At 37.2% G+C, this 72,089-nt stretch overlaps 10 protein-coding genes across 10 annotated transcripts; all 10 read left to right on the top strand.

The window, feature by feature from the left end:
• The first annotated feature begins 14,928 nt into the window (after positions 1 to 14,928).
• On the top strand, positions 14,929 to 16,050 carry LOC131026558 (mannose/glucose-specific lectin Cramoll-like). The gene has a single exon (XM_057956448.1). The coding sequence runs from the start codon at positions 15,020 to 15,022 to the stop codon at positions 15,845 to 15,847; it is 828 nt and encodes a 275-aa protein (XP_057812431.1). The 5' UTR covers positions 14,929 to 15,019; the 3' UTR covers positions 15,848 to 16,050.
• Positions 16,051 to 21,988: 5,938 nt separating this feature from the next.
• LOC131024724 (concanavalin-A-like) lies at positions 21,989 to 22,720 on the top strand. Its single transcript, XM_057954262.1, has one exon. The coding sequence runs from the start codon at positions 21,989 to 21,991 to the stop codon at positions 22,718 to 22,720; it is 732 nt and encodes a 243-aa protein (XP_057810245.1).
• Positions 22,721 to 26,891: 4,171 nt separating this feature from the next.
• On the top strand, positions 26,892 to 29,282 carry LOC131024723 (concanavalin-A-like). Its single transcript, XM_057954260.1, has 2 exons — positions 26,892 to 27,626; positions 28,862 to 29,282. The coding sequence occupies exons 1-2, from the start codon at positions 26,919 to 26,921 to the stop codon at positions 29,135 to 29,137; spliced, it is 984 nt and encodes a 327-aa protein (XP_057810243.1). The 5' UTR covers positions 26,892 to 26,918; the 3' UTR covers positions 29,138 to 29,282.
• A 3,401-nt stretch (positions 29,283 to 32,683) lies between these two features.
• On the top strand, positions 32,684 to 35,145 carry LOC131026557 (polyphenol oxidase I, chloroplastic-like). The gene is made up of 2 exons (XM_057956447.1): positions 32,684 to 33,347; positions 33,843 to 35,145. Exons 1-2 carry the CDS (start codon positions 32,758 to 32,760, stop codon positions 34,978 to 34,980), a joined length of 1,728 nt encoding a protein of 575 aa, XP_057812430.1. The 5' UTR covers positions 32,684 to 32,757; the 3' UTR covers positions 34,981 to 35,145.
• A 3,794-nt stretch (positions 35,146 to 38,939) lies between these two features.
• On the top strand, positions 38,940 to 41,704 carry LOC131026556 (polyphenol oxidase I, chloroplastic-like). Its single transcript, XM_057956446.1, has 2 exons — positions 38,940 to 39,578; positions 40,387 to 41,704. Exons 1-2 carry the CDS (start codon positions 38,986 to 38,988, stop codon positions 41,522 to 41,524), a joined length of 1,731 nt encoding a protein of 576 aa, XP_057812429.1. The 5' UTR covers positions 38,940 to 38,985; the 3' UTR covers positions 41,525 to 41,704.
• Positions 41,705 to 44,698: 2,994 nt separating this feature from the next.
• On the top strand, positions 44,699 to 45,681 carry LOC131026553 (mannose/glucose-specific lectin Cramoll-like). The gene has a single exon (XM_057956443.1). It carries the CDS (start codon positions 44,747 to 44,749, stop codon positions 45,563 to 45,565), a length of 819 nt encoding a protein of 272 aa, XP_057812426.1. The 5' UTR covers positions 44,699 to 44,746; the 3' UTR covers positions 45,566 to 45,681.
• Positions 45,682 to 52,655: 6,974 nt separating this feature from the next.
• LOC131026554 (lectin-like) lies at positions 52,656 to 53,672 on the top strand. Its single transcript, XM_057956444.1, has one exon. It carries the CDS (start codon positions 52,684 to 52,686, stop codon positions 53,497 to 53,499), a length of 816 nt encoding a protein of 271 aa, XP_057812427.1. The 5' UTR covers positions 52,656 to 52,683; the 3' UTR covers positions 53,500 to 53,672.
• Positions 53,673 to 56,416: 2,744 nt separating this feature from the next.
• On the top strand, positions 56,417 to 57,229 carry LOC131024722 (agglutinin-2-like). The gene has a single exon (XM_057954259.1). The coding sequence runs from the start codon at positions 56,417 to 56,419 to the stop codon at positions 57,227 to 57,229; it is 813 nt and encodes a 270-aa protein (XP_057810242.1).
• A 5,154-nt stretch (positions 57,230 to 62,383) lies between these two features.
• Positions 62,384 to 63,502, top strand: LOC131026549 (lectin alpha chain-like). Its single transcript, XM_057956438.1, has one exon. The coding sequence runs from the start codon at positions 62,495 to 62,497 to the stop codon at positions 63,326 to 63,328; it is 834 nt and encodes a 277-aa protein (XP_057812421.1). The 5' UTR covers positions 62,384 to 62,494; the 3' UTR covers positions 63,329 to 63,502.
• Positions 63,503 to 70,793: 7,291 nt separating this feature from the next.
• Positions 70,794 to 71,750, top strand: LOC131026551 (lectin alpha chain-like). The gene is given in 2 exon segments (XM_057956440.1): positions 70,794 to 71,169; positions 71,172 to 71,750. Coding segments are annotated over 2 exon segments (819 nt in total). The 5' UTR covers positions 70,794 to 70,826; the 3' UTR covers positions 71,648 to 71,750.
• The last annotated feature ends 339 nt before the right edge of the window (positions 71,751 to 72,089 follow it).

Here is a 72,089-nt window from a genome sequence, read left to right as displayed (position 1 = left end):
TGGAAATGGGATCACATAGAGATGGATTTTGTGACAGCTTTACCCAAAAGTCAAAGAGGAAATACAGCAATTTGGGTGATTGTAGATCGACTAACAAAATCTGCACATTTCATACCGATCCTAATCGCGTATGGACCAGATAAGTTAGCACAATTGTACGTTCGTGAGATTATAAGATTGCATTGAGTACCGGTGTAGATCACCTCAGAAAAAAAAAAATTTACATCACGTTTTTGGATGAGTTACAGAAAGAGTTGGGTACAAGGATGAATGTTAGCATAGCAGGCGATAGAAGATATTATAGGAACTACTATCCTTGATAGAGGAGTAAATCGGGAGAATGTGTTGCCACTAATTGAGTTTACCTATAAGATGTGAGACAAAGTTTCGAGATAAGAGACAAAGTTTTCTTGAAGGTTTCACCCTCAAAGGGGATGAATAGATTTGGAGTTAAAGGACAGCTTAGACCCAGAGTTATAAGTCCTTACGAGATATTGCAAAAGATAGGTCCAATAGCGTATAGGTTGGCTTTGCCACCTAGCTTTGGAAATGTGCATAACGTGTTTCACGTGTCACAATTGAGAGGATACATATTTCCGACCCAAACCATGTGGTTTACTAAGAAGAAATGATCTTAGAACCAGACTTGAGTTATGAAGAGAGACCTCAGATGATGCTAAATCATAAAATTCGGCAATTGAGTAATAAGTCGATTGCATTGGATAAGGTCCAATGGAAATATGATAGTTAGAAAGAAGTGGAAAGAGAGCTTGAGGATAAGATGTGAGAGAAGTGCCCGAAACATTTACAGGAGGTACAAATTTCGGGACGAAATTTATTTTAAGGGGGAGGGTATGTAATACCCGGGCTTTTGATGACGTGTTTAATTGCTTGAATTTGAGTAATTAGGGTTTAGATCCCTTGTTTGATTTACTTTGTAAAGAGATGAAGAGTTATATGAAGTTTTGTTGTTATATTTTAAAAATGTTGAGATGTTCTTTTGATGATGTGAGAATGATGTGGGATTTTATATCCGTATTTGAGTTTGAGTATTCAAATAATTCTAGATAATTATTTGAATGAGAACGGTGAACTCGAAAGTGAAATCTGAGTCCGTTAAGACGTTTTTGAAATTTTTGACTTTTTGACGATGAATAGTAAAATACGGCTATTTCGTCTTTTTGTCGACTTTCAAAATCTTACGTGCACGTCGTCGAGAAATATTCTTAGTTTTTCGATACGAGTCCAATAATGAAAGTTTTTATTTTTGGACGACGAGTGAATACTAAATCGGGATTTCTCGATAAACGAACCGAGCTCGTTTATCAGAATTTCGAGAACGAGCTTGCGTTTTCTATATTTATATAGAATTACGAGTGTAATGAAAGTGAGTAGAGGTTGAGAGGGCGAGTAACGAAGAGTATGGGTTGTTAGTCGTTAAAACGAGACGAGACGAGACGAGACGAGACGAGATATTTAACGACTAAATATCTAACCCTACCCCACCAAAACCACCCCCCAACCGCCCAAGTTCAGTCAAACACTCACTAACTCACGCTATATCAGCCCACACCACACACACAACTCACATATTCACACACACAACACCTAAAACACACACTACACACGCCATTTTCCATTTAAGCTTGGACGGAGCTTTTGACCTCCGATTTGAGCACCGAGACGAGCGCCGATCATCTTTTCGATCACGTATCTAAGTAGGTAAGATCTTTACCTACGTTTTGATGGTTTTATTTTCGATTTTCGTCGACGTCGAAAAACGTCGATTCTCGACTTTATTTTGAAACGACGTCGGATCGTCGTGAAATTTTAGTATGTTGTTCTTGGGTAAATGTTGAGCATGTTTAATGAAGGGAGTAAGAACGGAATGAACCGTAGCTATGAAACCCATGAGGGCAGCCCCGTTTTTCACATATTAGCTTGTCTTTCGATTTTTGTTTGATCGTTTTGACTTGATATTTGTGCTTAGGGGTATGCTAGAATCGATATATATTAAATTCGTATTTTTCCAAGCACGAAAATTGTATAAATTTTTAGAGTATGATTATTTAAATTCGTGAAGTTTGAGACGTTGCATAATGAATATTATTGCGTATATGTGTTCTACGATATCACATGAGCATGCTAATTGATTTACAATTTATGGATGATAATTGTTGAACGAAATTAAAACTGGAATTCTGTCAAAATTTTACAGTAGTTTCAAGCTTATGTTTCGATGAGTTTTCATTGCTTGATGGCTCTGAAATTTTAGTATGTTTATCTATGATATGTGTTTTTCGTTGCTGCAAAATTTCATGTCTTTTGGATGATGTTTGCTATTTTAAAGATATTTTGAAAAATCCTTGACAGAATCTGTCAACTATTGGTAGACTTCACAAAAACGTTTATATCTATTAATCCATGAAGGATTTTGCATCACCGTTTTTTTTAAACGAAACTAGACTTCAATACTTTTCTAAAAACATAAGATTTCGATTTTTATGACCTCTGAAACAGAGCAGTTTATTATTTCAAAAATGCCCTGTTCTGCTGTCATATTTGTCCAACAGTAAAAGTGTATGAGTTTCATTGTTTATTTGGCAGATCATATGAACGTTTTCTCTTGTGAAATTTTAACCAAATCTTCAAGGATACCTTTAGTTTTGGATGATTAAATTTGATGGAATTTTATTAAGGTTTGCCTTGGTTTCTAATGGCCTAAACAAAATTGGCAGAAACTGTCAATCTTTGACAGCCTGCACTAAAAGAGCAATATCTCCAAAAACCTTTAACCTTTTTGGTTAACTACCATTTTTAGAGTGAACTACACTTCATGAAGTTTTTGAGATCAATTGGTATGAGAGTTTATGATGATTGAGTTGGTTGTTATGAATTTTTAAAGATGACACAAAAACAGCAAAACTTTCTAGAAAACAACTTGATTATATTTGTTTTGATGGATGATACGATATGACTAAATGGTGTGAGTTGTGAGAGTTATGATTAACGCACATAAATGTTGGTATCTGACACTCGAACAATTGGTGTCGAGTATAAATGATAGTTTACTGATAAAGAGTTTTGATGATTTTGAATTGTTTGGTTTGCGTTGAAAAGATGTCAAGATGTTAAGTTTTGAGTCGAGAGACGAGTTCACGTAGTGAGATTCACGCGTTGAAATCTCGTGGCTGACATTATATATGAATAGGTCATGCCGAAATTTTTAGTGAAATTAGAATTTGAGCATAGTCAATTCTTGTTGACCCGTGACTCAAATACATGCCTAATGGAAAGTTTAACTTTCTAATTGGTTAATTAGACGAGATGAGAGCGAATAGATCTGCTAAGAAAGTGGACTTTTCGATGTGTTAAATATTTCTTTTAATTGAAGCGCTGCTAATTATAACATAAGGATGTTATAATTAATGAGTAATGACGAGAGATAATAATTGTTATATTGATTAACAATCAAGAGAGATGAACATTAGAGATACTAATGTTTCATAAAAGAGATTAGATTATTAATCGAGGTTTCTTTTATAACTTCTCATCAATTCTTCATAAACGATGAAGGTCCTTTTGGGAAGTAACGACTTGAGGGAGAGAGTGACGTTACTCATTGATACAGAGACACAACGAGGTGGGCATTACTTTTACTATACGTATATAGAGATCCCCTGCGTGTCGTAGGCCTCTTATACGAATGAATGCATGAGATGATTTAACTGTTAATTTCAGTTTTATATATCTATCAAACGAGTTTAATGTTATGTTTGAACAGTTATTTCATTGCAAAATCATTGAACTGAAAATTATTTCAAGTGTTGTCTTGTCATAAATGTTTCAATGTTTGGTATGATATCTATCTGATGTGGCTTTGCCAGTTATTATGCAATCGAATTCGGGTCCTGAGCAGTTGATAGCTATCCTGCCAGGGCTAGTGTACACCAGTGACCGTGAGTCATCTAGCGGGTTGGCCGGTCAAGTGACCGTGAGAGGTGGCCACCTCTCCGGCACACAGTTTCAGATATGATAGATTACAAAAGAACTTAGTCTGATCAGACGAACTTTAAGAATCACAAATGAACTTAGTAAGCTTGGGCCTTTTTAGCAAAAAACTCCCTTGCTGTACTGATTATGATGGCATGACAATTTATAGTTTTGAAGCATGTATTTTTATACCTAGGCATACGTGCCCACTGAGTGCTTTTGTACTCAGCCCTGCATATGTTTTCTAAATGTGCAGGTTGAGCTGATGTGATGATGGTGCTGCAATGAGCGGAGTCTCCAGGGTTGTTAATAAATATTTAACCTGTCTAGAATATGTCTTCATACATATGTCTAGCTACTTTCCGCTGCAAGATGTTGTTGATGTTATAGTATGTTATGTCATACTTTGAGTCTTAAGAGAATGGTTTCATATGATGTATAACTTGATTAATGATATTAATTAAGTTTTATGCTGTCTTTCATAGACTGTTTTCAATTGAGTATTAATGAATAAAAATGACGAGTTTTATTAAGATAAGTAAGTTTTACGGCTATAAATAACGCCCCTTTTCTTCCCCTTCTTCTTTAACCCCATCCCTAGTCGTGGATCACTCGGCCTAACTATCCCTAGTTATGGCGGGCTGTGACATTGATATAATACAAGAGTGTACAGTTAGTTGGTCCAATTTAGCTTTGGTATAAGTATAGTTGTTAGTAATTCCATAGGTTAGAAGTAATTTTTCTCCTAATGTATTCAATTGTAATTTATTTTCTTTCCGTTGTATTTATTGCTTTTATAGTGCTAGTGGGAACAAGAGCTTTCACGTGGTTTATAAAATAATCACTTATATTCATAGAATAGATATATATACCATGTGCAAGCAACAGTGCAAGGGTAGGGCTAAGAGAATATAGGCCCTTTGTGAATTTTTTTAATTTAGGCCATTTATTTATAATTGAGAAACAAATTAATTATAAACTAAAATTATTTAAAAATAAACATTTTTTTTATCAAATTACATAATAATTAATAAATATATTAATAATTATGTCATTCACTTAAAATAAAGTTAATTTAACAAAATAGGGGCTGGACCCTAAATCTTAACAAAAAAATTCGACAACTTAAAATAATGTTAATTTGAAATACATACACTTAATTTATCAAAATAGGGGCTGGGCCCTATATCTAAACAAAAAAATTGGTCACTAAATAAAATATTGGTAATTAAGAGGAATTAAAAATGTCCTTTTTCCACTGCGCCAAGTTAATCAATTCAATCATTAGTTGGCTTTTAATTATTTTATACATATATATAATACTTACATGGATCTATATATTTTCCGAGCCCTTATTTTTTTGGGCTTATGTAGTCGACCACCCCATCCAGGGCCCCTGATGTGGATCTGTGGTAGGTAAGTAGTAGATATTTTCGATCATTATAAATAGGAGCAAGTAGTAGCATCATTCACTGCACAACTAAGCCATGGCCAACCTTCTCCAAACCCTAATCTCCATCGCCCTTCTTCTCGCCGTCGCCACCAACAGGGCGAAGTCCCGATCAACGGCCTTCGCCTATAACTTCTGGGACAACCAGCCGACCGACCTCACCTACCAAGGCGACCGCAGATCGGTAGTGTCGGCCGGGTCTTGTACACGAACCCGGTCCAATTCTCCCAAGCCGGTGGTCAAGTCGACTTTGAAACCACCGTAAACTTCATCACCACACCCAGCATCACCAATCTCGCCGCTCCACCATCCCCACCGGCTCCAGCGGGGCCAACCTCGGAATCTTCAGCTCCTCCGGCAGCAGCCCCTCGGTATTCGCCGTCGAGTTCGACACCTACGTCAACGGCGCGTGGGATCCGAACTATCCCCACATCGGCATCGACATCGGGTCTAGGTCATCCCGAAACACGACGGAGGTCGACGGCTCCATACTTGAGCAGCAGGTGACGGCGAGGATCAACTACGCCGCCTCCACAAAGTTGATCGCCGTCCGTGCCACCGCCGGCTCGAAGACGTTTGAAGTCAGCTATGAGTATGATTTGAGCGGCTTTCTTCCTGAGCAGGTTCAGGTAGGGCTCCCCGCCGCCACCAGACTAGACGGACCCACCACCCATGATATCGTCTCATGGTATTTGACGGCCACCATGGCGCCTAATAATGCCGGCTTTCGGGAACCTTATTAGTCAGTATGTGTGATTTTGTGATGTGTGTGTGTGTCGTAAATAAATCTAGACATAATTAAGATAATCGACCATCTCTATGTACGGACTATGCAACAATGCTTTTGAGTAATTTTATGAACTTTGCAAAGTAATCTATGGAAGATTTCATTAAGGGCTTTTATCGAACAGTTGGAATACTGTATTATGAAGTAATTTAATTCTTGTTAATCCAACAGTGAATCAGTAATTACATTTGGAAGGATCCTATGCAACTACATAATTCTGGCACAGCCAGTACCATGTCGTCTCCGCTGCCGCCAAGGGCCGCCCACCGCCCTCCGTCACTGTTTGCTGGCATCCTTCTCTCTCTCTCGATTCTCTTCACCACCGCCGCCTCCTGCCTCACCGCCGCCGCGATGTTCCACCTTTCCGTACAATCACATTACAGGTATGGTCTTTTCAATTTAAGACATACACCTTTCACACACAATATTTACAAACTACTCATCTCACAAACAATTTATTATTCCCTCGTCCCAGCAGAATATGCTCGTTTTCTATTTTGGGATGTCCTGCTAGAATAAGCTCGTTTTTTCTTTTGAGTGGAAAAAAAAGTACTCAAATTGCTTATTTGGTGTGGACCACACTACTTTTGCCACCACTTTTCTTCTCAAAAGCAAGTTTATTAATCTCTGCTCTCAAAAGAATTGAGCCTATTTTAGTGGGATAGAGAGAGTAATTACCTAACAAATCAACTCTAGTAAGCCATTTTATCCACTTTATATACATCTCTTCTCTCATTTTTTTAAAGAACTCTTGCCCTGTGCTTCACACCACACTTATTAGGGATGGAGGAAGTATTTTGTCACGACCATGGCAGAATTGAAACAAAAGATTAAAGATGAGGTTACTGGAGTTGCAGAGAGTGAGATGGAAGAAAATAAGAGTTGTGCAAATTTGGGAATTGAGTTAAGTGAAGTAACTTTGACTGTTGGAAAAGAGAATTTGCTTGTGGAAGAAAGTGGCTAAATCAGATTTAATCTCAGCCCTCCATGTGTTGCAATCCTGACAATAGGAGTATCTTTTAATTTCAGTTTTATTCTGTTTTAATTAGGAAATGACAGCTGTAATTTGTGGATCCTTTTTGGACCACCTTATTAGGGCAGCGCCAATGCATGAATGCATATGAGAAAATATCTAATTCCTCCTCCTTTTCGTCTCTTTATTCTCCCATTTCTTACCTATTTCCAGATTTGAGTTTAATTACATTTTTCATACCAGAAAATCCCAAAAAGAATTACAATTTCCTGTAGCAGAGACACTACATATTTTTTATTACCACAATCCTAGAAACAACCCATGGGACATAAAACAATATGAAATTGAACAATTTATTATTGTGCGTTTATTAGGTAAATATAATGGATATATTCCATATTTTTAGAAGGGTTAATAGTCTGTAAATTCATAACGTTTTTACGGAATTGGTTTTTGCTCCTAATTTAAAAATCTGTTTTTAAATACATAACCTTTTATATTTGTCTCGCTTTTGTCCGTGACCGATTTTTTCTTTCGCCGGCGTCGGAAATGACACGGTGACAGCCGGAATCGACAAGGTGGCAGCCAGAATTGTCACCTATACATATTTTGACATGTGGCATAAAATAAAATTAAAAAAAAAACCAAAAAAAAACTAAAACAAAAATCGGAACCAGTCCGGCGCCCTTCCCTCACCCTCAACCCTAACTTCCCCTCCCCACCCTCCGTCGCCGTTGCCACCAGTCCGGCGCTCTCCACTCCCTCCCCACCCTCGGTGCCGCTCCCTCCTCTTTCCGAGAGCCCGTCAGCCCTCCACCCCAATCTTTGCGCCACATCCCTTCGAATTCTGCGTCTTATTAGATTTCAGATCTATGCGATTGTGTGAGGGTTAACTGGAGAAGATGTCGGCTGGGGGTTGGGGTTGCGTGGCCGAATTTGCAGAGATCGGCGGGGCTGTGGTGGTGGCAAGCGGAGCCGACGGGTGGCGGAGGGGAAGTTAGGGTTTGGGAGGGGGAGAATGGAGAAGATGATGATGTGGATGCTTTCTTTATTATTTTTTTTAATTTTTTGCCACATGTACTAAATTTTATTAGGTGTCACTTTTCGGCTGTCACTGCATGGATTCCAACTGCCACCTTGTAATTTTCGGCGCCGACGTAAGAAAAAACCGATCACCGGACAAAAATGAGACAAAAATAAAAGGTTATGTATTTAGAGGCGAATTTTTTAAAATAGGAGCAAAAATCAATTCTATGTAAACGTTATGAATTTACAAGCAATTAACCATTTTTAGAATATTATTTAACATATTTTTCCCTTCAGAATTTCAAATCAAATAATTTTGAATTGAATATGATGGAAAATTAATCGAATATTCGTAAAAAAAATTTAACATAAATCAAATAATTCAAAAATATATAACATCGAATCAAATATCCAATCGTATTTAGTATTCAAAATCGAATTGAATACTGAATCAAATATTAGAATATTTTTAGAAATACGAATCGGATATGGTAAGTAATAATACATGTTTTGAGAATAATATTTATTTATAGTTCTACAAAAAATAATATTTAATTTTTGTCGGTGCTACAAATTTTCAATACGAGCATGCTCCCTTTTGTATTGAAAGTGAAGAAAAATTGTTCAATATATTAGGAATAGTGAAAAATTATTAGTAATTTATTATTTTGGTGAAAAAGGAAGGATAAAATGAGGTATTTTAAAGTAGTGTTCCGAAATATAGATAGAAATTTTTTTTGTAGATGTTTTTAAAAAGAAAAGGCAGAAAGTTCTTTCATGGAACGGGAAGAGTTTATAATATTAATTATATATATATATGTATGTGTAGTTGGTGTCTAAATCGTCGTTCTCAAATTAATCTTCATTTTACTATATTGATAACACTACAAGAAAATGCGGCTCTAACGACCGAAATTTCGGTCGTTGTTTGCATCGTCGCCCGAGTTTTAACGACCGTTTTTTCGGTCGTTAAATTTAACGACCGATTTTTTATTTTTAACGACCGAAATTTCGGTCGTTAAAAAGAGAAAAAAAAATAAAAAATAATTAAAAACCGAAATTTTATTTTTAACGACCGAATTTTCGGTCGTTAAAAATTAATTAAAAATAATAATTTTTTTTTTCGAAAAAAATATTTTTTTTTTATATATATATATATATATCTTTGTATCCCACAAGTATTTTTAGTGTATTTCTAATGTATTTTGACCTTAATTGCATACCATTTGACGAACTTCCCAGTAGGTCACCCATCTTACTTGTGCTCTAAGTCAAGCACGCTTAACCTCAGAGTTCTTTTCTAGTAGTCACCAGTACAGAACACTCGTATTATTGATATATATAGTACCTATTAATTCATTTAAACTCTAATTCAATATAAAATATCATTAATCATTCATAACCTTATAATATGTCGAGATAATATAAAATATCAATAAACATTTACGATAAATATACGATCGAATTTAAAATAGTAAAAAATTAATATTATAGTAATTAAATAAAGAAAAGAAAATATGAGTATGAAAAATAATAATCAATACAACAAAATTAATATTAAATCAAATAATCAATATTAATAAAATTAATATTTGAAAAATAATTTTATTATTATGAATCTAATAATTTAGAAAATCTAATAAGTCTAATAATTTATTATAATAAATCTAATAATTTATTATTATTTGAAAATAATAATTAAATAATTAAATAATAAAAATAAAAATAATTTGAAAATAATAAAAAATAATTAAATATTTATATATAATCGAAAAATAATTAAATAGAAAATTAATAAAAAATAATTAAATTTGTAAAATAATTAAATTTGTAAAATAATTAAAAATAATATTAAATAGAAAATTAATAAAAAATTAATAAAAAATAATTAAATAGAAATAGAAAAATAAAAATAAAATAATAATCGAAAAATAATAATTAAATAATTAATTTTTTCTATAGAAAATAATAATTAAATAATAATAGAAAAATAATAATTAAATAATTAAAAATAATCTCTATAATTTGAAAATAATAATTAAATAGAAAATTACTAAAAAATAATTAAATATTTATATATAATGAAAAAATAAAAATAAATAAAAATATAAATGAAATTTAAAAAATTTTAAAATTTTAAAAATAATATTAACGACCGATTATTCAGTCGTTAATAAATAAAATAAATAAATTAATAAATTAAAATAAATAAAAAATAAATAAAAAAATTAAAAATAAATAAAAAAATAAAAAATAAATAAAAAAAATATTTTAAAAAAAATAATTAAAAAAAATATTTTTTTTATTTTAAAAATATTAAAAAAATAATAAAAAAATTCAAAAAAAATTTAAAATTAATTAATTTTTTTTTCAAAAAAAAAAATTAATTTTTTTTAAAAAAAATATTTTTTAATAAAAAAAAATAAAAAAATATATTAACGACCGAATTTTCGGTCGTTAAAATTAAAAAAATAATTAAAATAAAAAAATATATATTTTACGACCGAAAATTCGGTCGTTAAGAAAAATTAAATATTAAAATATTAAAATAATAATTAGCGACCGAATTTTCGGTCGTTAAAAAATAAATAAAAATAAAAAATAAAATCGGTCGTTAAACGGTCGTAAATCGGTCGTTAAGGCCGCAAAATTAACGACCGAAAATTTCGGTCGTTAATTTCGGTCGTTAACCGCGTGTTTTCTTGTAGTGTAAAGTTGATGAGATATGACCGACAAGAGTCACGTCTTGGCATTATGATTGATTATTTTATTATTTATTTTGTGAAATATCATGCACAGCTAATGATTATTTTATATCTTTATAACATAAGCTAAAAGCCATGATGCGCGAATTATGTTAAGATGGTGTCATCGAGTACTCGAAGTTTCAAAAAGTTAAAGGGTGTTATAGTCTTTTAAGCTTAAAATGACTATATAATTTATCTATTATAAACTAGGGCTATAAAACTTATATTTTTAACAAAAATAGCTATATGTGATAATTCCCACTATATGTATATATATTGTATTTTTCATAGATAATTTTATATTGCAAACGTGCTGTTAAATTTTATTATTATAACATAAGCTAAAAGCCAAGCAGTAAGAATATTGTTAAATTATCAAAATAAAAAATGATGAATACGTACCAATCTGTTTGATTTTGAATATGCATATGATTATCTTTTCCCTCTTATTTTTCGGCCGCTCATGTCGTTTTCTGTCAAAACACATCTCCTCATTACTATTACTTTAAAAATTATTCGTTATTTTGTTCACTTTCGCAAGAAAAATAGAACTCTTTAATTAGTGGCATTATTTTTCTTGACAGTTGTCATCTTCTACTTTGTTAATTTTTTTTCCCTTTTGTCATCATCTCTTTTTCCTGTGAAGAGGAAATTCGATCGCAAATAATTGTGGGGTTAGGTATGGTGAAATATTATCCGCAAACTTATTTATCCATCATTTCGTGCACCTTTATTAAGGATCTCTAAACATGCTTCATTTTGTTCACAAATGTCTGAAAATTTGGTTATTGTCTCTTGTTGAACATTTATAGTTCGAGCCGAGATTGCAAGATTGCTGAAGATTTTTTAAAGTAAAAATTTAAGTTTTTTGTTGAATTTGAATGGTATTGAATTCACGTGCACACGACTATCGTGGGCACAATGGCCACGATCGTGTCCATCATCGTGGGTACGTGTAATGTTGCGTGAAAAATAAAGTGGTGATGACCGTAAAGGGTATTTTAGTTTTTTATTTCATTTTGGTATACAAAAGAGTTAGTTTTAAAGAGCGACTAAAAAACATATCATTTTTAAAAACTGGAATTTTTTATACCCTTCGTTCCACGAATTTTGACACGTTTGGTTTCACCACGAGAATTAAGAAATTGTAGATTAATATTTTAAGTGTGTAGTTAATAAAGTATAAAATTGATAAAGTATGAGAGAGAATGTAATAATTATTACCTTATTTGGAAATGTGTCAAGATTCGTGGGACGACCCAAAAAGGAAAACGTGTTCGTGGGCGGAGGGAGTATAAGTTTTCTCATAATAAAATTTCACGTTTCCACTAGCATTATTTTGTAGAAGTTGTAATATTCCAACAAGTACATTGTAGCATCCCCGTGTTGCATTGAGATTCAGTAGCTTTGTTGAGTTTTGATGCTTGGTGTAGCTTTTGGGGTAATTTCAGGAAAAATCAAAGATAAATTAGAGGATTTTGAAAATATGAGGTTGAAGTTCATCTCGAGAGGAATCCAAAAATCGTGTCTAGACCGACCAAAGGGAGCAATCCTGTTTTTTCCCCGCGACCACGGCTTAAAACGCGGCCCGAAAGAGGGAAGACCGCGGTCGAAGCCCGCGGGCGCGGCTCGGACCGCGGGCCTGTGCTCCAAAGCATTCCAGAACGTTTTTGGCAAGCACCTGCGGTCCGAGCCGCGGCCACGGGCTTCGACCGCGGTATTCCCTCTTTCGGGCCGCATTTTAAGCCGTGGTCGCGGGGAAAAGCGGGATTGCTTCCTTTGGTCGGCCCAGACGCGATTTTTGCCCCCCAAACCCCATTTTCCCCCTCTTTTCTCACATCTATCAACACACACACCCACTCCATCTTCTCCAATCCTCCACACACAAAACCCTAGCCTCCATTAACACACCCACCTACCATTGAAGAGCATTGAAGATGAGAGAAGGAAGAAGAAGCTCATAAATAGGATTTGTCTTTTCTTACTCTCTCTTTTATTTATGTACACCTTTAACTTTGGTTTGTTGAGTTTGAACATGTTAGGCTAAACCCCCCCATTGATTTGGGGATTAGGCTAGATGGATGTTGTATTGGATTGAATATTATGCTCAATATATTTCTTATTTGTTTCTATTGCTATTATCTTTTCAAGCCCTAGATTTATATCTTGTATGGATTGTTGGCCACTCTCTATGCATTTCTAATTTATGATTTGAATCGGGAGAGGATAATCATAATAGATTAGGTGCTTGAAACATATCAACTCAATAAACCGGGAGGTTGAGACCTGGGTGAGAGTTTGTCGATCTTTGTGTGCTTTTGGGAGTTATAGGTTAGAAGTTGACCGGGGACGGCAACTATGACCCGTAATCTACCGTTTTAGTCGTCCGGGAGGGGGCTAGACTAGTTGAGAGATCACTCTAGATAATTAGGAACATCGAGATTAATATTGAGCTAATTGAAGTCCATTACTTGTCCATTGATGCCTAGTCCCTAAATCACCCTCATCACTTGTTTAATCCACCTTGTTTGTTTGATTTACTTTGTCTTTGAACTCATTAGGTAATCAATTAGATAATCAAACCATTCACCTTATTGTTTAGTCTAAATAGCCTTAGTGCAATGGATTAGGATAATCACTAGAATTGAACTATTAATCCTTGTGAAATACGACCTTGCTTCCCTTATATTGTAAAAATAATAGCGAACAAGTTTTTGGCGCCGTTGCCGGGGATTAGTTTAGTTGGATTACTTGTGATATTTTAATTCATTGTGCTTAACTAATTTAGACATTTTACTTGTTTTGCTTTCAATCTTAAGATGTTTGTTTTTACTCGTTGTTTTTGTTGGTTGGTAGGTAGTTTATGAACACAAGGTCCAAAGGTGATGAAAAAGAAAATTGTTACACAACACCAAAAATATTAAATGGATGATGGAAGGAATGAGTTGGTTGAGCAACTCGAACTACGATTGGCGGTGATGCAACTTAAGTTGTGAGTTTTAGAAGCAAAAAGAAATTGTAGGCAACCATTTATCCAAGAAGTCTTCCAACCAACGCCTTCTTATGGCGAGTATTATAACATGGGGTGCAATATATAAGACATATAATTTGGGATAGATGCACGATGATTGATTAATTGATACAATACAATTATTATCAGGCAGAGTCGGCCCTGACATTTCGGGGGCCCTGGGCGAAGAAGAAAAAAATGGGCCCCTAATAAATCAAGCTTTGAGAAGTTGTTGCACATTTGAGATAGCCATGCAACTGTAACATTAACTATAAAGTGCAATAAACTAAAAAATAATGATCAAATAACTATGGAAATAATTTAGATCGTCTAGCATTTTGAGAAGCAGAATCAACAATAATTTCTTCAAGATCAAGCGTTTCTAATACCTCACGTTCAATGCATAAAACCGTTAATCCATTCAACCTTTCTTGGGACAGTGTAGAACACAAATATGATTTTATCAATTTTAATTTTGAAAAACTTCTTTCTGCTGAAGCTACAGTAACTAGTATAGTCAACAATATTCTATATGCAATAGAAACATTAGGAAAGCAATAAAAAACTTTAACAAACTCAAGAACTTCACCAAGCGACTTCATTTCAGATGGTAAACACATTTGTAGCACTTTCAATTCAGAATATATATCTTCAGCATCAATGTCAAATTTATCATTATGTTTCAGGGCATCTTGAAGCTTATCACAACATTTATGCAATTTATTCTCATCCAGTGAAGATAACATCTTATGATTAAATAAAAAGCCAAAAATATCTTCAAAAATTGTCAATTATTCAAAATTATTTCCCCATTTCCATCTCAATTCTCTTAATATAAGCTTTGTTTCGCAATTATGAATAAAAATCAATTTTTTTAAAAAAATAATCTCAGCCGCCTACATTACCCTTTCCTCTCTCTCTAAAATATCTTGTCACACAGCTCCCTTCAATTTAGAGAATCCCTTACTAGAAATAGGTGCAAGAGATCGATACCACCATCATCCACCACATCTAAATCTAAATCAATTAAGCCATGGCCAACCAGCTTCTTCAAACCTTAACTCCTCTCCTCTCCTCCATCATCCTCCTCCTCGCCGTTTCCAACACGGCGTTGTCCCAAACGATGTCCTTCGCCTACGACTTCACGGTCGACCGGCCGATAGATCTCATCTATCAAGGCAACGCCCACTTCCCGACGGACTCCACCTTCCTCCGCCTCACAGACGCACTGCCGTGCCATGTCGGCCGCGTCTTGTACTCGAAACCGGTCCAATTCGGGCAGTCCGGTGGTCAGGTCGACTTCGAAAGCACCGTGAACTTCATCATCACCCCCGGCGCCGCCGACAACGAGCCTGCCTACGGCCTCGCCTTCTTCATTGCCCCCGTCGGCTCCACCATCCCCCTTGGATCCTGCGGGGCCAACCTCGGAATCTTTGGCCCCAACGGCAATAGCCCCTCGGTCTTCGCCATGGGAATCAACGCCCACGTCAACGACGCGTGGGATCCGAACTATCCCCACATCGGCATCCACATCGAATCTCGGATACCCCGCAACTTGACGAAGTTCAATAGCAACATACTCGGGCGGCAGGTGACTGCGTGGATCACCTACGTCGGAGCCACGAGGATGATCTCCGTCCGTGTCACCGCCGGCTCGCAGACGTTTGATGTCAGCTATGAGTACGATTTGAGCGACTTACTTCCTCAGCAGGTTCAGGTTGGGCTATCCGCCGCCACCGGACAACACGTCGCCGTTCATGACATCGTCAGTTGGAATTTCAGGGCCACCGTGGAGCAGACAAATGCCGCGGCGAGGAGCAGGAAGGAGCTGGCCGGCAACATTATTCGTCAATTTGTGTGATTTTGTGATGTGTGTGTGTGTGTGCATGTGTGTCGTAAATCAATAAGGACTAAGCGATCGAGTCTGCTTTGTGGTCTCTATGTATACAAATAAGACGATCATAAATCGGCCATCTCTATGTATAAACTATGCAGGGTGTGTCTAGTTTTGTGGTCTTTGCAAGGTAATCTATGGAAGATTTCTAAAAGAACCTTTATCGAACAGTTGGCATACCATACATGAAGTAAGATAATTCTTTTTTTTTTTAAGCAACAAATTTAAAGTAAGATAATTCTTGTTAATCCAATAGTGAATCAGTGAAAAAATACACAAGAACATGAGAAATATAAATACTCCCTCCGTCCCGGCTTTTGGTATCCAGTTGAGAACGGCACGGGTTTTAATAAAGTGATTGATGTGTTGTGAGTGGAATAAGGGTCTCACATTTTATGTGAGAGTTAAAATAATTAAAGTAGAGTAAGGGCCCCACCTACTTTTACCAAAAATAGAAATGAATACCAAAATGTGGGACGGCCAAAAAATGAAAGTTGGATACTAAAAGCTGGGACGGAGGGAGTACTAAGGATCCTATTCGACTAAGTAATTCTCGCACAGCCTGCGCCTAAATTGTAATTAGACTCTAAGGTGTGTTTGCTTTTTATCCCTCTAAATGGAGGGATAACAAAAATTTATGCATTTAAATGTTTGCTTTCTTATCCCACATCCTATATAAATACCATTTTTTCTTCCTTATTTTCACTTCAATGAGGGATAATATTATCACACCAAATTTCCCAAATGTCTAGTATTGTTAGATGACAATATTAAACATTAGGGCTTGCAATATATAGTCTACCAGTAGGATGTAAACATCTATATCCTTTGTGTTCATGACTATATCCTAAAAAGAGACATTTTGAGGATCTGTATTGAAGTTTAGAAGTGTTATATGGCCTAAGGTATGGGAAACAACTGTAGCCACATGTTTTAAGAAACTCATATAATCTGGAACTTGATGAAATTAATAAACTTTGATATGGGGAGATATTATGTAGTGAAGGAGTGGGAAGACGATTTATGATATAAACTGCAGTTGTAAAAGTATCCCACCAGAATTTTTGTGGAAGAGATGCAGTAGCTAACAAAGTAAGTCCAAGTTCCACAATGTGCCTATGTTTCCTTTCAGATTTTCCATTCTGTTGGTGTGTGTGTGGACAAGAGTGTGCCTAGATTTTCAAGGAATGACTTTAGTGGTCTGTATTCACCCCCCCAATCGGATTGAACTGCTCTTATTTTAGTATCAAACTGCCTTTCAATGAAAGTAATGAATCTTGTGAAGACAGGTTGAACTTTAGATTTTAGTGTTAAAGGAAAAATCCATGTAAATCTTGTAAAATCATCTATAAAATGTATATAATATCTATAACCATCAGTGGAAGATATGGAACTAGGACCCCATACATCAGTGTGCACAAGTTGAAAGGGTGCAGTGGTTTTAACAGCAATAGAAGGAAAGTTTATAGAATGGATTTTTCCCACTGCACAAGCATCGCAGAAAAATTTTGACTTCAAACTTATAGATTTATTCATTGCTTGTAAAGCATGTTGAAGTACATTATTACATGGATGTCCTAATCCATTGTGCCAAAGATTTGCATCAGATGGTAGTATAGTTCTAGCATTACAAGATAAGGCAGCTAGACTAGTGGGAGAAGGAGTGGGTATCTTGGTAAGATCCAAATAATAGAGACCTTCAATAAGCTTGCCCTCCAGCAAAATTTGATGAGTGACTTTGTCCTTTACAAAACAAAAATCTGAATGAAATTCAGTATTGGTGATGTGAGCTTGAGGTGGATTTGAAGACTGTGGTGGTGGTTCTGGACCAGTAAAGCTCACATCAAATCTCTTGAAACACTTTAGTGCCACATATATGATTTGTCTTGCCACAGAGTTGGCAAGTAGGTTTGTTACCATTTGAATACCTTCCTCTTCCTCTTCCTCTTCCTCTTCCTCTTCCTCTTCCTCTGTTGCTAGAGCCCCTCCCATACCTGCCACGTCCACGAGTATTGCTATTTCCTTGATTTTGTTGATATGTTGCATGTGCTTGAGGGGAGAAGTGATTTGTAGCATAATGTGAAACAACAGCTTGATTTTGAAGGCGAAGTTCATGTGTTTGAAGTGCAAATTGCACTTCCAGTAAAGACATATCATCACATCGAGAAGAAAGCAGAACACTAATACTCTCAAATTCTGGTCCAAGGCCTTGAAGAATATATGAAATGAGATCTGATTCAGTGATCGGCTGACCTATGTTGTACAGCTGATCTGAGATCTCTCTGAATTTGAGTATGTAATCATCAATAGTTGATTCTCCTTTCTTCATGGTTTAGATCTGGCTGCGCAACTGCATAACACGAGCATTTGATTGAGAATGAAATAAAACTTCAAAGGCTTTCCAGATCTGAGCTGCTGTAGTGCAACGACCTATGTACCCCATCATTTGAGGAGTGATCGAAGATAAAATCCAGCTGAATAAGAACTTATCTCGTCGAAGGCAATTCAGAAATTTTGGATCGACAACTGGATCAGCGGTTGTAGAACTCGACTCCAGAAATTGAGGAGGAGCTTCGGTTTGAAGAAGAACATCATCAAACGCATAAGCTTTAGCAGTGGCTAAAACTTGAACCTTCCAGAAATTGTAATTGTTTCGATCTAGTTTCAACAAGATAGGATGCATTGTGAGAAGAGGTGTGAGATTTGGTGTGAGGTTAGGTGTAGACTGAGAAGATTCCATGGAGAAGAACAGAGAAAAGGCGTGTGTAGAAGAAAGAAAGCGGTAACCGCTGTGGATCGGAAAAAAATTAGCTAGCTCGATACCATGTTAGATATGAAGTAAGCCAAGCTCATGAGTATGCAGTGAAGAATCAAATCTTATTAATCCATGGTTTACACTATTTATAGAAGGGTTAAGTACCATTTCCCCCCTATCGTTGGCGTCCCTATCGCGCCTAGGACCCTAAAGTCAGGGTTAGCGCTGTTTACTACCTCAACGTGGCAAAATCGAAGCAAATACACCCCACGTTTTAACACCGTTAAAACGCCGTTAGAAAAATATTTTTTTTAATTTTTAATTTAGGTGGGCCCAAACTCTCTCTCTCTCTCTCTCCTCCCCCTTTCTCTCCACCACCGCACTCCTCTCTCTTCCAGACCACCGCCGCAAGCTCCACCACCTTCTTCCAGACCATCGCCGCCGCCTCCCTGAAACCCCTCCTATCCAACAACGATGTTGCCTTCATCCTCTCCCCGGCCTCCCTCCACATCCCCGCCCTCTACTTCTCTCTCCTCTCTTTAGGCGTCGTCGTCTCCCCGTTCAACCGAATTGAAGAAATAGCAAAAATAAATCGCAATTCAAGTGGAGATGAGGGTGGGTCGATGCTTTAGATACAGTAGAGCCAAGATCTAGGATTTGGAGAAGAGGGTGGGCCGCTGCTTCAGATACAGTAGAGTCGAGATCTAGGATTCGGATAAGAGGGTGGGCCATTGCTTGAGTTACAGGTGGCGGTGATGGCTGGAATAGAGGGTAAATGGAGAGTGAGAGAGAGCAGAGACGAGGGTGCTCAAGGCGATGGCGACGGCGCTGCCGCTGCTTTCTTCGAAAAATCTGATGAGTAGAGTGAGACGAGATTGGAGGGGAATAGAGAAAGGTCGATAGTTGGTGAGGGATGAAGGATGCTAGGGCACATCGGTCGAGGAGCCAGGCGGTGGAAGAGCCCCGACGGTGGAGCTTGAGAGAGAGGAGCGGTGGCGTGCAGCGGTGGTTTGGTAGAGGGTGGTGGAGCTTGCGGTGGTGGTTTGGAAGAGAGAGGAGTGCGGTGGTGGAGAGAACTAGGGAGGAGAGAGAGAGAGAGAGCTGGGGCCCACCTGAATTAAAAATTAAAAAAAATTATTTTTCTAACAGCGTTTTAACACCGTTAAAATGCGGGGGTGTATTTGCTTCGATTTTGCCACGTTGTGGTAGTAAACAGCGCTAACTCTGACTTTAGGGTCCTAGGCGCGATAGGGACGCCAACAATAGGGGAAAAATGGTACTTAACCCTTTATAGAATACAAGCTATAAGCTTTAACTTAAACCTAACCTCTGCATTTACACGTCAGCTTACAGCTTAACTAACTCTTAACAACAGCTTAACTAACTCTTAACAATATAACAGCTTAACTATTCTAATAAGTATAGGGGTGCTGGACGTGATAAGTGTTGGTTTTGCGGAAGCTATGATAGGGAAATTTAGGGAGAAATGGAGTTTTACTTTGAGTTGCTACAGCACACTCATATATTTAAGTTGGTTTTACTTGATATGTTTTTCTTGATTTTACAAATGAGAAGCAACACTATTTATAGTGTGCAATGGATAACTCTAGAGACACTAGGTATTAATAAGCCAATACATGCATGAGACTCTTGAGATATTACACTTATGAATGTGACTCTTAATCTAACCAACACTAAATATAAACAAGTATTCAAAAGGTCAAGAGACAAATTATGTTATTTAACAATAATGATGTCCATGTTGGAGGTGTACCCTTCTTTTAATAAATCAAAAATGTCATTATTTATTAAATTGATTTCGAGCCGATAATGCCAAAGTAATAGAGATCTCAAGTGCTATTATACTATTTATTTTGATTTTGCGCATAAACTTTAAACTTTTTCCAGAATACATGAATGTTACTCTTTTAACTTTTAATTGTTAGAACGAATTTCAAAGTCTATATATATGCAAATTTTAAAGTAATAATCATAAACAATGATAAATAGTACCGAGTTATACTATATATATGGTAGCAAATTTATTTTTGTCTCGAGCGAAATATGCGTAAATAGCAGCGATCTCGAGTGCCATTTACTCTATATAAAAGACATTCATCACCATAGTTAACTGTGTAATAATAATCTTATATATCTAAGTGCCAGTATATTTTCTTGGAGAAACCAAGATATATTATCTTAAAGAAAATATCTGAATTAAGCTGACTCAGTCATATCCATCAATAATACAACGGATTAGGTGAAGTTGCTTGCAATTAACAGCTGGAATAAGTATTTAATTGTTAATAAACACACGAGGACATTTGAGAGCGTGGGAAATATTTAAATACTACTTATACAATAAGCATCAATCATTAAGGGTTATTGTGTGGTTGACTGCGTCCTCGATCAGTCGATCTGTCACGTTATTGTGCTACTTAATTGCTAAATCACCAAATTAATTAAGGGTTAATTGCCTATAAATTCAAAATATTTTTCTGAATTTGGGAATTGCACCTATTCTTTTATTTATTTTTTCTTTCTCAGGATCCATAACCTTTCTTCTTTCTCTAATTTATGTTCGGTCATCGGTTTTCTCAATAGTAATTAGTTTTTTCTTTATAAGTTGAAAACATCTATATACAATAGCAAAACATAATTCATTCACCACCTTAATCTTATCTCCTATGTGGTGTTTCCACAATTTTTTATTCTTATTTTTTGTAAATTCCACAATTTATGCCATCTCAATTTCATATTTTATTTTCAACATTAAATGGAATCTATTTAGGTTTATTGCTATATGAATTAGAAAATGTGTCGGATTGCATTCATTGTTGTACTAGAAGATTTGAATAAGAATCTCATACTTTTGTTGTGATAATGAAAAAATTAAACTTGCATTTTTTGAAGTTCCTCCGAAGTTGGATGAATTATTTACATCCCAATTAGAAGAAGTTATTAGTTTCAAAAGGAATATTCATGCTTATAATATCATATTCTCTGCTAAATGAAAAGGTTACACTTTTGTTTTAAATCGTAGTCTATAAGGTGTGAAGAATGACCAAATTTGTACGAGTGAATCTCTTCCTACCTCAACAAGTCAAGTAAATCACATACATTCATATAAGAGATACCACTATAGATAATATTCCATCTACTACAATGTGGTAGGTAATTAGTAGAGATCATAAGGTCAATTAATCTCGAGTACACGAGGTGAGAGCTTTTTTGCATGTGTAATAAAATATGATGATTAAACAACATTTTCATTCATGTAGTATACTACTACAAATAGAAGCAAGAGTTAACACATTCATACACCATCACTCACTACTCAATATAATTAAGCCATGGCCAACCTATACCAAACCCTAATCTTCATTGCCCTCCTCCTCGCCGCCGCCGCCAACACGGCGCGGTCCCAATCGACGGCCTTCACCTACGACTTCTGGGGCGACCAGCCGACCGAGCTCCTCTACCAAGGCGACGCACATTTCCCGTCGGACTCCACGTTCCTCCGCATGACCAACACCACCGCCTCCGGCACCGCCGCCCAGCACAGAGCCGGCCGGGTGGTGTACCCGACCCCGATCACGTTCTGGGAGGCCGGGGCGCAGGTCGATTTCGAGACCACCGTGAAGTTCATCGTGACCCCCACAGCCGGCGACATGACCCCGGCCGACGGCTTCACCTTCTTCGTCGGCCCCGTCGGCTTACCCCTCGGCTTCACCGGCGGTGCCTACGGAGTCTTCAACACCTCCGGCCTCGCTGCCTCTGTCTTGGCCGTGGAATTCGACATTTACCCCAACGCCGAAGTGGATCCAACCTATCCTCATATTGGGATCGACATTGAATCTAATGTTTCGAAAAATTTGACCAACGTCGGCACCGCGTTGCTCCGGCAGGAGGTGACGGCCATCATCGGCTACAAGAAAGCCACTAACCTGATCAGCGTGAGAGTCGCCGCCGGCTCACAAATATACGAAGTGAGCTATGTGTTCGACCTGAGCACCATTCTTCCCCAGCAGGTGCAGGTCGGGATCTCCGGGGCCACCGGAGTGTTGGGAATTAGACGCAACTAATTCCGCCCGGGATCTAGTGTGACGCAATATTTTGGATATCGACCGATATGAAACGAGAAAAATAAATGACACCGATATTTTTAACGTGGTTCGGCCAAACTGCCTACGTCCACGGACCCACACCAATATATTAGAGAATCTCAAAAGGAGGAGTACAACAAAAATACCACACTGTATTTTGTATCTGCCTACGCAGAGGCTATCTCTCAACTCACTTTTATCACTCGTGTATAACTTCCACACTGAAGTTTTCTCTCACAAGATTTTTCTCTCTCTCTATTTCTATCTCTCTCTAGATAGCTATGGTTGTGATTTTGGTGTTGTGTTGTTGTGTTTGGGATGCTGCAGAAGATGTTTATTTATAGGAACATTTGGAGGTGGTAGGTGAAGAGAGGTGGTAGGTGGCAAATGGTGGAGGTGGTAGGTGAAGAAGGTTGGTGGCAGCCACTTTTGACTAACAATCTCCCACTTGAAGACTGATTTCAATCTGTCTTCACACCTCGATCAACGCAGCAGCCTTTCTGTCTTTGTCATTCTAGCAAACCAATTGAAGCTGAGCACAACTTCAATTTATCAATGGTTACTGCCTTTGTAAGCATGTCGGCTGGATTTTGAGCTCCTTGGATCTTTTCAAGTATTAACACCTCATCCTCCAACAGAGATCTGATGAAATGATAACGAAGTCCAATATGCTTTGTTCTAGAATGAAATGCTGAATTCTTTGCCAGATGTATCGCACTCTGACTATCGCTGTGCAAGACATTCTTTGTCTGATCAAAACCCAATTATGCCAACAACCCTTGTAACCAGATCATTTCTTTGCTAGCCTCGGTGATTGCCACGTACTCTGCTTCTGTAGTGGATAAAGCAACAATCTTTTGTATCTGCGAGATCCAACTAACAGCAGTCGTGCCAACAGTAAAGACATAACCGGTAGTGCTTCTCCTGCGATCTACCTCACCGGCAAAATCTGCATCTACAAAACCTTGTAGTGCTACATCACCTCGTCGAAAGCATAAGCATCTATAGTAGATCCACGTAGATATCTCAATATCCACTTTACTGCTTCCCAATGTTGCTTTCCTGGATTTGCCATAAATCTGCTCACAACTCCCACTGCATGAGCGATATCTGGTCTAGTACAGACCATGGCATACATCAGACTTCCAATGGCTGAGGCGTAAGGAATTTTAGCCATGAAGTCTCTTTCCTCCTTAGTCTTTGGAGAGTGCTCTTTGGATAGGCGGAAATGGTTAGCTAATGCTGAGCTAACCGGCTTAGCACTGCTCATGTTGAATCTTTGCAAGATTCGATTGACGTAGTTGGCCTGAGACAACTGCAAAACACCTTTTTGCTTGTCTCTGTAAATTCTCATCCCGAGAATTTGCTTTGCTTCTCCTAAGTCCTTCATCTCGAACTCCGCTGAAAGCTGCCTTTTCAACTTCTTGATTTCGTTCAAGTCTGAGCCGGCTACTAACATGTCATCAACATAAAGTAGCAAGATGATATAGCTGGACTCGAACCTCTTGAAGTAACAACAATGGTCAGCATTGCACTTCATGTAGCCATTTTTCTGCATGAATCCATCAAACTTCTTGTACCATTGCTTCGGAGCTTGCTTCAAGCCATACAGGCTCTTTTTCAACTTGCACACCAGCTTCTCTTTTCCTTTGACAGAGAATCCATCTGGTTGTTGCATGTATATTTCCTCCTCTAAGTCACCATTGAGGAAAGCAGTTTTCACGTCTAACTGCTCTAGATGCAAGTCCTCCGTTGCAACAATACTCAGGACCGATCGGATTGTTGTCAACTTTACAACCGGAGCAAAGATATCTGTGTAGTCAATTCCTTCTTCCTGTTGGAAACCTTTGACTACCAATCTTGCCTTATATCGCTTTGAACCATCATGCTCTTCTTTGATTCTGTACACCCATTTGTTGTGTAGAGCTTTCTTTCCTTTGGGCAACTCAACTAGTTCCCACGTCATATTAGAGATAAGAGATTTTATCTCTTCTTTCATTGCAAGCTCCCACTTGACAGAATCTCCGACTTGACATGCTTCTTCATAGAATTCAGGTTCACCAGCATCGGTCAGTAACATCTGATTCATGTACTTCCTGTTTGGAACATGAGGTCGAGATGACCTCCTGGGTATTGGAGTTGGAGCTGGAACTGGAGACTGTGGTGGATCAGCCTCAGAGTTGGGCTCTTCTGTCTGCAAACTTTCATCTGTTTGCTTCGATGTACTGCACTCTTCAGTATCATCTGGATCAACGTATGTTGGATCGTCACTTGTTGTGTCGGTGGACTGCACTGCATTTCTGTCCTTGTACATCACATTTTCATTGAATATGACATTCCTGCTTCGAATGACCTTCCTGTTTTTGTCATCCCAAAAACGATACCCGAACTCATCTCCACCATATCCAATGAAAGTACATTTTAGTGATTTGGAGTCGAGCTTACTCCTGGCATTATCACTAATGTGTACATACGCGACACAACCAAATACTTTCAAGTGAGAAAGTTTAATTTCTTTGCCGCTCCAAACTTCCTCAGGTATTCTGTACTCCAATGGTACAGATGGCCCATGGTTAACGAGATATGCCGCTGTGTTGACAGCTTCTGCCCAAAATTGTGTTGGCAGTCCTGCATGTATCCTCATGCTCCTAGCTCTTTCTGTCAACGTCCGGTTCATGCGTTCTGCAACTCCATTTTGTTGTGGTGTCCCTGGCAACGTCCTTTCTAACTTGATGCCGTCCTGGTAACAAAATTTCTTGAACGCCATATCTTCGTATTCTCCACCATTATCGGATCTCAACTTCTTTATCCGTAAGCCAGTTTCATTCTCCACCATGGCCTTCCACTTCTTGAACACCTCAAACACCTCTGACTTGTGTCTCAAGAAGTAAACCCACACCTTTCTCGAGTGGTCATCGATGAAAGTCACAAAGTAAGACTTTCCGCCATTGGATGAAACTGCTGCTGGGCCCCAAACATCTGTGTGGACTAACTCAAGCTTTACTTGCTTCGGAGTTCTACCACTGGTATTGAAACTCACCCTCTTCTGCTTCCCGTAGATACAACTTTCGCAAAAGTCTATATCAACAGACTGAAGCTCTGGTAGTTTCCCTTTCGAATGCATATACTTGAGCCCTTTCTGGCTCATGTGCCCAAGTCTTTGGTGCCACAGATTTGCATTCTTCTTGCTATCAGCAACTGCAATTGTCACACACGCATTCATCGTTGTGTATAGGCTTCCAGTATCCTTGCCACGTGCAAGAATCATTGCGCCCTTAGTGATTTTCCAATAATCACCTGAGAAGTGTGTATCACATCCTTCTCTTGACAATTGCTTGACGGAGATCAAGTTCTTCCTCAACTCTGGAATGTGTCTCACGTCCTTCAATTTCCATACAGATCCATTGAGTTTGATCTGTACTTCTCCTATGCCCACCACGCTGCATGGGTGATCATCTCCGAGATATACTTCTCCGAAATTTCCCGACATGTAATTTATGAAGGAATTTCGATTCGAGGTGGCATGGAAAGATGCTCCAGAGTCTATGACCCAATACTCGGCCCTTTTCTCCATGGAACATATCAAGGCATCGCCTTCTTCTTCAGCCACAACATTGGCTTCGGTCTTTGTCTCGTTTCCTTTTGAAGGTACTTTACACTGCGTTCTGTAGTGTCCGACCTGACCACAGTTCCAACATTCAACAGACTTTGATTTGTTGGAATTCTTGTGGATCCTGGAGCTCTGCCTGCCATTCCTTGACTTGCTCCGTCCACGCCCTTGACTTCTGTTTGAGTTTCTGCCTCTGCTTTCTGCATTTAAAGCGGCACCTGAAGTGGAGACTACATCTGACTGCCTCCGGATCTCCTCGGTTAAGATCATGCTCACGACATCATCAAACTTCATTTTGGACTTACCGACAGAGCTGCTAATGGCCGTGACTGTGCCATTCCAGCTCTCAGGTAACTGCCCAAGAATTAACAAAGCCCGGACCTCATCATCGAATTTGATGTCCACCGTGGTAAGTTGGTCCGTCACTTCGTTGAACTCGTTCAAATGTTCTCCAAATCTTCCGCTCTCCGTCATTTTTATATTGAACAATTTCTTGATCAAATGAACTTTATTTGCTGCAGACGGCTGCTCGATACACCATCACTCACTACTCAATATAATTAAGCCATGGCCAACCTATACCAAACCCTAATCTTCATTGCCCTCCTCCTCGCCGCCGCCGCCAACACGGCGCGGTCCCAATCGACGGCCTTCACCTACGACTTCTGGGGCGACCAGCCGACCGAGCTCCTCTACCAAGGCGACGCACATTTCCCGTCGGACTCCACGTTCCTCCGCATGACCAACACCACCGCCTCCGGCACCGCCGCCCAGCACAGAGCCGGCCGGGTGGTGTACCCGACCCCGATCACGTTCTGGGAGGCCGGGGCGCAGGTCGATTTCGAGACCACCGTGAAGTTCATCGTGACCCCCACAGCCGGCGACATGACCCCGGCCGACGGCTTCACCTTCTTCATCGGCCCCGTCGGCTTACCCCTCGGCTTCACCGGCGGTGCCTACGGAGTCTTCAACACCTCCGGCCTCGCTGCCTCCGTCTTGGCCGTGGAATTCGACATTTACCCCAACGCCGAAGTGGATCCAACCTATCCTCATATTGGGATCGACATTGAATCTAATGTTTCGAAAAATTTGACCAACGTCGGCACCGCGTTGCTCCGGCAGGAGGTGACGGCCATCATCGGCTACAAGAAAGCCACTAACCTGATCAGCGTGAGAGTCGCCGCCGGCTCACAAATATACGAAGTGAGCTATGTGTTCGACCTGAGCACCATTCTTCCCCAGCAGGTGCAGGTCGGGATCTCCGGGGCCACCGGAGTGTTGGGAATTAGACGCAACTAATTCCGCCCGGGATCTAGTGTGACGCAATATTTTGGATATCGACCGATATGAAACGAGAAAAATAAATGACACCGATATTTTTAACGTGGTTCGGCCAAACTGCCTACGTCCACGGACCCACACCAATATATTAGAGAATCTCAAAAGGAGGAGTACAACAAAAATACCACACTGTATTTTGTATCTGCCTACGCAGAGGCTATCTCTCAACTCACTTTTATCACTCGTGTATAACTTCCACACTGAAGTTTTCTCTCACAAGATTTTTCTCTCTCTCTATTTCTATCTCTCTCTAGATAGCTATGGTTGTGATTTTGGTGTTGTGTTGTTGTGTTTGGGATGCTGCAGAAGATGTTTATTTATAGGAACATTTGGAGGTGGTAGGTGAAGAGAGGTGGTAGGTGGCAAATGGTGGAGGTGGTAGGTGAAGAAGGTTGGTGGCAGCCACTTTTGACTAACACGGAGGCCAAGTCGCCGTGCACGACCTCGTCTCGTGGTATTTCACTTCCACCCTAGTGCATACCGGCGCCGCCACCGGCCAAGCTGAGGAAGGGTACATCCGCCAATATGTGTGATTTAAAATTAATTAACATGTGTGTGTGTGTGTGCAAGTTGGATTGTAAATTAGGACTAGCGATGGACTTCTCTCTCGTTTATGTTCTAAAAATAAGACGATATGAACTACCGTCTCTCTATGTAACACACAGTAGACATGAGATGGATATCGGATTAGCTTAATTTTCTCTTTTTCAGTCAGGATTTTGTGTTCGAAACGCAAGAATTCTCTCGAGATTATCGTCTCTTGCCAACTCTACTTTATTTGAATTTTTCACATAAACTTTTAAACTTATTTGAACTTTTCTCTTTTGTTTAAATGAATGCAAAATTTAAATTAATAATAATCATAAACAATGATAAATAGTACAAGAGTTATATGGTAGCAGAATTCTCAACGTTCAATAGTACTTATTTTTGTCTCGAGCGAAATATGCGTAAATAGCAGCGATGTCGAGTGTCATTAATTATCTCTATATAAAAGAGCTTCATCATAGTTAACTATATATATGTAATAATAATCTTACATATCATGTGCGTGTGTTAGCCTAGCGGAAGGAGGTTAATGTCCATGACCTGAGGTCCTCGGTTTGAGTTCTCCGTTAGGCCAACACACGCACACATGATTAAACAATATTTGCATTCACAATAAATAGGAACAGCAGGTGACTGCGCTGATCAACTACAACGGAGCTACGAAGATGATTGCCGTCCGTGTCACCGCCGGCTTGAAGACGTTTGAGGTCAGCTATCAGTACGATTTGAGCGGCTTTCTTCCTGAGCAAGTTCAGGTAGGGCTCTCCGCCGCCACCGGACTAAACGAACCATGCGTCGCCACCCATGATATCGTCTCATGGTATTTCTCGGCCACCATGGCGCCTAATAATGCTGGCGCGAGGAGCAGGAAAGCAGCTTTTCGGGAACCTTATTAGTCAGTATGTGTGATTTTGTGATGTGTGTGTGTGTGTGTCGTAAATAAATCTAGACATAATTAAGATAATCTACCATCTCTATGCACGGACTATGCAACAATGCTTTTGATTGTCGTTCTAATTTTATGAACTTTGCGAGGTAATCTTTGGAAGATATCATTAAGGACTTTTATCGAACAATTGCAATACTGTATATGAAGTAACTTAATTCCTGTTAATCCAACAGTGAATCAGTTACTCCTATGTATTTACTTTTTAAGCGATCAACGTGGATATTTCACTTGAATTCAATAGTTCAAAACTCGTTTAAACTCATAATGGAATGTAGCATTAAACCAATATAAATAGGAGCTAGAAAGCCAACCACTATCCACCACATCCAAATACTACTCCACCCATCCAATCAAGTCATGGCCAAGCTTCTCCAAACCCTAATTCCTCTCCTCTTTTACATAGCATTGTTCCTAATGCCTGCAAATAAGGTGACCTCACAGAAGACCTCCTTCACCTTCACCTCCACCAACCTAACCTACCCGGGCGACGCCCACAAGCCCTAAAAGTTGAATATTAAAGAAATAATAAAAAAATAAACACAATCAACTCACCACCAGTAAAGTACGCCACCTTAATTTCCTTGCATTTTCTTTTCATTCTCTCCTTTAGTCTTTACCCTATTTTCTGTATTGTCACCCACCGCCACCGCCCCCCTTACGCCAGTAACGCCACGATCACCGCCCTCACACGCTGCCATCTCTGGCCAGCCTCTCTCTAAAATATCTTTTGGAGAATCAAGCATATATTGAATAAAAAGAAAAATCATGTTGATGAGTTCATTAGAGTAAGGATTAAAAAGATGAAGGGGAAATTTGACAAATATTGAGGAAATTACAATCTTTTGATAGTTATTGGAGCAATACTTGACACTAGGTTCAAAATGAGGTTGATTGATTTTGCTTTCAATAAGATATATAATGAGGTTGATGCACGGCCATATACTATAAAGGTTCGAGATGCTTTACATAACTTGTACTTTGAGTATATTGAAGTTGACAATGCAAAGTCTCGAAAAGGTACTTCTGCATAAAAATATTTTCTACAAGTGCAATCTCCACATCTCAAAGAAAATTAGTGCCTAATGTTTAATTTGTCTGTTTGATGAGTATCTTGACACTGTTGAAGTGAATGGTCCTTTGAAATCTAAGTTGGACATTTACTTGGACGAGGGGGTTGTTAGAAGTCAAGATGGGGATGGAGCTGTAACCTCTGGTTGATGCATAAGCTTGGTGATGAAGTTCAAAATTCTATCCACTTTAGTTAGTGATGTTTTATCTATTCCTATAAGTACTATGGCATCAGAGGCCACACTAATTAGTGCAAGAAGTAGAGTGTTAGATCCTTAGTATTCAAGGTTAGGTTCTAATTATCTAATATGATAGAAGTTTTAATTTGTGGAGCGGATTGGATACGCCAACTTCATGGAACAAGAAGCCGACCATTATGTCACATGTAAGTTATATTTATTTTCTTTTTATTAGGAGGAAAAAGAATCTTTTCATGCCATGTTAAAAATCACTTAATTTACAAACTTGGCGGAAGATTGGATATTCAACATTTGTTCTAGTGGAATGTTATTTTGATGAATTTGAAACTTGTCATTATTTATATATTTGATAAATATTGATTATTTTGCAAACTTTTGAATTTATGGCTTGTATTGAGAATCCAAATCATGGAAATTGAACAATTTATTATTGTGTATTTATTAGGTAAATATATTGGATATATTCCTATATTTTTTAGAATATTATTAAACATATTTTTCCCTTCGAAATTTCGAATTGAATATGATGGAAAACGAATCGAATATTCGTAAAAAAAATATTTAAGTAATTTAAAAAATGAATCAAATAACTAAAAAATAACATCGAATCGTATTTAATATTCGAAATCGAATCGAATACTGAATCAAATATTAGAATATTTTCACGAATACAAATCGAATATGGTGATATTTACATCGATTCGATTACAATTCTACTGACCCGTACATCGCACTGGAAGGCGCACTTATAATAATGTCATTAGAACACGAGTATGGTGTCGTAGCAGAGATTAATTGAACGGTCAATAGTATTTATTTCTGTGTCGAGCGAAGTATGGGTAATAGCGCAGATCTCAAGTAATTATATCTATATAGAAGTGTATTGCAGTATGGTTAACAATTTAATAATAATATATCTTATCTAGATACCTGCATCTTTTAATTATCTCTGTATAAAAGTGTACTGCACTATAGTTAACAGTGTAATAATATATCTTATCTAGATAAGTGCATATTTTCAATCAACTAACTATGGACACGCGTATTTGATTTAATTTTTGAATTCTAAAATTTATCAATCAATTTGTTAATTAAATGCATTTGAGATTTGTGTATCTAAATCTGATCAGTGGTGGCATTATTGTTTAATGGATAAATAAATATTTTAATGACAATGTGACAATAGACTTAAACTGAAGATCTTTAGCCGCAGGCTTTTTGTCATAATGCATGTAATGTAGTGATAATTAAGCGCTTTTGATTCGGATTAATTTAATTTATTTAGCATACTCCCAATAAATTAATATATATATCGAAATAAATTAAGTATTCGCAATATGCATGTTCTCGATGAGGATCAAATAAAATCTTTATACGAACCAAAAAAGGATACGATGCATTATAATATTTCCTCCGACCACGAATCATCTTCCTATTTTGTCATTTTCGTTCGTTCATGAAACATCTTTTTAGTCCATTTTTTAAAATAATTCCACTACCTATCACCATTTTTTCTAATTTCTGAAATCCCTTCTCTACTCACCAAATATACAGCTAGCTTTTTTTTAAACTTGTATCACTCCTAAGATCAATGTTAATTTAATAGACACGTAATATATAAAATGCATTATAGAATATATAAAATACAGTATTATATAAGATCCGATTTGAGATGGAATTAATATTGGGCGTTAAAAGAATCTTGCCCATCCATTTAGTCGAAATGTATCAATCACATTGGATCTTAATTAAGTTCCTTTGAGAACACAAAAGATAAATTCTATAACTACCTCTATACACACACTCAAGGCAAAAAAAATTCACACAAAATATTGTTAATTTGATAACTTTATATGAAATACATTATAGGATTAGATTAGTTAATTAGTATGAGAAGCCATATCGGAAAATCAAGTTCTTTATCTATTTGAAATAATTAATTTTGTCGTCCAAAGACAGAAGAGCGATGATGTTTAATAATAACGTATCAACTTTAATTTTTATAATTTAATTAACTTTACAACGATAAAAATGAGTAGTCTTCATAATTACCTCGATAAGTTTTTTAAATGGAGAAAATACCTCTTTATAGATAAAAAAGATAAGTGCATACAACCATTTAGTGAAAGGGCAGCCTGGCAAAAGGTCAATTTTCTATTTTCGTCTACAAAGCATCTTCCTAATTCATTTTCGAAAATAATCCCATTAACTATCATTACTTTTCTTAAAACTCGTGTCCACACCTACTATATATAGACATGCATGCCTCGAGAGCAATGCAAGCATCAATCAATCAAGCATGGCTTCCCTTCAATCTTCATTCATGGTGATGGCGACCACGACCAATCCCAACCTCCGCACCACCTCCCAGCTCGCCAGCAGGCGGAGGCGCCGCTTTGAGGTGTCGTGCAGCAGTGATGGAGGCGGCGGCGGCCGTGTAGACCGCAGAAACATGCTGCTTGGTCTGGGTGGTCTATACGGCGCAAGCGGCCTCATCCGCAAAGCTGAGGCGGTTCCGATTTCACCTCCTGACCTGAGCAAGTGTGATCCCAAAGGTGCCTATACTTCTAGAAACGGGGAGATAATATCTCTAGACGCCAACTGCTGCCCGCCCTACACGGACGTCGAGGAAGAGTACACGCTTCCGACGTTCACAAAGCTTCGCAGGAGGCCGGCGGCGCACAGGCTGACACCGGAATACATAGCCAAGTACGAGAAAGCCATCCAGATGATGAAGGATCTGGACGTGACGGACCCCGACGATCCCCGGGGCTTCACTCAGCAGGCCAACGTCCACTGCGCTTACTGCAACGGCCCCTACGACCAGGTGGACCACCCCGGCATCGATATCCAGGTTCACAACTCATGGATCTTCTTCCCCTTCCACAGGTTAGTGGCGGATCCACGGGGGCTGAAGCCCCCTCCCAAATTTTTTTGTTTTTAATATATACAAGAAATACAAGAAAGAATTGCTTAACATTTTACAGTGATTTGCTAGGTTAGTTTGTTAAAAATTTGTGTTATTTTTGTCTCATTTTTGTTTAATTAGGTAATATTGAATATTTAATTTGAGTTAATCTTCAAGATAAACTAAAATTTTGAACTATTAATTAACAATGAAAGTTAGTTTATTCTTTTAGAAGTCGAAATAATTTTTCAAAAAACTGCACAGAGGTAGGTCTGTATATGCTTTAAATGTACTTGTTGTTGAATTAATGGAATGCGAACAACTATTTTTTATAGTAAGTGACTGATTTCTAATCTTAAGCCAATTAAATCTATACGGAATGGTTAAAAAGATTTGTCTTGCGGACGAGAGCCCCCATGCAAATACTTTTAGATTCAGCCCCCCTAACGACAAATTCTGGATTCATCCCTACACAGGTGGTACCTCTATTTCTTCGAGAGGATCATGGGCGAACTCATCGGAGATCTCGATTTCGCCCTGCCCTACTGGAACTGGGACAACCCTAGGGGCATGCAGATGCCCTCGATGTTCGACAGGGACGCGTCGCCACTCTACGACGTCAACCGCGACCCGACGCATCGGCCCCCGGCCATCGTTTCTCTTGCCCTAACCAACCCCCCGATCACCGATCCCGTACAGATCATCTCCAACAACCTCAATCAGCTGTACAAGGAAATGGTTGGTGATGTCGAATCCGCTACCAACTTCATGGGCGAGCCTTACGTTGACGGAGACTTGCCCCCGCCACGCTCCAAGGGAGGATTGTCGGAGGGCGGCTCACACACCGGCGTCCACGTCTGGACCGGAAACCCCGCCAACAATTTCCGCGAAGACATGGGGAACTTCTACTCCGCCGGAAGAGACCCTCTCTTCTACGCACATCACGCTAACGTCGACAGAATGTGGACTATATGGAAAACGATCCCATCCGTTTTCCCGAAGGATATCAACGAGCTCGTCGTCCCCAACCCCGACGACTTCAACAACGCCTCCTTCATGTTCTACAACGAGAAGAGGAAGCTGGTGCGCGTTAAGGTCGCCGACTGCTTGGACCACACAAAAATGGGATACGAGTATGAATATAGCCATACACCATGGATGACCTACCGGCCACCTCAGCGGCCGGAACCGGTCAATACCGCAGAACTCGCCAAGACGGCGGAGACCGGAGACAATGTGTTCCCTCTCATTCTCAATAAGCCTCACAGGGTTGTGGTGCCCAAACCATTCAAAGGCAAAGCCGACGAAGTGCTGGTGCTGGAGGACATAATCTGCGATAGCTTGAAGCTCGTGAGGTTCGATGTGTTCGTGAATGATGCAGACGACACGCCACAGAAGCTCGATAGGGCTGAGTACGCCGGGTGCTTCACGCAGATCCCGCACAGGGTTAGGGCCAAGGAAAGCGCCAACGACCTTCACTTGAACTTGAAGGAACTCTATGAGAACATTAATATTGCTGATGATGATTTCATTGTCGTCACCATCGTTCCCCACATTAACGGCGACGATGTTACCATCGGTGGTATTAAGATCATCCCGCGTGTTACCGCTTGATCTCTGCATCACCGTGTTTAGGATTTCCATGTTTTGTGTGGCTGAGTGAGCCTTTCTTTCTTGCGAATAACCGCGCATTTTCATGCTCCTTCCGACTACGGGAAGAATGTAACATTTATTTTGTGAAAGTCTTTCTATTCTATGTTATGTACCATTTTACTCTCCTGCGGTTTCTTCTCACATATAGAGTCTTTTAGATGAGTATAGGAGAGTTTGTGCATGACACACAATCCATCAACTTTATATTAATGAATTGTTAGAGGTTAACAATTGTAATAAATTTCACAATATGTAGTAATGAATATAAAAAATTGAAAAACTATTATTTTCACCGTTAATATGAAACGGAAGATAGATTTTAATTAATGTAGTGATAGAAGATAAAATCATATAGATTTTTAATTTACTAGCAGAAATAGTACGTTGTATGTGTTATTGATCATTGGCTTAGTGAAATTCATATTTTTTTTCTAGCATAGAATGTGTGCATTGCATGCAATCCCTGAACTTTACATTTATAAATTATTAGAGTTGTATAATTCTATTAAATCACAATATATAATAATTAATTAATATAAAAAAAATTATAGCATAAGATCTAGATATATATCAAATATATTTAGTGTAATATCTAATGAAATAATATATTCTTATAAATATATAATATATAATTTACAAAGGTGTCCTTCAAATAAAATACTATAATAGGGATATAACAGGCAATATATATTTTGTGCCAAATGCACTTTTTATATTAGTATAGATAATTAACGGATTAATATATTATTATTATAGTTATTTTTTTGTTCTAATAATTACTATATTCACGTAGGATTTTTTTTTTAAATTGTGGTGGTGGTGGTGGTGGTGGTGGCAGCAAACAAAATTAAAATATTACTCCCTCCCTCCCATTGATAATAGTTCATTACTGTTCGACACGGTTATTAATAAGAATAGTAATTAAAGGATAAAAGTGATAAAAAGTAGTGGAGCCCACAACATTTTGTGAGGTAAAATGGTTTCAGTTTTTTGGAACATGCAATTATCAATGAGACAGACGAAAAAGAAAAGTGAGTCATTATCAATAGGACGAAGAGAGTAAAATATAATCTAATGTAAAGACTCTTACAAATTATACATTTATTTCACACTTACAACCATTTTATTAAAACTCGTATTCAACATACAATGAGACTCTTTTTCATGAACAAATGGAGAATATATATACATACAAATATAGATTATATAAATGTAAAATAATCATAAATAGTAGAATTTATATGTTTTACAAAAGAATGATATATTTTACGTTTTATCTTTGAAAGTGCACATGTATCATTTGATTCTTATTTCAGATTCAATAATTCCACGTTCCCCTCCCAATTTTTTAAATACATGATCTGGCCAAAAAAGAATCAAGACAGTTTCCAATGTCAATGAAAAAAAATTAAAGGAATGAATATTAAATTTATCGGCGTAGACACGTAATAATCATAAACAATGATAATATTAGTATACACGAGTATGGTGTGGTACTGAGTTCTCAATGATCAATAAATCTTATTTTATTTTTGTCTCGAGCGAAGTATGCGTAAACAGCTAAAATTAAATAATCAAATATGTTGTGACCCGTGCAGCGCGCGAGAGGGCACACTAATAATAAATAGAACTGGAGTAGTGGTAGCAGAGTTCTCAATGGTCAATAATATTTATTTTGTCTCGAGAGAAGAATGCGTAAATTGCACATATCTCAAGTACTAATTATCTCTATATAAAAGTGTAATAATAATCTTATCTAAACAATCAATTAACTAATAGTTTTTGAAGTCTAAAAATTATTCAATGAATTTCTCTCAGAAAAAAATATCAATCAATTAATTTGTTAATTAAATAGATTTGAGATTAGTGTATCTAACTTGACCAAATTTCATGTGCGGACATGTATAGATTACATTAACTAGAGTGGTATGGTAAGTTTTCTGATTTCTTTGTCAGAATTTGCGCAATCCTAATGTATCTTATTGGTGGCCTTCTGCTCTTCGTTCTTTATGCCATGATTTCTGGTTTGGGTATTTCATCGAACACTAGGCAGGGAGGCAATGAGTAGTCTGCTCTTAGAGGTTTTTTCTTTGACTTTGTTTTGGTGGTCTGTTTCGATCCCATGGGCACTATTCACAATATTATATATCTCTTGGTCTAGGTGTGGTAGTAGTTTCTTTTGGATGTTTGGCATGTTTGGGTCGAAGTGGCTTCTCCGGAACTTTTTCAGTTTCCTGGTGCGCTGGTACTGGCTCCGGATTTGTCAGGCTCCTTTGGTTTGGGTTTTTTTTTCTTTTCGGGTTAGATGTTTTATCATCCTCTCGTGCTTCTCGTTGTTCTTGTCTTCAGTTTGTTCTTCATTTTTTTATTGTAATAGACTGGTACTCTTTTTCCTTTGCTAGTGTTTATTTCACTGGATTTTCATCGGAAAGGGTTTTGATGAGGCTCAGCCCTTAGTTAGCGTCTTCGTGCTATCAATGAATTCTTAGTTTTTCTTTTCATTTTTTCCTCAATAAAATTTCAATTCAATACACACAACCATATAGTGGAAGGCACACCCTGGCAAAAGGTTTAATTATGTGTAATTGATTAGATGGTCCAAAATATTGTATGAGAAATGATGCTGCGTGGTATATTAAATATTGCACGATTACTTTGAGTGTATCCATAAGGAGTAAATTATATAAAGGATGGCGAGTTAATTATTAAATAGTCAGAGATTAGATCCATTAGGAATAAATTACTATATAAAAATATAGAAAGATGCTCCGTGGTATATTAAATATTTCATGATTAGTTGTATTTAGATCCATACGAGTAAATTATATAAACCACCTGAGATGGGCCAATTCATTATTAAAGGCCTACTAATTTATACAAACAAGACTCATATCACCATACACAACTAATTAATACTTATCTTTAGGCAAAAACTTGGGTGAGACTGACTATATGGGTGAAACGGGTCGGGTCGGGCCAGGCTGGGCGTAGGTCGCACGGTTGAAAACGCAGATAATTCGAAGTAATTATTATTGTGATGAAAAATTAATAGACATGAAGAAAGATAATGCCTTTGAAACATTACCTTTCTTTATATTTATAATTACTTTTTCGTGCAATAATAATTACCTGACTAAAATAAGTACACCGCCGCCACGCCCTTCACCTGTGCCCTCCGCTGCTCTACCAGCTGCTCTGAGCTCCAATATTAATTTTGAAGTGTCCATAATAGGTGTAATATTTTCACTTTGATATATGTATATCCTTATATTTTCAACTCAATCACACCCAATTTATATTAATAGAAAAAGTGTCTGAGCACAAAATACTGATTGCACAAAATAATATTATCCGAAAATTAAGTTCTTTATCCCTATTTGAAATAAGGGTGATGCTATTCAGCCATAATAGCTTTAAACTCAATGTATTTAAATAGTTTGCTCAAAATAAAAATAGAATGTTATTAGTTTTATAATTTTGTTCACATTGTAATTTTATTTTTTATTTTTTTAAAAAATTCAGAAAAATTACAAAAAATAGCTACAATATGTAAAAAAAATAAAACTAATAAAATCCTATTTTTATTTTAAATATAAAAAATTAAATACATGACTTTTATAATATTTTCCCATATTATGACTGGCCATAATATGGCCAAACAGCTTTTTCAAAGACAAGTGCATACAACCATTTTGTGAAAGGCAGCCAGCCTCGCAAATGGTTAATTATATGGAATTGATTAGCTGGTTCAAAATGTCATTTATTAGTCTCGGAAATGATGCTGCGTGGTTTATTAAATATTGCACGATTAGTTTGACTAGATCCATTAGGAATAAATTATAGAAACATGGCGATTTAATTATTCAACGAATAATTTATTTTTTTCTTAAAACTCGTGTCCACATCTGCTATATAAAGACATGCCTCCACAGGTAATCACAACGACCATCAATCAATCACTCAAACATGGCTTCCCTTCAATCTTCATTCACGGCGGTCGCCGCCACCACCAACTCCCCATTTCGCAAACCCTCCCAGCTCGGCAGCCGGCGGAGCCACGGCCGCTTTCAGGTGTCATGCAGCAGCGGTGGCGGTGGCAGCGGCCGTATAGACCGCAGAAACATGCTGCTTGGGCTTGGCGGTCTATACGGCGCAGGCAGCGCTATCCGCAAAGCTGAGGCGCTTCCGATTTTGCCTCCTGACCTGAGCACGTGCGACCCCGAAGGTGCCTACACCACTCGAAACCAAGAGGTAATATCTCTAGACGTCAACTGCTGCCCGCCCTACACCGACGTTCAGAGCGACTACAAGCTTCCGAGGTTCACTAAACCTCGCGTTAGGCCGGCGGCGCACAGGCTGACACCGGAATACGTACGCAAGTACGAGTTGGCCATTCGAAAGATGAAGGAGCTGGACGTGACGGACCCCGACGATCCCCGTGGCTTCACTCAGCAGGCCAACATCCACTGCGCTTACTGCAACGGCCCCTACGACCAGGTGGACCACCCCGGCATCGATATCCAGGTTCACAACTCATGGATCTTCTTCCCTTTCCACAGGTTAGCAGCGGATTGACCGCCTCCCAAATTTTGAGTTTTTTTTTTTTTTTTTTTTTTTTTTTTTTTTTTTTACTAGCAGAAAGAACGTACGTTGTACGTGTAATTAATGTTATTTTAATTGATAATCTATTATTAAAAAAAATCTATTAATTCATTACTTTTATTAGATAATTTATTGGATAAATATATTTATTTATAAGCTTTATGAATAGCTATAGATATAAAATATTCTTTATAGATTTGGGTGACAAATAAATGTTTATCAAAATAGATTTATATTTTATGAATATAATAATAAATATATAACAGGAGTAGAATAGGTAATCCACAAGTTGTGCCTTAACTGTCTTAGACTCTTTTTCTATTAGTATAGATAAGAAATACAAGAGATAATAAAATACATTGTTTTAATAATTATAGTATCCACGTTTATTTTATAGTGATTTAAATTTGATATGTTAGTTTGTTAAATTTATGTTATTTTTGTCTACTTTCCTTTCTTAGTTGATTCTCAGTGTTGAATTTGAGTCAATCCTCAAGTTAAACTAAGATTATGAACTATCATGATGAAAATTTGCTTATCTTCTTAGAAGATAGAAACAATTTTTGAGAGATAGGTATTTCTATGCTTTCAATGCACATGTTGTTGAATTAATCGAATGTACATGGACAAAAAAATAAACTGTATACAGAATGCTCAAAAGAATTTGGCTTGGGGGCGAGAGCCCTATCCAAATACTTTGAAATGCCATACCTTAACAAATTCAGTCCCTCCTAACAAAAAATTCTGGATCCACCCCTTCCACAGGTGGTACCTCTATTTCTTCGAGAGGATCATGGGCGAACTCATCGGAGATCCCGATTTCGCCCTGCCCTACTGGAACTGGGACAACCCTAGGGGTATGCAAATGCCCAGGCCGTTCGACAGGGAAGAATCCCCGCTCTACGACGTCAACCGCGACCCAACGCATCGCCCCCCGGCCCTCGTTGCTCTTGCCATAACCACCCCCCCGATCACCGATCCTGTAACGATCATCGAAAACAATCTCACTCAGATGTACAAGGAAATGATTGGTGATGTCGAATCCGCCATCGACTTCATGGGCGATCCTTACGTTTCCGGGGACTTGCCCCCGCCACGCGCCAAGGGAGGATTGTCGGAGGGCGGCTCACACGGCGGCGTCCACGTCTGGACCGGAAACCCCGCCAACGATTTCCGCGAAGACATGGGGAACTTCTACTCCGCCGGAAGAGACCCTCTCTTCTACGCACATCACGCTAACGTCGACAGAATGTGGACCATATGGAAAACTATCCCATCCGTTTTCCCCAAGGATATCAACGACCTCGTCGTCCCCAACCCCGACGATTTCAACAACGCGGCGTTCATGTTCTACGACGAGAAGAAGAACCTCGTGCGCGTCAAGGTGGCCGACTGCTTGGACCACACCAAAATGGGATACGTGTATGAACACAGCGAAACTCCGTGGACAGCCTACCGGCCACCGCGGAGGGAGGTGCCGGTGAATATCGAAGATCTCTCCAAGAGGGCAGAGAGTGGAGACAATCTGTTCCCTCTCACTCTCAACAAGACTCACAGGGTTTTGGTGCCCAAACCAACCAAAGGCAAAGCCGACGAAGTGCTCGTGCTGGAGAACATAATCACCGATAGTTCGAAGCTCGTGAGGTTCGATGTGTTCGTGAATGACGAAGACGACAAGCCAGAGGACCTCGCCAGGGCCGAGTTCGCCGGCAGTTTCACGCAGATTCCGCATAGGGTTAGGGCTGCGGAAAGCGCCAACGACCTTCGCTTGAACTTGAGGGAGCTCTATGAGAACATCAATATTGCTGATGATGATTTCATTGTCGTCACCATCGTTCCCCACATTAACGGCGACGATGTTACCATCGGTGGTATTAAGATCATTCCTCGCGTTACCGCTTGATCTCTGCATCACCGTGTTTGGGATTTGTCTGAGTTTCAATTTCAATTCGAATTCCATGTCATTGTGTGGCTGAATAAGCCTTTCCTTTCTTTCGAATAACTGCGCATTTTCATGCGCCTTTCGACTATTAGAAGACTGTAACATTTATTTTGGAGAAAAGTCTTTCTACATTATGTACCATTTTACTCTCTTGTGTTTCTTCTCACCTATGATGCACGGATTCTTCAAAAATTAGTATGTACGGCGAATCGGATTCTTTTAGGGTGTCATTTTCTCGAATTCTTGTCGGATTCGCACCCGATTCGCCACGTGGCGTATCTTTTAAAACAATTTATAAAAATAAACCGGATTTGCAAATTCCATAGGCGAAATTCACGTATCTCGTGCACGAAAGGCCTACACAAGGTTATTTTGATAATTTTATTTTCAGTTATGACTTATATATTGGACTAATAATATTTGAATCGTTATATTGTTGCTCAATTAACTTATATAATTGAAAATGCTTAACTTTTGGGTAAAATAAAATGTAAATTACATATAATTAATTTAAGAAAATTTAAATTGTATATATTTTATAAGCATTATATATCATAAAATTTTAATAATTAGATGTATCCTTGCCGAATCGCACCCTATAATTTTTAAAAATCCGTATCCCCGTACTCGTATCGTATCACCCCCGCATCCGCACCTCCGTACCTATAATTTAGTGCACATGGATCTGTCCCACAATTTAGTGTGTACCACTCTTAATTTATTATAATCTATAATTATATTTTCTTCAATTTTAATTTATTATAATATAATAAGAAACTAATTAATAAGGGTTCACTCGTTCAATTAGAGTTTATAATTATTTTTTATATTTATTTGAATTAATAATTGATTATTTGGGTTAATTAATTCAAAGTTAGGGTATATAATTTTTTAAAATTTTAATTTTTAGTTATAAATTTTAATTAGAGTTCATAATATAATAATATTTTTTTATTTTTACAACAAATAATTATAAAATAGACAAATTAAGAATGATACACGGTGATACACACTAAATTGTGGAGCAGATGATCACATCTGCTTTTAGTGAGTGTGTGCATTGCACACAATCAAATGTTGTTTGGGCTAAAAATTTGTGTAAAACATGCCTAATCACTAATAATTTGTAATTTATAGCTAGCCAACTAATATATCATTCGAATTATTGTTTTGATATGAATTTAATTGATTAATTGACAGATATGTGCCAATACTAATTTTAAAATAAAGAAAAATAATAATTTGAAGTTTGAGGATAGTATGGAACATATACAATTTTTTTTTTGTTATAACAAAAAATGCCATTGAGATCTGGAATGCATGCTATTATATCTAATGTAAAAGAATATTTCACCATCGTTAACTGTGCTATAATAATCTTATCTAAATGACACACTTTTTAATCATTTTCCTTATGAACACCTGTATTTGATTTTCTGAAATCTAAAATTTATACATTTATTAATCCATTTGTTAAGTATATCCGAGATTTAGTGTATCTAAATTGATTAATATCGAGGTGCAGGTATGCATTTATTATATAGATATGAGCAGCAAGACGATGTATTAATTCGACACCAATTCATTTAGTGCAAAGTGCCATTAATGTTTTTTTTTTTTTTTTTTTGAGAGAAGCCATTAATGTTGAATAGCAGTATATTGCCGAGCTTGTTCCAACGTTCGTATTGACAGACATTCTAGTTCACCTTGAGTTTGAGACTCGTAAACCGACTCACCTTGAGTAAAAGACTAGTGAATCCTAGAGTCTGATCCAATTTAGCTTCAGTATAAATCTAGTTGTTGCTAGTAAAATCGATAAGTTGGAAGTGATTTCTCTCTTACCGCATCCAGTCTACTTGATTAAGAGAGGGACTCTTTTTTTTTATCAGAAAAGAAATTTTATTAGGAGAGAGTTTGGTACCAGAGATACGACCAAATTACACAAGAACAAGAGGAGTTTCACAAGAAAACCAAGATTGAGAGCTAATCTCTTTAACATGTAGTCCAAAAATTTTGTTCCAACTCCACATCCTCACTTTCACTTCTTCGATCACGTCATTGATCTCCCAAGTCTTGCCCTCAAATCTGCTCTCGTTACGTCATTTCCACAGCAACCAAATGGTACAGACCCATACTGTCGCTAGAAAAAGTCGACCTTCCTTTCCTTTGTCAAGATTTGTGAACAAATCGAAGTGTGCTTCAACCGATTGAGGCCACGCTGCTTTTATTCCCAGCCACCTATGAATTCCAATCCAAACCTTTTCTGTCTTCGGGCACGACTGAAGCAGATGGTCTATGAATTCCAATTAAGAGAGGACTCTTAATTGTAGTTTATTTTTTAAAGTGAATTCGAACCATTAATTTGTAGTATATAATTTACTCAATCCACGAAATGAATACTCATTTGGGGACGTTACAGGTTTTAAGAAATGATTGAGTGTGGTGTTAGTGGAATAAGGGACCCACTTTTTAAAGGTATTAATTAATTAAAGGGTTGTGTGAGGTACACTTGATAAAAAGAAAAATTAATGAGTACTCATTTCATGGACGGACTAAAAAAAAATATGTGTACTCATTTCTTGGACGAAGGGAGTATTAATTTTCTTTTCCTATATTTATTGCTTTTACAGTGACTGTGGGAGCAATAACTCAATTTCACGTGGTTTGTAATAATCTCTCCATACCTCAACAAGTCAAGTAAATCTCTTGTACTCATACAATAGATACCACTGTAGATAATACTCACTTCGTCCCAACTTTTAGTATCCATATATATTTTCTTTTTTTGGTCGTCGTCCCATATTTTAGAATTCATTTCTATTTTTAATAAAAATAGGTGAAACCTTTTCTCCATTTTAATTATGTTAACACTTCCATAAAAAATATGACCCTTATTCAACTCACAATACAATCAATCACTTTATTAAAACTCGTGCTAAAACCGGGATAGAGAGAGTATACTCCAACAACTAAAATGTGGTAGGTTATAAATTATTAGAGATCACAAGTTCAGTTAATCTCGAGAAGATGAGGTGAGTCATTTTTGTGTAATAAAAAATATGATGTTAATTTAAATAACATTTTCATTCAAGCACTATACTAGTATAAATAGGAGCAAGAGTTAACACCAATACACCATCATCACACCACATCCAAAGCAAATACTACTAACTCAATTAAGCCATGGCCAAGCTTCTCCAAACCCTAATCTCCATCGCCCTCCTCCTCGCCGCCGCCGCCAACACCGCGCGGTCCCAATCGACAGCCTTCACGTACGACTTCTGGGGCGACCAGCCGACCGATCTCCTCTACCAAGGCGACGCCCACTTCCCGTCGGACTCCACCTTCCTCCGCATGACCAACACCACCAGCTCCGGCAGCGCGGTCCAGTACAGCGTCGGCCGGGCCGTGTACTCGGCCCCGATCACGTTCTGGGAGGCCGGCGCGCAGGTCGACTTCGAGACCACCCTGACGTTCGCCGTAACCCCCAACGCAGGCGACACGAACCCCGCCGACGGCGTGACCTTCTTCATCGCCCCCGTCGGCTTACCCCTCGGCTTCACCGGCGGCTGCTTCGGAATCTTCAACTCCTCCGGCGTCGGCCCCGCCGTCTTCGCCGTGGAATTCGACGTCTTCTCCAACCCCGGAGTGGATCCTAGCTATCGCCATATCGGGATCGACATCGAATCTAATGTTTCCAAAAATGTGACCAACGTCGGCAACGCGTTGCTCGGGCAGCAGGTGACTGCGCGCATCAACTACCTGGAAGCCACTAAGCTGATCAGCGTGAGCCTCGCCGCCGGCTCGCAAACATACGAGGTGAGCTATGTGTACGACCTGAGCGCCATTCTTCCTCAGCAGGTTCAGGTCGGGATCTCCGGGGCCACCGGAGGCGAAGTCGCCGTGCACGACATCGTCTCGTGGTATTTCACGTCCACCCTCGTGCATGCCGACGCCGCCGCCGGCAAAGAGGAGGAAGGGTACATCCGGCAATATGTGTGATTTAAATTAATTATGATGTGTTGTGTTGTGTTGTAAATTAGGACTAGCGATGGAATTTTCTCTCGTTCTAAGTTCTAAAAATAAGACGATAATAAGACTCTCTCGTTTAATTTTCCCGGTTTCTTCTTCTTTTTATTTAACTAGCAGAAAGAACGTACATTGTACGTGTAATTAATATTATTTTAATTAATAATCAATTATTTAAAAAAATCTATTAATTTATTATTAGATAATGGGTTAAGGTGCAGATAGGCCCCTGAAGTGTGAGCCCTTAGAGCGATTTACCCCCCATACTAACTGTGTGTGCAATTTCCCCCTTAAACTACAAAAAATCGCTCATTTAGGCCCCTCTGACTGACGGCCGTCAGTCAACGTTAGTTAGTCAATTTTTTTTTATTTTTTTAATTCAAATTGTGGGGCCCACTTGTACTTTTCTCCCTTTCTTCTCCAATCTTTCTCCCACCGCCGCCCCACTCGTTTCCCTCACCACCACCACCACCACCACTGTTTTCCACCATTACCGTTTTCCCTCACCTCAACCACCACAAAAATCTCCACCACTGCCAAGAAACAGACAAGCTCGGTGATCGTCGCCGGCGTTGATGGCGTGACGGTGAAGACGAAGAAGGGGGCAGGGGAGCTCGGTGATTGTAATTAAAAAGAAAGGTGGGCCCCACAATTATAATTAAAAAAATAAAAAAAAAATGACTAACTAACGTTGACTGACGGCCGTCAGTCAGAGGGGCCTAAATGAGCGATTTTTGGTAGTTTAGGGGGGAAATTGCACACACAGTTAGTATGAGGGGTAAATCGCTCTAAGGGCTCACACTTCAGGGGCCTATCTGCACCTTAACCCTTAGATAATTTATGGATGAATATATTTATTTATAAGTTTTATCAATAGCTATAGATATAAAGTATTCCTTATAGATTTGAGTGACAAATAAATGTATATCAAAATAGATTTATATTTTATAAATATAATAATAAAATATGGGTAAAATAGGCAATCCATAAATTGTGCCTTAAATTGCCTTAGGCTCTTTTTCTATTACTACAGATACACCTACTTTTTCATCAATATATATATATATATATATATATATATATAAATATAATATCCTGGGAATATTGCCAATTTTGAAAGAATATGTTTTTTTTATAATAATAAACCTTAATATAATATACACAAGAATAAATGTGTTGTTTATCTGAACTTCTAACATATCGTCACTAATCAATAGTTTTGTCATTTTTGTGTTCTGGTAATATTTATTTTCACTCGAGATTGACGACATTGGTAACTGGACTTCTAAAATATATATTACTCATGTTTTCTTTCCCAATATAAGAAAAATAAACAAAGATAATGCAAAATAATTCGCAATGAATACCACGTATAACTAGTGTAGATCTCGAGAGCGCAGTGACCGAGCCACCATGGTCCATGCATGCCTGTGGGCCCCCCTATTTTTTTTTATTATCTTTTATTAATAGAATTATCAAATAATTTGAATAAAACTACATTATGATACTCCATTTTAGTTTATATATTTATTTTTTGTTGTAAGGTTAAATTTTGATTTAAGATTTATGGGAGATTTGTAGTGCGTATATAAAAAAATAAAAAAATTAAGGCTCGAATTTTCTTGTTTTTCAAATTTAAATTTAGAATTTACCTTTTAACTTGAATTGCTTCACTTTGCAGTTATTATTGATTGATTGTTTAAATATTCGTTAATAAATTCAATTATTTTATTTTTGTAAAAAACATGTTTCAATACAAAGTGTCAAAACAAAATGTCTAAGCTAGCATTGACATAATATTTGAAAATTTGTGAAACTTATAATTTAAATATCTATGTATTGAAACATAGATATTTATAACCTTACAAGAATGTAAGGTTTCCAAAAATGTGAGGTTTCCAAATACTCTCCTTATGTTCTTTTGAACACAGTTATTTAGGAAGAGGTTAATTAAATTATCAAGCGGTGTGGTCATGTAGAGTTGAAAAGGTGATGTGAACCCCAAATTCTCACTTTTTGAGAGTATTTTTTTTTTCATAAAGAGAAACAGTACTATTTGAAGTGGGACCGCTCGAAAAGGAAAACAAGATACTTGAAGTGGGACGGATGAAGTATATAACTTCACAATTTTATCTTTAGGGGGTGTTTACTTTGCTTGATTGATTATATGCATGATTGAGTATTTTTATCCTCAATAGTAGGATTTCTCCGATCCCACCCTTTTCATGGGATAAGAATAAAATAATCAAGGATCTTGGGATATCCTAGAGTTGCAATCTATCAAAACAAATCTGCCACTACAACTCAACCGTCGACCTCTTGGTTTGCAGCACCATGCCGTCATTCTACAAATCTTACTTAAACTTGTAAGCTCGACCTCTGACGCAGCGCGGCATCATTGTTCTACATCTAGTCGCACCACGTCACCGTTGCTTGTAGGGATGTCAATGCAGCCCGAAACCCGTGGGCCGACCCGAATAACCCGACAAAATTAGAGGGTTAGGGTTGAAAAATCACAACCCGAAAAAACCTCCAGCCCGATTAGCCCGCACCCGACTAACCCGGAACCCGATAGGGCTAGCCCGGAAACCCGATGGGCTGGCCCGGTGGGCTGACGAAATTGTGACTGATGCATCCAGTTACAACTTCTGCTATGTTTAGATCTATGGTATTTGCTTAAATATATATATGTAGCCTCATTAAAAAAAAGTGAAATTAATTAGTTAGAATATATATGTGTGTGTGTGTGTGCAATCTCATTAAAAAAAGTGAAATTAATTACGAATTTTTTGTAGAAATTGATTATTAGTATCTCATTAGTTAGAAATTAATTATTAGTATCTCATTTTAAAGTGATATCAATTTTTTTTTTCCTGTCAATAAGACGTGCATGGCAAATCCACTAATTATTCAGTAATAATCCAGATTGATTCTAGTGCATTGATATATGTTAAATTTTACTATCTCATTTTAATATAATTTTTTTATGTAATCTTGAATATCTTATATTTTTGCATTTCATGCTTTGCTATATAATTTATATCTTTAATATATATGTATATTTTATACATTATACATTAGATCATTAGGAATAATAAAATACAAATGATAATTTTATTTTTACGCCTTTAACCTGATTAGCCCGATGGGCTAGCCCGAAACCCGAAAGTTTAGGGTTAGGGTTGAAGATTTACAACCCGAAAAAATCTCCAACCCGATTAGCCCGCACCCGACTAACCCGGAACCCGATAGGGCTAGCCCGAAAACCCGGTGGGCTGGCCCGATTGACATCCCTAGTTGCTTGATCACGCGTTCAATTCGAGTGATCAGTATGTACCAATGCCCGATGTGCTATGATGCTCGATCGAGCATTCAATTCGAGTGTATTATATATCGATGCTCGATCAGGTTCGATCGAGCATTGAGCATTCAATTTGAGACGAGAGGTGTATCGTACTGATGGATTTATTGTTGTTGTTGTTGTGGTGGTGGTGTGGACGGTGGCGGAAGCGCGGCTGTGGTTGTCCACGGGCGGTGGTGAGAGGTCGGGGAACCTAAACATGGCCACTTATTTTTCGACACGAAGAAGAACAGTGATTAAAGGGTAAAAATGATAAAAAAAAAAAAAGTGGTGGTACCTCACAAGTTTTTGTGAGATAAAGGGGTTTCCTTATTTAGAAGTGGCCATTTGTAATGAGATGGCCCAAAATGGAAAAACGGCCATTTAAATGGGACGGAAGGAGTATATTTTTTTGAAAATTATAATTAACAAACATATATAAGTTAAAATATAATCTGATTTTCAATTATAAGACAAAAAAATAGTCATAATGAGTATATTATTTTGATTAATTATACTCCCTCCATCCGCCAAAAGTGGAACAATTTTACTATATCGGGCGTCCGCAAAGAGTGTACCACTTTCCTTTCATAGAAATGGTCCCACCATCCACTTTAATCTTTTATCCTTACAAACACTCTTTATTTACAAAAAAAATCACCCTAAATTTAATCTCAACCACACATCTCATAAAGTGGTGGGACCCTTTCAATTCTCCACTACATCAAAATCCCTACCAATTTTATTAAATCTTGTGCCCAACCAAAGTGTTCCACTTTTGGCGGACGGAGGGAGTAATAAATATTCAAAAATAGATGGTATAAATATAAAATAATCATAATTGATAGAATTATATGTTTTGCAAGAGAAGGGTATATTTTCTGTTTTATCTTTGAAATTGTACAAATATCATTTTGACTCTTATTTTTTAGGGCCACGTCTTTATCGGCGAAGACACGTCTTTATTGAAGGAATGAATATTAAATTTATCGGCAAAGACACGTCTTTATTAGTATTAATCATAAACAATGATAAATAGTACACGAGTATGGTGTGGTAGCAGAGTTCTCAATGATCAATTTTTTATATTTTTTTGTCTCGAGCGAGGTATGCGTAAATAGCAGAGATCTCGATTCAATTATCTTTATATAAAAGTGTACTCCACTTAATAATCTTATCATATTTTCCAATCAATTAAATATGGACACGCGTATTTGATTTAAATTTTGAATTCCAAAAGATTCGTCAATCAATTTGAAGATCAGTGTATCTAAATTGACCAATTAATATCCATGTGTGGATATCTATAGACTATATTTTGCACCTATCTAATGTCACGGTAGAGCACCATTTACAATCTACACTAATATGCAAATCAACAAATCGAATCAAATCGATTTTGATAAGTAGCGGCATTTTTTTTGGTTGGATAAACAAATAGTTAAAGATTACGTGACGATGAATTCAAATCGAAGACCTTTGGCCGTAGATATTTTTGTCATAATGCAATGTATACTTAAACTATTCTTACAATAAGGTTGGGCTATGATGAGTGATAATTAAGCGGTTATGATCCGGATTAATTTGTAGTAATATTTAGCATAGTCCACATAAATTAATACATATTCAAATTCTTAATTAAGCATTCCCAATACATTCTCGATGAGGACCAAATAAAAATTTTCCTTTTATAGGAATTAAAAAAAGGATATGATCGATGCATTCTTAATTTGTCTTAACTCGTACGCTCTTTGAGAAACTTTCGAAGGGATTAATCTATGGAAGTTTTCTCTTAGGACTTTTATCGAGCAGTTGGGATACAATGCAGTTCGTTAATATAATCATGGTAATCAACCTATTATTAGCTTATAAAAGTTAAATTAAATGATAGTAAAAAATAATTATGTGAATAAACTAAAGTTGAGATTGAAGAAAAAATATATAAGAAAATAAATAAAATTGAAAATGATATCAAGTATGGTACATTGAATCTCAATTCAGTCCCAAGGTCTCGAGCGCGATCTTTATATTACATTTGAGAACTATTTTGTTTATAATAATAAATTTTAATAATCAACACAGTTTGCCAATGTCAATAAATAGAAATAAATGAATGAATATTAAATTTATCGGCAAAGACACGTCTTTATTAAAAATCATAAACAATGATAAATAGTACACGAGTATGGTGTGGTCGCAGAGTTCTCAATGGTCGTCAATACTACGTATTTATTTGTGTCAGCAGATCTCAACTCTCAAGTAATTATCTCTATATAAAAGTGTACTTCAGTATAGTTAATTAAACAAATCTATATTAATATACCAATGATCGGATCAAATTGATTCCGATCGGTAGTCGGATTTTTTGGATGAATAAACAAATATTTTAAAAATCGTGTGGCGGTGAATTCAAATTGAAATATTCATATATGTTCTTGTGTAACGTCCTAAAATGATAAAAAAATTCATGCTTTTGTGAGACGGGAGAGTATATTCAAATTCTTAAGAACTCACAATGTGCATGTTCTCCACGAGAACCAAATAAAAAAATTTCCTATTATAGGAACTAAAAATGGATGATGTAACATACTCTCTCTGTCTCACTTGACTTAGCCTGCTTTCCTCTTTGTACTGCCCCATTCAACTTGATCTGTTTTCTTAGAGCTTAATTATAAGATGTTTCAAGAGCTTACAAGATGTAATTTTTTAAGAGTTAATAAGTTGTCAAAGTGTTTGAGTAATTGAGTTATAAGCTAGAGATAGAATTTTTAGTTAGTGAGAGAAAATCTTTGTTAAAGAGAGAAAATTAAAGAAAAATGAAATTAGAATGATATATGCTGAAAATAAAAAATCATAGTATATAGTTAAGTTATTTTTGTAAAATGAGTGTTACTTATAAGATAATAAAAAAATAAGTTGGACTAGAGGAAATTATTTTTTGGGGAACTTATAAGTTCCTAGAACTTATTTTTACAGCTTATAAGCTTTTTAGTCTTATTTTGTCAAACATTTTGAAGGAGCTTATAAGCTCTTATAAGCTCCTTAACAATTTATAAACTGTTTTAAATAGCTTATAAGCTCAGCCAAATACCCTCTAAATCACTTAAATAAAATACTCGTGTATACTCCAACGGCGGACACCGTAAGAAGGCGAGGGGGCTTAAGCCCCCATCAAGCAATTTTTTTTTAACTTTTATATCATTATAAAATTGTTAAATTATTGATTTAATATGTTAAATTATTGATTTAAAATAAAAAAATACAGCCTCTATCAAGGATTTTTTTTTTTTGAGTACCCTGCAGTTTACATTCATACAATAGAAAAAACTAAAGATAATATTCCAACGAGCAAAATATGTGACAGGTAGTAAGTAGATAAGATCACATGGTTCACTTACCTAGTATGAGGTGAGTCATTTAGTGTAATAAATTATGATGATTAAACAACATTATCATACGTGCATTACGAGGCGTTCGATTGCTCGAGATTGAACTATCCCAAGATAATTTGAGATTGAATTGATCCGAGATTATAATTTCATCATACAGGCATAGGCTAAGACTGATAAACCATGACTAATCCTAAATAGCATTATCTCGAGATTAAATATGGAATCGTAGCTACTCAATCAAACAAGATATCATAAAACTAATTCTATTTAATCCTATAAACCGAACAACCTATTTATACTAGTATAAATAGGAGCAAGAGTTGACACCAATACACCATCATCCACTACTCAACTAAGCCATGGCCAAGCTTCTCCAAACCCTAATGTCCATCGCCCTCCTCCTCGCCGCGTCTGCCACCACAGCGCGGTCCCAATCGACGGCCTTCACCTACGACTTCTGGGGCGACCAGCCGACTGACCTCACCTACCAAGGCGACGCCCATTTCCCGTCGGACTCCACCTTCCTCCGCCTCACCGACGCGCAGGCGAACAAAGTCGGCCGGGTCTTGTACTCGAACCCGGTCCAGTTCTCCCAAACCGGCGGCCAAGTCGACTTCGAAACCACCGTAAACTTCATCATCACACCCGGCTCCGGCAACTCCGCTGCTGACGGCCTCACCTTCTTCATCGCCCCCGTCGGCTCCACCATCCCCTCCTCCTCCAGCGGATCCAACTTCGGCATCTTCGGCTCCTCCGGCAGCAGCCCCTCCGTCTTCGCCGTCGAAGTCGACACCTACGTCAACGGCGGGTGGGATCCGAACTATCCCCACATCGGCATCGACATCGGCTCTCGGTCATCCAGCAACACGACGGAGGTCGACAGCTCCATACTCGGGCAGCAGGTGACGGCGAGGATCAACTACGCCGCCGCCACGAAGATGATCGCCGTCCGTGTCACCGCCGGCTCGGAGACATTTGAGGTCAGCTATGAGTACGATTTGAGCGGTTTTCTTCCTGAGCAAGTTCAGGTCGGGCTCTCCGCCTCCACCGGGACATACATGGCCACGCACGACATCGTGGCGTGGTATTTCACGGCCACCATGGTGCAAAACGACGGCGACGTCGCTGCCAAGAGCAGGAAGGAGCTCGGTGGAAACATTCGTCAAGTTGTGTGATTTTGTAATGTATGTGTAGTTTGGGTCGTAAATAAGGACTAGCGATCGAGTGTGCTCTCGTTAAGTCTAGGAATAAGGTAATCCGCATCTCTATGTATGGAATGCTTTGGGAGTAATTTTAGTTTTCTGTTATTTGCAAGGTTATCTATGGAAGATTTCTTTTAGGACTTTTATCGAACAGTTGGTATACTATGAAAATCGTATATTCATGTTAATCCAATAGTGAATCAGTGAACAAGTAAGAAGATACTTAGAAATGATAATGCACTAATGGAAACAAATAATATACAAACATAAATCATAATATTTTGTATATAATAAATTACTTAGAAAAATGTAGTCTATTTTTTTATTTTATCACCACTGAGATAATTATTTAAAAATTAAATGTAAATTTCTTCTGAAAATGTGTTGCATGTTTATCTGAACTTCTAAAAATAGACAAGATAATTTTGACGACATTGGTAACTGGACTTCTAAAAGATTACTATATATTACTCATGTTTTCTTTCCCAATATAAGAAAAATAAACAAAGATAATGCAAAATAATTCGCAATGAATACCACGTATAAATAGTGTAGATCTCGAGAGCGCAGGCCGCAGTGACCTAGCCACCATGGTCCATAGCATATGGGGGCAGCATGCCCGTGGGCCCCCCTATTTTTTTTTTTTAATCTTTTATTAATAGAATTATCAAATAATTTGATAAAACTATATTATGATACTCCATTTTAGTTTATATATTTATTTTTTGTTGTAAGGTTAAATTTTGATTTAAGATTTATGGGAGATTTGTAGTGCGTATATAAAAAAATAAAAAAATTAAGGCTCGAATTTTCTTGTTTTTCAAATTTAAATTTAGAATTTACCTTTTAACTTGAATTGCTTCACTTTGTAGTTATTATTGATTGATTGTTTAAATATTCGTTAATAAATTCAATTATTTTATTTTTGTAAAAAACATGTTTCAATACAAAGTGTCAAAACAAAATGTCTAAGCTAGCATTGACATAATTTTTGAAAAATTGTGAAACTTATAAATATCACTATATAATTAAAATATTGATATTTTGTGATGATCAGTAACTATTATGTGTGTCGAAAAAATATAAAAATATCATTACATCTAGTGACATTTGAGAGTTCATGTATTAATTTTTGTAATTAGCAAAGTTACTTGTAGTTTTGCATGTGATAAAGTATCGGTGCATGCATGTGTGGATGTAAATAAATTTTGTTATGCCTAAAATTGTACTTCATTCTTCCAGCGAATCTTGAGCAGTATTCATTTTTGGGTTATCCGCGAAGCTTGATCACTTTTCTTATATGGCAACAACTTTTCCCGTTATTCATCTTTTCATTTTTTTCACCTACCACACTAATTTTCATATATGGAAATTAATAAGTGTTGCATCCGCAGGACATTTTTTAGCCAATTATCGGCTGAAAAATGTCCTATTTTTACGACACTTATTAATTAGTGTCCTATTTTACTCTAAAAAATAATTAGTGTCCTATTTTTACAAGTCCGAAAGTTATTGTCCTAATTTTCAAATCAATCTAAGTTATTGTCCTAAAAAATCCCTTGACTCCACTAATTAACATACAAAATATTAACTCCTTAAACTCCGTGACGAAAAGAAATTGTTAATCAAGCTTCGCGGGACGGAGGGAGTAAGAAATTTATGACATCTTTTTTTATGTTGCTAAAATCATGTCGCTGCTAGATAATTTTGTTGTAATAACATAGTTTAAATATTAAAAACAAACTGAATACATAAGGAATTCAAATAGGGAAAAGTTTATTTTTGTAAAACTTAATTTGTGACATACGCATGAGTTCGTGTGTATACATGTAGAACTTTAGAAGTGGGTTGTGTGTGTTTTAAAGGTGTTATTATATATGAATATCAAAGAGGTTAGAGTAGATAGGCTCAAGAAATTTAGTTTCATGGGCCAAATTGAATCTCAAGACATGGCATGATTGCAAAATTTGGATTCATGGGCCAAATTAAATCTCAAGACAACGCATGATTTCATAGCTAGAGTAGCTAGATAGCTATGTGTAAGAATTTTCGCTTCAATTGCCAACTTGAATCTCAAGACAAGGCATGATTACTTATAAACACATACATTTACTATGTCGGCTGATTGACTTAAATTTGTGGCAAAGAATTTAAGTACTATATTTATATTCTAGATTATTTTCTTAATTATTCTATTTTTTGTTTAGGAATGGTTTTTGATTCTATACGGGATGGTCATAATCAATTGCCTTAACAAATTTTCAAGTCGTCCATATATGTATGTACGTATAATTTAAACGATAGTTGGGGAGTGAAACTAGCTTGAAATTAAATTTAATACAGGACATAAAAATAGATTAGGAAGATGTTTTGGAGACGAACAAAAAAATAAATAAAGATTGATGTTTTTGGGATGAATGGAGTAATACTAATTACTAATAAGCATATTGATATTAAATTAACCATATTTAATTTAGTAATGAAATTGATAAACTTAAGTATATACTCAGTATATTATACTACCTTCATCCACAATAAGTATTTGTCATTTCCGTCCCTTCACAATAAATATGGTCCTTAATTTTCATTTTAAGACATATGTACCTTTATATTTTACTCTCATTCACACACAATATTTACAAAAAACTCATCTCATAAATAATTTATTAATACCTACCAAATCAACTTTAGTGAGCCTCTTTATTAACTTTATACACATTTCTCAATTTTTTTAAAAAACTCATGTCTTCTCCATAAAGTTCAAAAAAAATAGTGAGCTACAATATATTAAACTAATAATGGAATGTAGCATTAGACCAATATAAATAGGGCTAGAGAGCCAACAACTATTCACCACATCCAAATAATACTCCATCCATCAAATCAAGCCATGGCCAAGCTTCTACAAACCCTAATTCTTCTCCTCTTTTGCATAGCATTTTTCCTAATGCTAGCAAACAAGGCAACCTCACAAAAGACCTCCTTCACCTTCACCTCCTTCGTCGCCAACTCCACCGACCTAACCTACCAGGGCGACGCCCACGTCCCCGATGGCGCCCGTTCCCTCCGGCTAACCAAAACCGACGCCAACGGCCTCCCACGGCCGTCGAGCATCGGCCGCGTGTTGTACTCCAAACCCTTCAAATTGTGGGAAAATTCAATTGTAGTATCTTTCAATACCACCATAAAATTCACCATCACCCCCACCAAAGGCCCGGCCGCCGATGGCCTCGCCTTCTTCATGGCGCCCGTGGGGACCACCATCCCCCCGGGTTCCTACGGAGGCAATCTAGGCCTATTCGACCCCTCGGGGGATAGCCCGGCCGCCTCCACCTTCTTTGCTGTTGAATTCGACCTCTACTCCAACGGTTGGGATCCGAGCCATGATCTCCCGCACATCGGCATCGACATCAGCTCGATAAAGTCGAGCAACTTCGTGAAATTTGGCGATTCGTGCATCGGTAAAGAGGCGCAGCTGCACATACAATACGACGGCATCAATTTCATCGACGTTACGCTCAAATGCGACAAAGAAACTCGCCTTCTCGAATACGAGTATGATTTGGGGGAAATTCTTCCGTCGCAGGTTCAGGTCGGAATCGCCTCCTCCACCGGCGACCTCGTCGCCCTTCACGATATCGACTACTGGAGCTTCAGATCGGCCGAGCATGCCGGCGGCTCTAAAGATCGAAAAACTGCGTGAAATTTATGAGAAACGGCTGCGAGTATATATGCTCTTCTTATATAATGCAAGTGTATGCTTATTTTCTTTCATTAATTATGTGCAGCTCATGCGATACTGATGTCAAAGTGAGCGCTCTTCGTGAGAAAGAAAATAAATAATTTCATTTCTGAAAATGATCATATGAAAGCATTTGAGTCACAGATTTTTTAGGACACTAACTTATGTTGATTTGGAAATTAAGACAAAAACTTTCGGACATATAAAAATAGAACACTAATTTTTTTTAGAATAAAATAGGACACTAATTAATAAGCGTCGTAAAAATAGAACATTTCTCGGCCGATAATTGGCCGAGAACTGTTCTGCGAGTGCAACACTTATTAATTAGTGTCCTATTTTACTCTTAAAAAAAATTAGTGTCATATTTTTACGTACAAGTCCAAAAAATTTTGTCCTAATTTCCAAATTAACCTAAGTTACTGTCCTAAAAAGCCCTCGAACTCTGAAAGCATCTTCTCATACATCAAATATCCGTGTATAGGAAACAAAATTGAAAATAAATGAGTAAAATACTAAAATAACGAAAAAGGCCGAACGCAATCAGGTTTAGTGTAGAAACAATCACTTTATTTTATCAAACCATCACTTTAAGGGTGCGTTCACTTTGATGGATGAGAAAATGAGGGATAACAAAAATTTATGTCTTTAAATGTCTCATTTCTTTTCTCATATTTTACACAAAAGAGAAATTCACCATTTTTCTTTCCTTATTTTCACTTCAAGGAAGGATAATATTATAACTCAAAATGAGACATTTAAAGGCATAAATTTTTGTTATCCCTTCATTTAGAGGGATAAAAACCAAACACACCATAAATCTAATTATGTTGTGGCCTCCGGCGTGCAATGTCTACTTTCGAGTCAGGGGATTTTTTAGGACAATAACTTATGTTGATTTGAAAATTAGGACAAAAACTTTCGGACTTGTAAAAATAGGACATCAATTTTTTTTAGAGTAAAATAGGACACTAATTAATAAGCGTCGTAAAAATAGGACATTTCTCGGCGGATAATTGGCCGAAAAATGTTCTGCGGATGCAACACTTATTAATTAGTGTCCTATTTTACTCAAAAAAAATTAGTGTCCTATTTTTACAAGTTCGAAAGTTATTGTCCTAATTTCCAAATCAATCTAAGTTACTGTCCTAAAAAACCCTCGAACTCGTCTACTTTCTGTAGCTGAAAAACGGATGCCAGATACAACTTTTAAAGTAAATCGACGCAAGAAAATGAAGATTACACACATGATTCCGGGTATGAACCCTACATCCACGGGACCAAGAACTTTGAGCCTTTTATTAATTCACAAACTGAGATTACAAGAGAGAGAGTACACTTCTTTCAATCACTCGCCTATCGCAGACTTTGAATAACGAGAAAAATGAAAGAAAAACAAGCTCTGCAAACTTAAGCTCTGAACTGTAAAATTGCATCGCGAAGAAGATGATCTCCAGAATTAGTTATAACTAATTCTTTGCAGATTAAATCACAGCTATCCGATGATGATCAACTGCTGCAAACAAAACCTTCACTTTGCACTTAAACCCTTTCGTGTCTGCGACTTTGCTAATATACCCTTCTGCAGAAACGCTCCTCCTCTCATAAAAGCTAAAACACGACTTTTAACTAATGAAATCAAATAACAACACAACTGATACAAAATTGATAGTTCATATTTACTAAAAACGTCATTTACATAATATAACTGACATATGAAAATGATTAAATCTATATTATATATAAAAAGGCAGTTCTAACAACTATTTTTTACAGCCAAATTTTAAAAAATTAGTTTTTTTCTTTTCCAACTATAATCCCATATTTTCGGACACTCGTCCAATTTATCCAAATACGGTTTAGTTTCTCAGCCCACTTTAAAAACATAATACTTTACCAATATTTTTTTTTCTTTCTAAAATGTGTATAATCTATATTATAAAAAAAAGAGTTTTTCCTCTATTTCTTTCCTTTCTTTTTTCTCTCTCTTCTCCCATCAATTTTTATCACTATTTTTAATTTTTTTCTATATTTTAATTCTTTTCTAAACATTGTCACATGATTTGATTTTAAAAAAATATGTAATATGCATTTTAAATTTAATATAGTATAAAAATCGTGAAAATGAATTTAAAGCAAATAAGTTATGAAAAAAAATTAAAATATTTTATTTTCTCTCTTTATTAAAATTTTACAATTTTTCATTTATGTTTGTGTATGAAAATATTTATTTATTTATTATGATGTGTAATACTCGATAATAATAATGCGTAATGCTAATTTTTATTATAGACTTTTTTTACATTTATTTAATAACTTTAATTATCATTACGCTTTATACAAAATTGAAAATTTATATTTTCAAGTTCAGGCTTTTATTAAGTAATTGACGTGGAATGTTTTAGTTTATTTTATTTTTAAAATATATTTTGTATTTATATATTTTAATTTTATTTAATATTATTTATTTATTTATTTATTTATTTAAATATATTATTTAATTTCAATGTTCGTCGTGCATCGCACGAATGGTTCGTGCTAGTTAAAATAAAGCCCTTAGTTTCCGAATCTGAAAATATAATTACTTATTTTTTCCCCATTTAATTAATTATTTTTAATAAAAACCAAATAAGCTATTTATGATTAACTATTTCACATATTCTAACTTTTTATAGTTACATATCAAATTATTTAGCAATATCCAACATTTGATTAAAAAATAATCCAAAATTGATTGCACGTATTCTTTGCTAATCCGCACGAAAGCAACATAATAATTGAACATCGAAATAACTAAACCTAATACATCGAATATCATCTTTTTTGTTTACAAATTAACAAGTAAATAAAGAAATTTAAAGATCTCACCACAGTGAACTCGAACTCATGACCTTTGACTTTGGACATTAATGGCCTACACAATCCATCCAATATCTTGATTCATATAAAATTATAAAAGGACAATAATGGAGACTCTAATTAAAGTACAATTAATTAAATGTGGTCCTCCTCGTCAGAACAATTTTAAATTAATATAAAGGTGTCACGTCTTAAATCCTTCCACATATTTGTGTTTGCAAAGGTCCACCATCAACTATATACAAATGGAAGCAATTCACCTGTCCATGTTAAAAACAAGTACAAAAACCTACTAAAATGAGAAAATTAAGTACAAATTAAAAACCTAATAAAACAAAATGCATAAGTACAATGTGTGTTGAGAAATGTAATCCATTATATATTAAACGATGGTCCCTTTCACAAATTATTACCTCTAATTCTATCCTTTCAATGAGATATGCAATCCCAACACAATTAGGAAACTAACCTGAAAAGGAAACAAAATTGAAATAAATGAGGGAAATACTAAAATAACAAAATACGTTGTGGCAATCTCGAGTGCAACGTCTACTTTCTCTGGCTAAAAAACAAATGCAGGGTACAATTGATACAAAATCGATAGTTCATAGTTAAAAAAATAACCTTGGAAGAATCACTAACAACCTCAATACGCTTCCCATCCAATCATTAATTATAAATTGGGGGGTTAGAGTCATCACATGGATAAAACGTTTCACCAGTAATTATTAAGTTGGGGGTTCGAATCATCACGGGGGAAATGGATATCATTATTAGTTCTCTTTAAATGAAGAAACAAATTCAACTTCACACATACATTATTTGTAAAGTGGCATATTAACAAAGTATGAAGCACTTATTTACCTAAAATTTAGCCTTGGACATACTTACATATTTTCAGCCCTTAAATCATGAAATATAAAATAGAATAATGTTACTAGAATCTCCAATACAATACAATTTACTTCAATTCTCATTGTCAAAGAAAAAGACGAAACTACCAAAGAAAATTCATTATGTTGTTCAAGGAAAAGCCAAAGGAACATTAGTTGTAATTTTAATCCTCTAATTTTATACTCGAATTAAGAAATTAATGAAAGTCTTTCTTATGCAAAATAAGTTCCCTCAAGCACATATCTTAATTCTTCATCTTTGGATCTTCTAAAATTGCATCAAAAATCACTTTTTTCAACTTCTTTACTTGACTCCGTCGTACATCAAAATCTTCACTTTTTGCCCCAAAAATCATCTAATTAATTGTATATATTAAAAGCATAAATAAAACAAGAATCATGTTTATCCTTTCCTTTAAAATAATGGAGAGCATTGATTAGAGGATAAGTGTGGTCCTCTTTGTGATTGCGATTTTAAATATAAAATAAGGTGTCACATTTAAATCCTTCTTCATATTTGCGAATGCATGTAATGTTGATAAAGATCGATTCCAAACCACAATAAATGAATGAAATGTTTATCACTCCCTAAATCCACAAAGATTGTATGTTTATTATTATTTTCGTCTGTCCATAAAGATTGTATACTTTCTTTATTTGGAAACTACGCCCCTTATATTTTAAACATCATTCACATTCAATATTTACAAAATATTCAACCATTTAACACATCAACTTTGGTGGATCCTTTTCTCCACTCAATTTTGGTAGATCCTTCTACATTTTCTACATATCTCCAATTTAACCCCGTCCTCCAAATAACTTTCTAACTTTTCTTTTCGGATTGTCCTTCAAATAACTTCATTTTTCATTTTAGAACACTACCCCACTAATATATATACTCCATTTACTCTATTTTTTTTTACCTTTTCACCACTTCAAATACTAATTATAACACATTTTCATCACTTTCAATACTAACACTTTTTAACCACTTCCAATACACTCAACAATTTTGTCTTAAAACTCATGCTCCTCTCTCATAGAAAGTTATTTTGGGGATTGAAGAAGTATTTATTAAAACTCATGTTCTGAGTTCACCATACAATCTTTGTGAATGGAGGGAATAAAAATCATATTCTTTCAATAAGATATGAATCAAATAAAATTATGTCAAATGATAGAAATTATTAAGATCCTTGGAATATCTTAATGTTTCAATCCATCTTAATGTAAACAGTAAATTTGGCTAGAATCCTGATTGGTAGCAAATATAAGATTAAATAAATTTTGTGATTATCACGCTACACTTAATTTGAAGTTTATATATAAAATAAAAATTTGATAAAAGTTCAATAATTCATAGGCAATTAAATCATAATATCATGCATATATACACTATTCACTATTTACTATAAATAGGAGCAAGAGATGCCACCATCATCCACCACATCTAAATATACTCAATTAAGCCATGGCTAAGCTCCTCCAAACCCTAATTCCTCTCCTCTCCTCCGTCGTCGTCCTCCTCGCCGCTGCCGCCAACACTGCGCAGTCCCAATCGACGTCCTTCACCTACGACTTCTGGAGCGACAAGCCGACCGATCTCACCTACCAAGGCCAAGCCCATTTCCCATCGGACTCCACCTTCCTCCGCCTCACCAACCCGATAATCGGCAGTGTCGGCCGGGTCTTGTACTCGAACCCTGTCCAGTTCTCCCAAGCCGGCGGCCAAGTCGACTTTGAAACCACCGTAAACTTCATAATCACACCCAGCCCCACCAACCTCACCGCTGACGGCATCACCTTCTTCATAGCCCCCGTCGGCTCCACCATCCCCAACGGCGGCACCGGGGGCAACCTCGGAATCTTCGGATTCTCCGGAAATAGCCCATCGGTCTTCGCCATCGAGTTTGACACCTTTGTCAACAACCCGTGGGATCCGAGCTATCCTCACATCGGCATCGACATCGGATCTAGGGAATCCCGCAACACGACGGAGTTCAGCGAAGGCATAATCAGGCAGCTGGTGAGTGCGCGGATTAACTACGTCGGAGCCACGAAGATGATCACCGTCACCGCCACCAACGGCTGGAAGACGGTTGAGGTCAGCTATGAGTACGATTTGAGCGGCTTTCTTCCTGAGCAGGTTCAGGTAGGGCTCTCCGCCGCCAGCGGACTAAGCCAACCTTACGTCGCCACCCATGATATCGTCTTGTGGAATTTCAAGGCCACCATGGTGCAAACAAATTCCAGCGCGAGGAGCAGGAAGGAGCTGGCCGGCAACATTATTCGTCAATTTGTGTGATTTTGAAATGTGTGTGTGTGTTAAATAAATAAGGACTAAGCGATCGAGTCTGCTCTCGTTAAGTCTAGAAATAAAATAATCGTCCGTCTCTATGTAAGGACTATGTAACAATGTTTTTGGGTGTCGTTCTGGTTTTATGAACTTTGCAAGGTAATCTACGCAAAATTTCATTAAGGACTTTTATCGAATAGTTGGAACACTATATATGAAGTAATCCATAATTAATCCAACACTAAATCAATTACTACCTCCATCCACGATATCGTTTTCACTTTTTGGAAGACACGAATTTTAACAAAGTGGTGGATAGCAATTGATAGTACTTGTGAGTGGAGTTTGGGTCTCACTATTTGTGAGTGGAGTTTGTGGACCCTACTGCTATAAATAAAAATGGAAATGATATTGTGTACGGATCAAAATGGCAAAAATGAAAAACGATATCGTGGACGGAGAGAGTATTACATTCGGAAGGATCCTGGGGCAACAAAATAATTCTCGTACATCTGTAACTTGTCCTATCCACAAATAAGAGTGTCTCATACATATATCAAAACAATAAATCCTCCTATATTTGTTTGTTAGAGACTCCTACCAGTATCCTATATTCCAAACAATACTATACTTATGGACGTACTAAAATAAATCTACCGTCATGATCTAAGGGCTGAAACTGTTTCCTAGTCTATATTTAAATATGAATTTTATTTTAACTTGTCCGAATGGTAAGGATAGTGTTTATAAATGAAATATGACTATTTTTTATGGACGTACAAAAATTAATGAAAATTTGTGACTATTTTTATAGGAACGAAGGAAGGGGTATCTTATAAGAAACTCATAAATAATGAATTAAACAAACTCAAACTAAATATCCAACATTTGATTCAAAAATAATCCAAAAATGATAAACATTTACTGCAAGAAAGAAAATTAAAAATTGGGTTGAATTCCGCTTGCGTGCAGTGTAGTTTTCACACCTTTGTGTGGGTACTGGTCCTGCCTACATGTGATTTTGTTCCCACCTTTGTGTGGTGTAGATATCTCGCCTGTATACGTGCAGCTTATTTGATTATATAATAGATATCTCTTGTAATTCTAAAAAAAAAAATAATAGAATTTTCATTTTACATGTGATTGCACGTATTCTTTGCTAATAATCCGCACATGCAAGTTCACGAAAGCAACATAATAATTGAACATCGAAATAACTCAACCTAATCCATCCAATATATTGATTCACAAAAATACAAATACAATTATTTATATTTTAATGTTTATCGACTGAAAGATATCCTATAAAATTATAAAAGGACAAAAATGGAGAGCATTGATTAGAGGATAAATTGTTGGGAAATTAGTTCCCCATCCAAACTTGGTAGAAGCAAGAAATAAGAATAAAACTAGACACAATTTAACAACACAAGAATTTAACGTGGTTCGGCCAAACTGCCTACGTCCACGGACCCACACCAATATATTAGAGAATCTCAAAAGAAGGAGTACAACATAAAATACCACACTGTATTTTGTATCTTGCCTACGCAGAGGCTATCTCTCAACTCTCTTTTGTCACTCGTGTATAACTTCTACTCAGAAGCTATCCTCACACAAGATTTCTCTCTCTCTAATATCACACCCTTCTCTGGTGTTGTTCTGGGGGTGTTTGGGGGTGATTTTTGCAGGTTGCTGCCTGGCTCCATTTATAGGGAATGAGAGGCGGTAGGTGGCAGTATTTTGTTGAAGAACACAATGAAGCAAAGTTGGAATTGTCTTTGGAGCAGCTATGCAATAGCCCACCTTTTGACTAACAATAGTAGCCACCTTTTTTGACTAACAATCTCCCACTTGAAGACTGATTCCAATCTGTCTTCACACCTCAATCAACGCAGCAGCCTTTCTGTCTTTAACTGTAAAGACATAACCGGTAGTGCTTCTCCTGCGATTTACCGCACCGGCAAAATCTGCATCTACAAAACCTTGTAGTGCTACATTACCTCGTCGAAAGCACAAGCATCTATCAGTAGATCCACGTAGATATCTCAATATCCACTTTACTGCTTCCCAATGCTGCTTTCCAGAATTTGCCATAATTCTGCTCACAACTCCCACTCGATCTGGACTCCTTGGATCATTTCTGATTTTTCAGCTAACCACCGTGTTTAAAACACCTTTTGTCGACAAACCGGAACCGCCGACAAATTATGATTCTTATCACAAAGAACCATCATCCTCAAAAGAGAATAAACTTACTCCACCAAATGAGTAGAACACTTAGAATAAACCATTCTAAGAATTTTACTTCGGCACATGTCGAAAAAACCTTGCTGAAATTTTTGGTGCAACCTTCTAGCTTTTGGCCCTCCTAGAAGTCATCAGCCATCGACATACTTTTCACCACACACCTGCATCCATGCCAAAAACCATGCACATGTGGTCCAACTAACATCGTCACATCCTCTATCATGGCCATTGGACATGCCATAAGGATATTCATGTCCTCAAAAGACATCATCAACAATGATGTTAGCTGCTTGTTCGGAGCTTTCTGCCGAATCCGCTCCACCTTGACAAGCTCCACCTGGACAGTTTCGCTTCGTATGGCCGGGTTTACCGCACCTCCAACAAACAACGCCCTTGGAGTCTTTTTTTCTCCCTCTGCTAAAGGCCACCATTGCTGAATTTTCCGATGAAGGACGTCCTTCACTCATCAGCCTTCTTTCTTCCAAAAGAAGTTTGCCCGTGACTTCAGCAAAGACCAGAGTTTCCTTCCCATAAACTAATACTGGCTTCATGTGTTCATAGGAACGTGGAAGAGACAAGATGAGTCTCAACGTCTTATCCTCATCTTCAATTTTCGCTCCAATACTCTCCAGTTCAGAGATAATGCCATTGAGAATACTCAAGTGATCTGAAATCTTCACACCTTCATCCATCCGTAAGGTATGAAATTGTTCCTTCAAATACAACCGATTCGAGATGCCTTTTGCTTGGTACAGAGCTTCCAGCTTTTCCCAAAGCTCCCTCGCACTCGAAATCCCATGTACATTTGCAAGTACATTCTTGGCCAAGCAGAGACGAATTGTGCTTGCCGCCTTCAGATCCAGATTCTCCCAATCTTCATCACTCATACTGGACTTTGCGTCATCATCTGCACCAGGCTTTTTGACTGCACCCGGACGTCCTTTCAGGGCCTTGTGTAACCCAGATTGTATCAGCGCATCCTTGACTTGCACTTGCCACAAGCCAAAATTTATTATTCCATCGAATTTCTCCACGTCGAACTTCATTTGGACTTGAAGTAGACTTGACGTACCGCTTCTCCACCAAAATGAACAGCCGTCTCGCAAGAGACACCCCGCCCGGATCTTTCTCAAGAAATCCTTTCTGATGTGGAAGATCAGACAATGCTGCAACCACAGAGCATACTTGGAATATCAAGAGACCTCAACCAGGCTCTGATACCAATTGTTGGGAAATTAGTTCCCCATCCAAACTTGGTAGAAGCAAGAAATAAGAATAAAACTAGACACAATTTAACAACACAAGAATTTAACGTGGTTCGGCCAAACTGCCTACGTCCACGGACCCACACCAATATATTAGAGAATCTCAAAAGAAGGAGTACAACATAAAATACCACACTGTATTTTGTATCTTGCCTACGCAGAGGCTATCTCTCAACTCTCTTTTGTCACTCGTGTATAACTTCTACTCAGAAGCTATCCTCACACAAGATTTCTCTCTCTCTAATATCACACCCTTCTCTGGTGTTGTTCTGGGGGTGTTTGGGGGTGATTTTTGCAGGTTGCTGCCTGGCTCCATTTATAGGGAATGAGAGGCGGTAGGTGGCAGTATTTTGTTGAAGAACACAATGAAGCAAAGTTGGAATTGTCTTTGGAGCAGCTATGCAATAGCCCACCTTTTGACTAACAATAGTAGCCACCTTTTTTGACTAACATAAATGTGGTCCACTTCATGAGTACGACTTTAAATATAAACGTGTCACGCTTTAAATCGTTCATATTTGTGAATGTAAGGTAAGGTCGACCATCAACTATATGCATGATTAATTATATGCATGATTGAGTATTTTTATCCTCAAGAGTAGGATATCTCCAATCCCACTCTTTATATGGGATAAGAATCAAGCAAAACTATAGCTTGAATGATAAAAAAATTAATTAAGATATTAATGAAAGTCTTTGTTATGCAAAATAAGTTCCCTCAAGCACAGATCTTAATTCTTCACCTTTGGATCCTCGACAAGTCCAGAAATAAGATAATCGTCCATCTCTATGCATAGACTATGCCAGAATGCTTTTGGGTGTCGTTTAAGTTCTATGAACTTTGCAAGGTAATCAATATATGGAAGATTTCTTTAAGTACTTTTATCGAACAGTTGGAATACTTAAGTGAAATGATACACAATAACCTAATGACTCCTACTAAAGTGAATATCCCATATTCCAAACAATACTATACTTATCATGTTATCAAATACGGTAAATATGACTTTACGGTATATGTAATATGATGAATTCACCGTGAAAATGACGAGTTCAAAAAAAAAAAAAAATCGCATCCTATATATGGAATTCAAACACGGGATGAATCATCCACCATAATGATCTAAGAGCTGAAAATGCTTCTTATAATATTGTTTATAAATGAAATCAAATTTATTATGAAAATGGAAGTAAAATTAAAATACAATTACGAAAACTTTAAATTAGAATTTTCTGTTTACACGTGATTGCACGTATTCTTTGCTAATCTACTCAAGTCTATGAACAATCGAAATAACTAAACCTTTTTTTTTTTATCAATAAAAAATTCATTAAAAAACTGGGGTGGTACTAGGAGTACCAAAAACATCAAACAAGTGGTGCAAACTCGTTGGAGCACCACAAAGTAAAAGAAACATTGGACTCGACAACATATCTTTTAATGTTTATTCACTGAAAGATATTTCATGTTTTCCCTTTCCTATAATAAAATTATAAAAGGACAATAATGGAGAGCATCTGTTTAAAGGACAAATGTGGGCCTCTTCATATTTGTGAATGTAAGGTCCACCATCAACTGCAATAATGGAAGCTATTTACCAGTCTATGTTTTATACTGCCACTGCACATTTGCCTATTCCACAAATTATTACTATAATTTATCTGATCCTATTCTTTCAAGCAAAATTAAGTCAAATGATAAAAATTATTGATGGGTCTTGGCATATTCTAAAGTTTCAACCCGCAGACCAGGGTTTGATAAAAGGCGAGAGTCTTGTTATTTTGAGACTTTATCAGAAAACTTTATCAGAAATCAAGGGAGTCTCAAGCGTGATCGATTGAGCTCGGGAGTTTCGCGTTCTCTTCTAATGCGATATTAATACAAGGCGTATTACCTCGCCTTCTTCATAGCCCCCGTCGGCTCCACCGGCTCCGTCAGGGGCAACCTCGGAATCTTCGGTTCCTCCGGCAACAGCCCTTCGTCGAGTTTGACACCTACGCCAACAGCCAGTGGGATCCGAACTACCCCCACATCGGCATAGACATCAGATCTAGGTCATCCCACAACACGATGAAGGTAGGCGGCGCCATACTCAGGCAGCAGGTGACTGCACGGATCAACTACGTCGGAGCCACGAAGATGATCTCCGTCCGTGCCACCGCCGGCTCGAAGATGTTTGAGGTCCGCTATGAGTACGATTTGAGACGTTAAAGGCATAAATTTTTGTTATCCCTCTATTTAGAGGGATAAAAAGCAAACACACACCCTAATAGTTGATTTACACCACCGATTTTGTAATTGTATTATAAATACAAATGAGACATTGATTTTGTAAGTGAGAAAGGAAAAAGTAAAACAAGTGATTAAATAAGTTTTTGCTCTCTCCTAGCACCTACTACTACACACACGTCCACATATTCTAAACACACAAGCCCACATTACACTTGCATTTAATTTAAAATCATCCCTCCAATATTATACCACCACATTTTTCATCTACACTCCCAACAATTAAAATTAATATACAATTACGAAAACTTATTAATTAGAATTTTCTGTTTACACGTGATTGCACGTATTCTTTGCTAATCCACTCAAGTCTATGAACAATCGAAATAACTAAACCTAATCCATCCAATATCTTGATTCATAAAAATTTAAATAACGCTAATTATATTTTAATGTTTATCGACTGAAAGATATTTACATGTTTTCCCTTTCCTATAAAATTATAAAAGGACAATAATGGAGAGCATCTGATTAAAGTACAAATGTGGGCCTCTTCGTGAGTACGATTTTAAATATAAAGGTGTCACGTTTTAAAATATTTCTTCTTCATATTTGTGCATGTAAGGTCATCCATCAACTACAAATGGAAGCTAGCTATTTACCAGTCTATGTTTTATAGTGCCACATTAGCCTATTCCATAAAATATTACTATAACTTCTCTAATCCTATTCTTTCAATGAGTTATAAATTAAGCAAAATTAAGTCAAATGATAAAAATTATCGAGGTCTTGGCATATTCCAAAATTTTAATCCATCTTCAGATATGCTTGACTCTGTCATGTCATCACTGAGTTTGGCTGAAATCCTGATTGGTAGCAAAAATCAGATTACATAATCCATCCAATAATGAAAGTTCACTAATTTATTACTCCCTTCGTATCGCAAAAACATTAACATTTGCAAGTGACACGAGTTTTAAGAAATGTTAGATAAAGTGTATTGTGAATGAAAAAATGGTCCGACTTTATGAAAAAGCATAGATGAAAAGTAAAGGGATTGTGGTGGGATAGTGTACCAAAATAGAAATATTCATGTTTTTGTGAGACGGAGGGAGTAACAATCAACACTAATAATAATTATTCCCTCCGTCTACCAATTCATGTCCTAGGGGAAGGGAGCACACATTTTAAGAAAAAATACACTCCCTCCGTCTCACAAAAACATGAACGTTTTTTCATTTTGGGGCGTCTCACAAAAACATGAACATTACTATTTTTGGAATTTATCCCCTTTTTTTCATCCCTCATTTTTACACTTATTTACAAAAAAACCATTATGGCCCACCACTATCTTTTCTTAATTAATTCATTACTCTCACAACACTTTTTAAAATGGGACCCCTTTTACACTCACTTTAACTCTCAACTAACATTTCTTAAGACCCATGCCATTTATCTGTGCTCATGTTTTTGTGAGACGGAGGAAGTATTATTTATTTGTTGAGTGGAGAAGGGACACAACTTTTAGAAAACATGATTTATTTATTAAGAAAATAGTTACTAAAAATAAGTAGAACACAAATTAATGGACGAAGGGAGTATTAAAATAATGAAATCGTTAGTGAGATACAAACCGTGAAGTATAATGATTGATTGCTACCATTATTATCATAAATTAATGCACTATACTAGTATAAATAGATGCAACAGAAACCACCATGATCCACCACATTCAAATCAACTACTCCTACTCAATTAAGCCATGGCAAAGCTTCTCCAAACCCTAGTTCCTCTCCTCTCCTCCATCGTTCTCCTCCTCGCCGCTGCCAACACGGTGCGGTCCCAATCGACGTCCTTCACCTACGACTTCTGGGGCATCCAGCCGAGCGATCTCATCTATCAAGGCGACGCCCATTTCCCGTCGGACTCCACCTTCCTCCGCCTCACCGACGCACAGTCCTCACAAGTCGGTCGGGTCTTGCATTCGAACCCGGTCCAGTTCTCCCAAGCCGGCGGCCAAGTCGACTTTGAAACCACTGTAAACTTCATCATCACACCCGGCCCCGACAACACCCCTGCCGACGGCCTCACCTTCTTCATCGCCCCGTCGGCTCCACCATCCCTTCTGCCTCCAACGGAGCCAACCTCGGAATCTTTGACTCCACCGGCAACAGTGCCTCGGTCTTCGCCGTCGAAATCGACACCTACTCCAACGGCGCGTGGGATCCGCTCTATCCCCACATCGGCATCGACATCGGATCTCGGATATCCAGCAACACGACAGAGGTCGATAGCACCATACTCGGGCAGCAGGTGACTGTGCTGATCAACTACAACGGAGCCACGAAGATGATCGTCGTCCGTGTCACCGCCGGCTCGAAGACGTTTGAGGTCACCTATGAGTACAATTTGGCCCTCTTTCTTTCTGAGCAGGTTCAGGTTGGACTCTCCGCCTCCACCGGACTACACGTCGCTGCCCACGACATCGTCGCGTGGTATTTCACGGCCACTATGGTGCAGACAAATGCCGCCGCGCGGAGCAGGAAGGAGCTGGCCGGCAACATTATTCGTCAATTTGTGTAATTTTGTGATGTGTGCCTGTGTGTCGTAAATCAATAACGACTTAGCGATCGAGTCTACTCTCGTTAAGTCTACCAATAAGATCATCGACCATCTCTATGTACGGGCAATGCAAGAATGCTTTTGGGTGTCGTTCTAGTTTTATGAACTTTGCAAGGTAATCTATGGAAGATTTCATCTAGGACTTTTATCGAACAGTTGGAATACTGTATCCGAAGTAAGTGAAAGGGTACACAATAACCTAACGACTCCTACTAAAGTGAATATCCTAAATTCCAAACAATACTACACTTATCATGTTATCAAATAGGGTAAATATTACTTTAGGGTATGTGTAATATGATGAGTTAAAAAAAAAAATTAATTTCGCATCCCATGAAATTCGAACACGGGGATGAATCCACCATAATGATCCAAGAGCTGAAAATGCTTCTTAGTGTGTTTT

This window comes from Salvia miltiorrhiza, chromosome 5 (genome assembly GCF_028751815.1).
Source record: "Salvia miltiorrhiza cultivar Shanhuang (shh) chromosome 5, IMPLAD_Smil_shh, whole genome shotgun sequence".
NCBI lineage: Eukaryota > Viridiplantae > Streptophyta > Magnoliopsida > Lamiales > Lamiaceae > Salvia > Salvia miltiorrhiza.
The sequence above is the reverse complement of the archived record's forward strand: the minus strand, read 5'-3'. Positions and strand labels throughout refer to the sequence as shown.

Coding starts and splice junctions, on each gene's coding strand:
- LOC131026554 (XM_057956444.1), top strand. CDS start 52,684: ATGGCCAAGCTTCTCCAAACCCTAATGTCCATCGCCCTCCTCCTCGCC.
- LOC131026556 (XM_057956446.1), top strand. CDS start 38,986: ATGGCTTCCCTTCAATCTTCATTCACGGCGGTCGCCGCCACCACCAAC. Junction 39,579..40,386: donor ATCTTCTTCCCTTTCCACAG/GTTAGCAGCGGA, acceptor CCCCTTCCACAG/GTGGTACCTCTATTTCTTCG.
- LOC131026558 (XM_057956448.1), top strand. CDS start 15,020: ATGGCCAACCAGCTTCTTCAAACCTTAACTCCTCTCCTCTCCTCCATC.
- LOC131024724 (XM_057954262.1), top strand. CDS start 21,989: ATGGCCAACCTATACCAAACCCTAATCTTCATTGCCCTCCTCCTCGCC.
- LOC131024722 (XM_057954259.1), top strand. CDS start 56,417: ATGGCCAAGCTTCTACAAACCCTAATTCTTCTCCTCTTTTGCATAGCA.
- LOC131024723 (XM_057954260.1), top strand. CDS start 26,919: ATGGCCAACCTATACCAAACCCTAATCTTCATTGCCCTCCTCCTCGCC. Junction 27,627..28,861: donor GGATCTCCGGGGCCACCGGA/GTGTTGGGAATT, acceptor CACAATAAATAG/GAACAGCAGGTGACTGCGCT.
- LOC131026557 (XM_057956447.1), top strand. CDS start 32,758: ATGGCTTCCCTTCAATCTTCATTCATGGTGATGGCGACCACGACCAAT. Junction 33,348..33,842: donor ATCTTCTTCCCCTTCCACAG/GTTAGTGGCGGA, acceptor ATCCCTACACAG/GTGGTACCTCTATTTCTTCG.
- LOC131026549 (XM_057956438.1), top strand. CDS start 62,495: ATGGCTAAGCTCCTCCAAACCCTAATTCCTCTCCTCTCCTCCGTCGTC.
- LOC131026553 (XM_057956443.1), top strand. CDS start 44,747: ATGGCCAAGCTTCTCCAAACCCTAATCTCCATCGCCCTCCTCCTCGCC.